The sequence below is a fragment of the Felis catus genome, chromosome C2 (assembly GCF_018350175.1).
Source record: "Felis catus isolate Fca126 chromosome C2, F.catus_Fca126_mat1.0, whole genome shotgun sequence".
In the NCBI taxonomy this organism is placed as follows: domain Eukaryota; kingdom Metazoa; phylum Chordata; class Mammalia; order Carnivora; family Felidae; genus Felis; species Felis catus.
This window is the reverse complement of record NC_058376.1, coordinates 19,387,098-19,459,186: the sequence shown is the minus strand read 5'-3', so window position 1 is coordinate 19,459,186 and position 72,089 is coordinate 19,387,098. Positions and strand designations below refer to the sequence as shown.

Sequence of the window (72,089 nt, the reverse complement as noted above, 5' to 3'; positions counted from 1 at the left end):
AACAGGGAGGGGGCCAAAACAGAAGAGACTCATAAATATGGAGAACAAACTGAGGGTTACGGGAGGGGTTGTGGGAGGAGGATGGGCTAAATGGGTAGGGGGCACTAAGGAATCTATTCCTGAAATCATTGTTGCACTATATTCTAACTAATTTGGATGTAAATTTTAAAAAGTAAAAAATAAAACAAGTTAGAAAAATTCATTTCATCAAATGTTTTGCAGAAGTCTAAAAAATTGAAGATTGTTTAAAAAATATTTGCCCTGAGGCTGTTTAAGTGTAAGGATAAGGCCATGGGGCATGACAGCTCCAGAGTTGTCCCAGACAAAGCAAAGCTTGTGAGCTGATGTGTACCTTTTGTGCTGAATCCTGTCCACCTTACTACTTCTCATGTCAAATGGTGAGTCAGGGTATTATATTAAGAGGAAGATGGTTCTTCCCATAGACTCTTAACTACAGAGAACAAACTGAGGGTTACTGGAGGACAGGTGCATGGGGGGATGGGCTAAATGGGTTATGGGTATTAAGGAGGGCACTTGTGATGGGCACTGGTTGTTATATGTAAGTGAAAAATCACTAAATCCTATTCCTGAAACTAAGATCACACTGTATGTTAATGAAATGGAATTTAAATAAAAACTTGACTTGTGGCTTGGTCAGTTAAGTGTCTGACTCTTAATTTCAGCTCAGGTCATGATCTCACTGTTCATGGGATTGAGACCCATGTGGGACTCTATGCTGGCAGCAGGGGAGCCTGCTTGGGATTCTCTCTCTCCCTCTCTCTGCCCCCTCCCACTTGCTCTCTCTCTCTCTTTCCCTCTCAAAATAAATAAATATTAAAAAATTGAAAGGAAAATATAAAGAGGAAGATAAAAATGGAAAACTTGAAACCTTACTATAAATTAGATGCGTATAACATTAAACATTAAAGAAAACCTCATTTACTGAGTTGAACTTGAATTAGCACTTTGCTTGACCCACATGGAATTTGTCACCAACAACATTTAAATCTAGAGGCAAATAGCCTTTGTTGTCTCCAGTTTTTAGTTATATCAGGATTTCAGAAAGGTCACACATTCCACGCGGAAGAATCTTAATCATCTCAATAGTGATATTATCTAACATAACACTTGGATGTGAAATGCCAGAACAGTGGTTTCTGTTATTATTGTTTTCTATTCCTTTCTCTTAACTCTATTCCTTTCTTGAAAAGTAAGAGATCACTTTTTTGTTGTATATATATATATCAGTTAGGGTTCAATCAAGAAACAGAACTGATAGGAGACATACATTAAGGGATTTATTGCAGAGACTTAGCTCACTTGATTTTGGTGGGTGGCTAGGCTGGTCAAAACGCATAGGTCAGACTATCTGGAAGGGCAGGCTAGGACTTCTGGCCGTAAGTTAAAATGGCAGTCATAAGTAGGATTTCTTCTGAAAAAGAACGGAGAATTTCTTCTTCTGAACCGAGATTGGGAAATCTCATTTCTACTCTTAGCGAACATTCAGTTGATTGAATCAGGATCACCCAAATTATCTAGGATATTCTCCTTTACTTAACTGCTAATTGATTATATATATGCTAATCCTAGCTACAAAATACCTTCACAGGAACACCTAGATTAGTATTTTAATGAGTAACTGGGTATATATCCTTCCCACGATGACCCATAAAACTGATCATCATAATAGGTTAGCAATTGTCATAAGCATAAAGCATAAAAAAGCAAACACAAACACAAAACAAGTGATAAAAAATAAACAAATAAACATTTACTGTGGTTAACAAGTCTGTAAGTAGCCTGGATGACTCTGCTGACCTTGGCCAGGCTCACTTGATATTGGCTGGCTTTGCACAGGCATCATTAGGCAATAGGCAATTTGGTTAGAAGGTTAGAACATGCTGATCTGGGTTAACCTTGGGGAGAATGACTCAGTTCTTCTCCATGTAGTTTCTCATCCTTTAGTAGACTACCCACAGGCTTATTCTCATGGTGGCAGCAAGATCCAAAGAGACAGCAAGAAGGTACACAGCGTCTTGAGTCCCAGATTCGGAGCAGACATGTGTCACTTCTGTCACATTCCACTGGCCAAAGCAAATCACAAGGAGAGCCAAAACTCAAGATATGAGGAAATAGATGGTATTTCCCAGTGGGAGTAATTATAAAATTATCTCAAAAGATAATTTTTAAAAGGGCACGCATTATAAACAGCATTTTTAAAATGGGATCACTTTTGCAATAAATTTACCACATCTAGCCACTAAAAATGAATAAACTAAAAACATCTAAAGATTTCTGAACCATTTGATATGCTATTCTTATTTTTTAAATTAATATGGGGTGCCTGGGTGTGTCTCAGTCAATTGACCATCTGACTCTTGATTTTGGCTCAGTTCATGATCTCACAATTGTGGGATCAAGCCCATTGGATCCTGCTTGGGATTCTGTCTCCCTTCCTCTCTCTCCGCCCCTTCCCCACCCACATGTGCACTCTCTCACTCATTCTCTCTCTTTCTCAAAGTAAATAAATTTTAAAAAATTAATATCCTTTTTATGTATAGATGGCAAGAACTTCTAATTTTATGCTAATGAAAACACTGATCTAAATCATCACCTGGATTTCATATTAATTTAAAGCACAGTAATGTCCAAGGTCAATTATTTTATCTAGCATATATCAGAAGGCAAGATAAAAAGCCAAGAAGGCAGATGATAAAAGCGATTTGTAGTTCAAGTTTTGCATAATGGACAGTTCAAGTAGAAAAGGGAGTTAAGAATTGAATGCATACAAAAAGTTGTTGAAATTGTTAGATATAAAGAAAACCTGACAAATGTTAATAAAATGCAAGAGTCCAGAAAACTAGAGATAGAAGTATAGTTGAAATGTGTGTGTGCTGGCAGGCCCTGTCTTAACATTTGTGAGGTAAGAGTACAAGTGAAGATGCACATACCATATGCCTAAATGTATTAAAATTATGAATAGAGCCACCTGGGTGGCTCAGTTGTTTAAGTGTCTGCATCTTGATTTTGGCTCAAGTCATGATCCCAAGGTCATGGCATCAGCCCCCAGATCAGGCTCCGCACTGAGTGTGGAGCCTGCTTGGCATTCTCTCTGTCTCCCTCTGCCCCTTCCCTGCCCATGCCCTTTCTCTCTCTCTCTTTCTTAAAAAAGAAGAAGAAGAAGAAGAAGAAGAAGAAGAAGAAGAAGAAGAGAAAAGAAAAGAAAAGAAAAGAAAAGAAAAGAAAAGAAAAGAAAAGAAAAGAAAAGAAAGAACATTTTACTCCCAAAAGTGGTAAAAGTGTGCAGCCTACAGACATCTCACCCTGTTCAACTTCAGCTGTCAGAGCAGAGCCTGCTTGGGATCCTCTCTCTATGCCCCTCCCTTGCTCATGCTCTCTCTCTCTCTCTCTCTCTCTTAAAAATAAAATAAGTAAAAACTTAAAAAAATTATAAGTAGAATTATAAACAGAGCTAGAGAATTGTTAAATAAAATATATCTACTCCTCATCTCCTGACTAAGCGACATTCACCATGACAGGGAAGGACCACCATCCCACAGCAAATGGGCAGCACGGAAAAAACCAGATCACAGTCCCCAGCCTGCCATCTTCCCTCCTTGCCCAGATTTATCTCATACCAAGAGGGTGTGTGTGGCCTGCACGCATGTGATTGTGGAATCTCACATGTCGAAGTTCCATTCATTTTCCTACCAACTGCTGCCTCTTGGTCAAACCTTGGTCCTATAACGAGCAGTATCCTGAGCCACCCTCAAGAAGAATGACATAGAGAAGGGACCTGTTTAGGTGTTCAAGGCAGGCTCAGGGACACGTAAGCAGGGAACTCCAGCATCATATGACTCAGCACACAGTCTGGGAAGGAAGAGCAGGGGGTCCACGTGGGCACTGACGCTTCTCTGCGTTGAACTCCTAACTCCATCAGGAAGGTGCATACAGAGGAGAAATAAAACCGGGTACAATAATGGGGACCCTCTTGACAGAGACTAAAGAGTAACGGTATAATAATAAGGATTTGAAGAATAGAGGTCTGTGAGGTTTAAAGTTTAATCTCTGGGGTGGTTAAAGAGGCTAAAGAAACATAAGTTCAAAGCACTGGGTTGCTTAAGTGAAAAGAAGATAAAGTTAAGATGAGGCAGGTCGGGACACTGTATAAGGCTAGCCTCCAGATGAATCATATTTTGGATACTGAAGTGCCCCGGATGAGAGCCAGAGATAATATGGAGGAGAGCTTGACAAGTCAGGTGCCAAAGACTTCAATGAATTAAAAAAAAAATGAAGTTCAATAAAGGAGGGAATGAGCAGGAAGGAGGAGCATAAAAACCTAACCTAATGGAAGACTTTGGTGCAAGAGCAATGGGGGTGAAGTTGGATGTGAAATTGCTTGGAAGACACTGTGAAGAACAACAACAACAACAAAAAGAACAGTGAAACCGCCTGCTAGTCCTATAAAGAGCAGATGTGAACACAAGCATCCATGACCTAAAGGCTGGAGGAAGATCCAAGTTTCGATTAGGGAAGAAGGCAGAGAAAGCAGAGGATGAGGCAGTAGGAGGGAGTAACTTCCTAAAGCTCTGAGATAGTGGAGCCATGATCATTACTTACTATTCATCTCAGGGATGAGTGCAGTGACCAGCCCACGGTACGTCCTCAGTAAAAAGTGGCTGAATTTCTGGATTACACTTGCCGAAAGGAAAGGCTTTCTAACAGTGCTTCTTTCCAATAATTACCTCAAATGTGGAGAACCGTGTGGCACATTGGAAAAGGAATAGTATAAAGCAGTAGACGGCCTTTCAGTTCTGTTCCAAAATTGTGCCGCTACCATGATCAGATGAACTGCATTTCGATGTCCAGGTATTTATGACACAAGTGTGAATTGTGCATGAAATATACATGCCCATGTACGCTTTGCACAGGTACTTTTAAGATATTCTTGTTGCAGTGTAAAGTTGAAAAATCCAACTGTCTTTAGGCTATAAAATGTCACAGAGCTCCACTAGGATTTTAACATCTGGAGAGAAAAATCAAAGAAATGTGACCACCTCCTAATTAATGCAATTGCTAAAAATATCATTAATTAGGAACAATTTTCACATCCACAGAGCAGTCATAACAGTGGTTTTGAAACTACAGTTGCAACCCATTAGTTAGTTATGACTACAATGCCTTTAATGAAATAAAAAGTAAAGCATCTCATGTTGTACATACCTATTGTTTGATTAAATTCGTGCCTTGTTGCATATAACATATGAATCACAGAGATTTTTTTTAGTATTTTCTCATTTTCTGTGTATTTATTTATTGTGCTGAGTGCCAACTGTGCTAACAATTCAGAGAAGAACCATCTTAAAAGATATGGGAAGTTTCTTTACAAAGTTCATAGTCTAATAAAAAGGCAAATAATTATGGAAGCAATGAAGCAGTAAAGTAGGTAAGTATAAGTTGCCAAGGGAGTTCATAAGTAATTAAAAGGGTAAGGGAAAAATTTAGAGGAGGTATTGGTTAAGCTGATACCTAGAAAGTGAGTAATACTGAGCCCAGAAAAGAGCTGGTCTAGTATATTCTATGCGGAAATATACTACATAGAAAAAGGCAAGCGAGAAAATATCATGTTAAGAAATGGAAAGAATTCAACCAGTTAGAGTCTAAAATGTAATGATCAGAGATGAGACAAGAAAGGTGGGCTGGGGCCAGGTTTGCCCGGTTTTATACACAGCAATTTGGACCTTCAATAGGACACTGGAAGCCATGAAGGATTATAAATTGGTTGGTGGCATAATCATATTTTTATTTTAGCAGGTAAGGAATGGAAAATAAGAAGAGTAAGCCAGGAGGGTAGTTGAAAAACCAGATGGCAAGTGAGACGTGAGGACGGTCTGGTCCAGGCCGGCAAGCCTGAAAATGAGAAAAGCATCATTTAATTGGAGAGTGTCACTGGTGCACGTGATCCTCGCCCCTTGGAGTTGGAAACATTGGAGCAGAGGCCCCTTCGTGGCAAATGAATCTGTTCAACACAATCATTCGTTGACTTGGGGCACCTGGGTGGCTCAGTCGGTTGAGCGTCCGACTTCGGCTCAGGTCAGGATCTCACTGCCCATGGGTTTGAGCCCCGCGTCGGGCTCTGCTGACAGCTTAGAGCCTGGATCCTGCTTCAGATTCTGTGTCTCCCTCTCTCCCTGCCCCTCCCTGCTCACACTCTGTCTTGCTCTGTCTCAAAAATAAATAAACATTAAAAAAACAATAATATTAAAATAAATAGATAAACATTACAATTATTGACTTATAAGTCAATGAGAAGTTGACCTATAAGTTGACTTCAAAGGTTTGAAAAACATATGAGTGTTTATGGCCACGAGGCAGCTTGAATAAAAGGCCCAGACCCCAGCAGAAAGGTCTGTAATGAAGATGTGGGTATATGCAAGTCTTCAATGGACAAATGGGTAACGACACTTTCAGGATTTGAATTACCATGAAGAAAGAGAATTGACCAGTGGTCTTTGACTCTACCAGATCTCATGCAAACTTTTTACTTTTTTTTATCTTTAATTTTTTTAAATGTTTATTTACTTTGAGAGAGAGAGAGAGAGAGCATGTGCATGTGGGAGAGGAAGAGAATGCAAGAAGAGGAGGGGCAGAGAGAGAGAGGGAGAGGGAGAATCCCTCTGTACACTGTCAGCATGGAGCCCGACATGGGCTCGAACCCATGAACAGTGTGACCATAAGGAGCCGAAATCAAGAGTCAAACGCTTAACCAACTGAGCTACCCAGTCGTCCTCCCCATGCAAACTTTTTAAACTAATATTTTCTTGTGCCCACCCCCCATTCACAAATAAAAAACAAGGATAGGAAAAACTACCCATTCACATTATTTGAAAAAATAAAATACCATAGTTATATTCTAAAGGAAAAATAAAAGAAAAATGCTCTCTAATGTAAGGAAAGAATAATGAAGTGTTTGCAGGTTTACCCTCTATGTGGGATAAAATGAACACAACGACTGCAAATGCAGGTAATAAGCTGGGGTCTGTAAGTGATTAAAATTCCCCAAGTGAGGTTGCCACTGGGGACGTGGTTTTCCAGAATGGTGAGGAACTTTTGGGGAAAGTTCTGCATTTTGCACTACACTTTTCCTCAGTCTGCACAGGAGTTTCAATCCCAGAAAGTTCAGGGCATATGAAAACCATCCGAATGCAGCAAAAAGTACTTGGTTTATATTTAACACAGATTTTTTTTCTTTCTTTTTTATTTAAATTTCAATAAGTTAACACACAGTATGATATTAGTTTCATGTGTACAATTTAGTGGTTCAACACTTACATACAACACCAGTGCTCATCACAAGTGCTCTCCTTAATACCCATCACCTATTTAACCCATTCCCACACCTCCCCTGCCCACCTCCCCTCCAGTAAACCATCAGTTTGTTCTTTATGGTTAAGAGTCCGTTTCTTGGTTGGCCTCTGATTTCCCGCCCTCAATTTGTTTGTTTAATTACTTAAATTCCACATAGGAGTAAGATCATAGGGTATTTGTCTTTCTCTGAGTCACTTACTCTGTTCAGCATAATATTCTCTAGCTCCATCCATGTTGTTGAAAATGACAAGATTTCATTCTTTTTCATGGCTGAGTAATATTCCATTCTAGAGAGACATAGATATAGATGATACAGATTAGATAGATACAGATATAGATATACCCTCTCTTCTTTATCCATTCATCAGTTAACACAGATTTAGATTCAAGGACAACATATTTATAATTGGGTTTTGGGGTTTCCTCCTCCAACACATACTTACATGTATATCATGCAGAACTTGGAAAGTTATGTGGAACTCAGGAAAGTTCTTCACTCCTCAGGTTTTTAAAGATATCTAGTTTCCCTTACCCACCGCTCTTAATTAAGCTAGTAACCCAATACCTTGAACACTATAACTAAGAATGCAGAAGATAACCCATCACTGATTTAGGAATAAAAATAAATAGAAAAATCGAGATTCCTAGGGAAACTTGAAACAAATTTTTAGAGAGATAGGAGGAAAAGAATCCCTAAATTCAGTAAACCATCTCTTATCTTATTTGACCTTTAAGGAGCATTCGAAACTAAATTTGACAGCATCTGGACATGGAGAATTCTTGAGAACTGCACGAGAGGAGCTTCTATGGGTGTACAGGACTGATTCCTGAGTGTTGAAGAATGATGATGTACACAGAAAAGATCTGCCAGGTCCAGAAATGTATTTATTAATTCAAATTTTATATTTATATAAAAAATTTTTATATTTTATATTAAATTTGTATTTATTAATTCAAATTTTATATATTAATTCAAATTACATTTACATTTATATTTTTATATAATTCAAATTTATAAATTCAAAATTTATATTTATATATATAAATTTTATATATTACTCATTTTGTTTCATTCCTTCGATGAAAAAGGCTTCAACACCTATAAATGCTTAAATGAAGGAAGGTGTCCCTGAGCAGGTGAAGGGTAATTTTTTTTTTTTTTTACCTCAAATGTGGCAAATGATGGATGGAGGAATCCAGAGCCCAGGGGAAGGGATTCACTTTGCACAGCCCGAGGGGATGGCTGGATTACATACAGCTGAAAGTGAGGTCCCAAGTTTGTTGCCAGGAGGCTGAGAGGTTCTCTTCCAATGACTGGTACTTTCTCAGTGACGTGAGGGAGGCTGGAATCCAAGAGAACAAGACGGGAAGTGGCAGGATCTTAAATGTGAGAAGGGGGAATATTTGACGTGGCTGCTGTGGATAATGGGAAAAGAGGCACAGGGAAATGCATTTTGGAAATGGGGGGAAGCCATCTAAAACGATATTTCGTATTTCTTACACTATTTTTCTGCATGTTTAGTGCTGAAGAAAGTGTCTTGAAAACAGATGGTTCCAGTGAAGTAACATAAAAGGATGTTCCTTGACAACTCTGAGGAAAAGAGTATTTAATTCCCCAGGAATGCAGTGAATGACAGAGGAGAATGTAGGATACAATAGAGTGCCATTTCCTCTGTGGAAAACTTACAAACTGACCCCATACTTTCAAAGTACGAAGTATGAGGTCAGAATCTGCTTTAAACCTACACACAGTATATTCAGTCAGGTAATATTTCACTTATAGAAGCTTTGGGTTTTGTATCTATTTATGTGTATCACTGCAGGATGCTTTGAATGCTCACAAAGGGGGAAAGCAAATATTCACTCAAAACCACTTTTAAAAATGTCAAGTTTTAGGGGTGCCTGGGTGACTCAGTCACTTAAGCATCCAACTTCAATTCAGGTCACGATCTTGTGATTCGTGAGCTTGAGCCCCGTGTAGAGCTCTGTGTTGACAGCTCAGTCTGGAGCCTGCTTCAGATTCTGTGTCTCCCTCTCTGCCTTCCCCACTCCCATTCTATCTCTCTTTCTCAAAAATAAACATTTAAAATTTTTTACAAAAATAAAGATGTCAAGTTTTAGACAAATCTGACAACTTCTGCACAAAAATTCACCAATGGACTGCATGATGTTTGCTGGCTTTCCAATATGAATACAATTTAACACCATTCACCTTCCTCCTAAGTAAACATTCCCACTGGAAAAGCATCAGAAACACAGAGAGTCTACCTCTCTGCTCCGATGCGTAAATGGGGGAAGGAATCAGATGAGGAAAGGAATTACACCTCAGTGACCCAGAAGGACTATTACTTCAAGACCTCTGAAATAACTCAATAAGTTATGGCCTCTTATTGGAAAGCTAAGCAGCTGAATTTTAAGCCTTCACTCTCTCCTTGATGGAACTGAGGAAGCTGGCACTGTGGCGAATTGGATTCAACAAATTTTTAGACACCTGCTTGGTGCTAGAGAACACCAGCCAGCTGGAGAATACCAAGCCACAAGGCAGCTCACCAGTTGGCTCTGCAGAAAGACCTGTTTGGATGTAGCTGGGACACCAAAAGGGGATCGTAGCCTCACGGTAACAGGCATCAACTCCTGAGTCACAGCTAAGATTCATCTCTGCACTCACGACTCACTGTGTACTGTTGCAGAAGTTGCTCGTCTAGACTTCAGTCCTCTTTTCTGTGCACATGGGAAACTACGCAGGGCTTGTGCCTGTCATCAGTGACCCAAGAAACAAATAGAAGAGAGAGGCTCTTGTTAAGTCACTGGAAGGTGAATACGGACTGAGAGAAATGGTCAGGTATAGAGGGAAAACCGCTTGCATTGCCTAACTCCAAAATTCAAAGTCATCTTCAAACCAAAAACTTCCAGAAAAATCTGTTTATAACTCATTTAAGTTGTTGTCGGCATTGAAAAGTTTTCCTTGACAAAGGTCATCCTCTACAGAGAGGCTTTACATTTTGGGAGCCATGTATATTAGATTTTGCTATCAGAAATCCCCCCACCTCCAGACATCTAAATTACATCAGCTATAATCTGATTACCCTGAATTCACTTCGACAGCAACAAAACTCATGTTCCATCTTTGGGGCTTATATCACTACCATGACAAATACCATTGAACATAATAATAAAGTTCCTGCGGATTTACCAACCCTCTTACAACAGATTTTTCTGGCAGGGAGGGAAGGTGGTTAATGACCCAGCATGAAACTAGGTCAGTCTAAATACACCCATAAAATACACCGACCATGTCAGCAAACTTTTCAGATGAACTGGCCCAGATTAGAAAAACCAACATGCAGAGGAAAGTTTAGTTTCATGAAACCTCTTCCTAAACAAGCTTGAGTGTATAATGAGTAAGTCTTGAACGGCATCTAATTTTATTGCTACTTATGTAAAACCTAAGCCGGGTATAACAAATTCTCTCAAAGTCAGGAAAAATCGGGAACCACCAGTACCAACACGTCTTTGATGGAATTTAAAGGTTTAGATCACTGAAAAGCAGGAAGCCTCAGAATATAAAACTCACTTCAATCTCAACTTGCCCCCATTCGATGCCTTCTCATCTAACATTTGCATGTGGCCATCGCCAGAATGAGAGAACAAAGTAGTGTCTTTGCAACTATTAAGAACAACCAAAACCATCATTGCTTACATATGTGGAAGCAGAAAATGTACTTGTAATAAATTTAGCGGATTGCAGAAGGATGTGTACTGTAAGATCTCAATTTTAAAAAGAAAAATGTACGTGTAGAATGTGTCCACCCATGTGGCCCAGAATCTAAAATATCTTTACCTATAGCATCCACAGAGGGATAAAATTTGGAATTGAGGGAGATCTTTTTTTTTTACTTTATACAATTTAAACGTACATAGTTTTACAAGGAATATACATCGCTTTTAGAATAGTAGAAAATTAATTGAAAGAAGTAATAATGTGAAAGTCAAGATGGTGGCTGTTCCTGGGGAGGATGCTTGAGAAAGGTCACAAGGAGAGCAGGTGTGGATGATGCTAATATTCTAATTTTCGATCTGAGTAATGCTTACCTGACTCTTCATTTCATAATACACCTTTCATTTTCATACTTTTCTTTTGTACCATTTAGGGGTATATTTACTTTCACAATAAAACTGCTTTAAAAAGGAGTCCTCAAAACCAATGAGCAACATGACCATGAAAGTTATCATTTCTGTTCTTCCCCTGCCCCCTAATAATTATTAATAACTCTGACTTTCGTGCTCAAAAGTATCCCACCTTAGGCAATACATTACATTGTCCTCTACAAATACCCTACTACAATGTGGTATTTTTAAAATGAAAGAAAACTTTGGAAGTAAACTTGGGTCCAGTGGTTCCCCAAATGCCACCCAGTGGTGGTCATTAAGTGTGTGGTAAAGTTTTTCGTTGTCCCAATGCCTAGGAGAGCTTCTGGTATTTAGCAGACTATAGCCAATGGTGCTGATCTCTCTACGATGTGTGTGATAGAACTGCACAATGAATCTCACTTTTGTGTTAAAGACAAAAAAAACTGAGATCCTAAATGTTAAGTGAACAGTCTAAGAGTCTGCTCTTAGTAAATAGCTGAGCCCACGACTAAAACCTAGGGCTCTTGCCTCACTTACCAGCTTCTTATGTACCCAACAACAAAAGAAATCTGCTTCTGACTTTCCTTCCTTCCATCCTTCCTTTTACTTTTCGTTCTTTTCCTTCTTTCTCACTTGACTTTCTATTTTCTTTACCTGCAAAACTTGGCAATGCCATTCAACTTCTACTTTTAAATAGTGGAAAATCCAGTGTGATATCAGAAACTAGGGAATAGTTTATTAGCCAACTGCATTCAGTGATCTGGAGGATAAGTCACTCTGAAATACAGATTAAAGACATAAAATCTCACCTGTTCTACTCTTACCCTTTCCCCCTTCAAGTTTTCCTCCCCTACCACCCTGCCAAGTCCGGTTGCTTATTGCCCAGAAGGCATGATACAACATCTGTAGTGGCTTCTATGGAGATTTATTTATCCAGATTTTCATTAAAATAGCAACTGAACGGACTCAATAAAATGTTGCTTATCCTAATAAAGCTCTTTAGAGCTTTGCAAATTTGCATCTAATACTCTTTAGTGTCATTGTGACACTAATAATCAGTGCCTAGAGAGCAATAAAAAACTTTACACTTTCTATTTAATGGAGGTAGCTTCGTAACCCTCTGTTTTCATGCAACTCAGCTCTTAATGTATCTTAAATGGAATCACTGACTTAGGTTGACTTAATTTGAGACGTCTTAAAATCTGCTGGCCTTCCCTGTTTACCCCATCATGAAAACTAATGCAGGTATGTTGGTCCAGGCCTATAGCACAAGTCTTCAGCATTTCCTTAAGAATAAATGACCTCTTGGGGCGCCTGGGTGACTCAGTCGGTTAGGCGTCCGACTTCAGCTCAGGTCATGATCTCACGGTTCGTGAATTCAAGCCCCGCGTCGGGCTCTGTGCTGACAGCTCAGAGCCCAGAGCCTGCTTCGGATTCTGTGTCTCCCTCTGTCTCTGCCCCTCTCCTTCTCATGCTCTGTCTCTCTCTGTCTCAAAAATAAATAAAAACATTAAAAATTTAAAAAAAAAGAATAAATGGCCTCTGGGGTACCTGGGTGGCTCAGTTGTTTAAGCATCTGACTTTGGCCCAGGTGATGGTCTCATGGTTTGTGGGTTCAAGCCCCAGGTAAGAGCCAGAAGCCTCCTTCAGATTCTCAGTCTCCCTCTCTTTCTCTGCCCCCCCCACTTGTGCTCTCTCTCTCTCTCTCTCTCTCTCTCAAAAGTAAATAAACATTTTTTTTAAAAAAGAGTAAATGACTTCTGGTTTGCTCAAAGTGTTCTCACTACTATCAGGACTGAAAAGGAAAGAGAAGAGAGAGAAGTGTGTGCATAAAGGCAATAAGTCAGCACAAGGCAGACAGCACAAGCCACCCGTGGGCAGATCCTGCAGCTGAGACTTAGGTCCACAGGAAATCCAGATGCACTGATGAAGAGCCATTGCCTATAAATCATGTGTCTGGATGAGTTCTTGAAAGAACCCCATCAAGATACATCGCAAAGGCTTTCTGGTCCCCTTCTTCTCTCTCCTTCTTTATTTTCTCTCTTATTCTCTCATTCTCTCTGTCTCTGTCTGTCTTTTTCTTCTACTTAAATAGGAGCAAGTGAAAAGGAAAGAGAAATTAGAAGTTGTTTCGAAGCCCATTTCAAATAACACTAAAGACAACGGTATGAACACCTTGTACAGTCAGCAAGAATGTTTGAGAATATGCTACTAAAGAGGTGACCAGGAGTTGGGATCCAGGGAGCTTACATGTGATGTTTTTTGTGGCTTCCACTATTGTTAGCTTGCTTGCTTGTTTATTTTTTTAAACTCAAGGAATAGCCGAAAATCAAATTCACGAGCAACCTGTGTTGTCAAAAGACAATTGTCAAAAGACAATTTGATGGGAAAGCCTTTTTTTTTTCTGTCCAGTTGAAGATCCATCTAGAATGAAACCAGTGGGGGAAAGGAGGAAGACTGTGAGGTACAAAAGGGGGCTGGGCACCCACATTTTCCAAGAATGTGTCTGCTGTGCTACAATTGTAGTTCTTTTGAACTCTGTCTAGGCTACATTTTAGTTTTTAGAGTCTTAGATTTGCTCTGAGCTAGAGCCAATTACAATAACTTTTAATACCTAGTGAAAATAGACACAAGGCTATAAGGTACCATGCCACCACATCAGGCAAAAGAATTTTGTCATGACAATAGACCCAGAATCATCTATTTTTTTTTGAAAAAGACAAATTACAGGAAACTAAAATAAAGAAGATGAACGTATCAAAATCAGAATGACAGTAAAATAGTAATAAAGGCTGCAGGGCAAAAATTCCGGAAGAAAGGAGAAGGAGATGGGCAGTGGAGTTAGACACTAAAAAAAAAAAATCTCTCTGATAAAAAAGAAAGAAAATATTAAGATTAAGCAAAAATGTAAGGGAATACTGCACATAAGAACTGAGTACAAAAGAGCTTAAAATTCTGACAGGTGTAAGGTGATATCTCACTGCGGTTTTGATTTGCATTTTCCTGACGATCAGTGATGTTGAGGTTCTTTTCATGTGTCTGTTAGCCATCTGTATACCTTTGGGAAAATGTTTAGTCAGGTCCTTTGCCCAGCTTTAAATCAGATTGTTTGGGTTTTTCCGATGTTGATTCATATAAATTCTTAAAAATTTTTTAATGTTTTTATTTATTTTTGAGACAGAGAGAGAAAGAGCATGAGCAGGGGAGGGTCAGAGAGAGAGGGAGACACAGAATCCAAAGCAGGCTCCAGGCTCTGAGCTGTCAGCACAGAGCCCAACGCGGGGCCAAACTCACGGACTGTGAGATCAAGACCTGAGCCGAAGTCAGACGCCCAACCGACTGAGGCACCCAGGTGCCCCTGATTCATATAAATTCTTTATATATTTTTGATATTAATCCCCTATCAGCTTTATCATTTCAAATATCTTCTCCCATTCAATAGATTGCCTTTTTGTTTTGTTGATGGCTTCTTACACTGTACTGAAGCTTTTTTATTTTTATGTGGTTCCAATAGTTTATTTTTGCTTTTGCTTCACTTGCCTTGCAAGAAAAATGCTGCTGTGGCTAACGTCAAAGAAATTACTGCCTTATGTTGTCTTCCAGGAGCTTTATGGTTTCAGGTCTCACATTTAAGTTGTTAATACATTTTGAGTTGACTTTTGTGTATAGTGTAAGGAAGTTTGTGTATAATGTAAGGAAGTTTCATCATTTTGCAGGGCGCTGTCTAGTTTTCCCAGCACCACCTATTGAAGAGACTATCTTTTCTCCATTGTATAGTCTTTTCCTCTTTTGTCATAGATTAATTGACCGTATGATTGTGGGTTTATTTCTGGAGTCTCTATTCAGTTCCATCGATCTATGTGCCTATTTTTCTGCCAGTAGCATACTGTTTTGATTATTACAGCTTTGTAATATATCTTGAAATCTAAAATTGTGTTCCCTCCAACTTTGCTTTTCTTTCTCAAGATTGCTTTGGCTATTCAGGGTCTTTTGTGGTTCCATACAAATTGTAGTATTATTTGTTCTAGTTCTGTGAAAACTGCTGTTGGTGTTTTGATAAGGATTGCGCTGAATCTGTAGATGGCTTTGGGTAGTATGGACATTTTAACAATACTGATTTTTCCAATCCATGAGCCTAGAATATCTTCCCATTTTTTGTGTTGTCTTCAGTTTCTTTCATCATTGTTTTATAGTTTTCAGAGTATAGTTCTTTCCCCTCCTTAGTTAAGTCTATTCCCAAGTATTTTATTCTTTTTGGTACAATTGTAAATGAAATTGTTGTCTTAATTGCTCTTTCTGCTACTTTGTCATTAGTGAATAGAAATCAATTTCAGAGTAATAATTTTGTATCCTACAACTTGATTGAATTCATTTATTACTTCTAATAGTTTTTTGGAAAAGTCTTTAAGCTTTTCTATACATAGTATCATATCACCTGCAAATAGTGACAGTTTAACTTCTTTTTTTCCAATATGGGTGGCTTTTATTCCTCTTTTTTGCCTAAATGACTAAATTTTTTGAAAAAGAAAGAATAACAAGTGTTGGTGAGGATGTGGAGAGAAAGAAATCCTTGTTCATTGTTGGTGGGAATGCAAATTGGTACAGCCATTGTGGAAAACAGTATGGAGGTTTCTCAAAAATATTAAAAACAGAAATGCCACATGATCCAATAATTCCATTACTGAGTACTTTCCCAAAGAAAACAGAATCACTACTTCAAAAAGATATGTGCACCCCTGTGTTTATTGCAGCATTGTTTACAATAGCCAAGATATGGAACCAAGCCCGTGTCCACCAACAGATGAATGGAAAAGATGTGGGGTGGTATGGGTGTGTGTGTGTGTGTGTGTGTGTGTGTGTGTGTGTGTGTGTGTGTGTGAAACATACAAAATGAAATATTACACAACCATCAAAAAATGAGTCCTCACCATTTGTGACAACATGGATGAACTTAGAGGATATTATGCTAAGTGAAACAAGTCAGACAGAGAAAGACAAATACCATATGATTTTACTGATATGTGGACTCTAAAAAACAAAATAGAACAAATGAATAAACAAACAATTAACAAGCAAAATCAGGTCTATGAAAGCAGAGAACAAACTGATGGTTGCCCGAGGGAAGGGAGGTGGGGGTGATGGAAAAACATGGGCGAAGGGGGGTGAGATGTACAACCCTCCAGTTATGGAATGCATAAGTCATGAGAATAAAAGGTACATTGCAGAAAAAGCAATCAATGGTATTGTAAAGCATTTTTTGGTGACAAAGGTAGCTACACTTGTGGTGAGCATGGGAAAATGTGTAGAGTTGTTGAGTCAATATGGTATATGACTGAAATAATGTAACACTGCATGTGAACGATACTTAAAATTTTTAAAAAGAGCTTAGAATTCCATGTTTCCACTCAGGAAAAAGAGATCTTTGACATAAGGAAGGTAGGGTCATTGACATATAAGTGGGGTGGAAGGGAATTGAGGCAAAGGAAGGGATTGAGGCAAAAAGCAGAAGCCAGTTTGACAATGGAAGTACAATAAATGTGGAATTTAAAAAAGAAATTTGAAAATGGAGGCATTTGGTTTGTCTTCAAAAAAAGGTAGATACGAACAAAATTGCACAATGGCAGAGGAGACTTGAACTCTATGACGATTTAAAAATATAGAATCACTGAACCAATCATTTCTATGTCAAAATATGCAAGCTGAATTACAAATAGTCTTAACCAACTCATGGAATTTTATACGTGTAGGATAAGTAGAATACCCTCCAACTCATTCTCTAGAGCTGTTGTAAATTTGGTATCTAACTAACCTAGACAGGTGCAGTAGAAGAAAAGGAATCAGAGAGCAACCTCATGTGGATTAGACAGAGGTAAAGAGGTTTCATATACCAGTAAGAAAAGAATGGAGTATAATTCAGTAATGTTTCTGGCTCTTTATATAAATGAAGATAAAACTAAATACTTTAATACCACATGTAGAAACACAAGCTCTGAGTAACTTTTAGAATATTTTCTTTGGAGATTTACAAACACTGATTTTTTTTTTCACCTAATAAACTTTCCTTGTGTATCATTTTCTTACATTTTTAAATATCAAGAAAAGACAGAGAAAATTATAATTTAAAGTAGCAAACATAAGTCTGTGGGATTTATTTTTATTTATTTTAATTAATTTTTTTAGAGTACATAATTTAATTCAAGTTAGTTAACATACAATGTAGTATTGTTTCAGGAGTAGAACCCAGTATTCATCATTTATATGCACCCAATGCTCATCCCAACAAGTGCCTTTATTAATGTCCATCAACTCGTTTAGCTCATCCTCCCATCTATCTCCCCTCCAGCAACCCTCAGTTTGTTCTCTGTATTTAAGAGTCTTTAATGTTTTGCTTCCTTCTCTGTTTTTATCTTATTTTTCTCTCCCTTTCCCTATGTTCATCTGTTTCTTGAATTCTATATATGAGTGAAATCATATGGTATTTTTTTTCTCTGCCTGACTTATTTCCCTTAGCATAATACAATCTAGTTCCATCCATGTTGTTGCAAATGGCAAGATTTCATTCTTTTTGATCATTGAGCAATATCCCATTGTGCACCTGGTTGGCTCAGTAGGTTGAGTGTCTGACTTCAGCTCAGGTCATGATCTCACAGTTTGTGAGTTCGAGCCCCATGTCAGGCTCTGTGCTGATAGCCTGGAGTCTGCTTTGTTCTGTGCCTCCCTCTCTCTGCCCCTTTCCTGCTCATACTCTGTCCCTGTCTCTATCTCTGTCTCTGTCTGTCTCTCTCTCTCTCTCAAAAATAAGTAATAAACTTAAAAAGAATATTCCATTGTGTGTGTATATACATTCATACATACACACACCACACACTGAATCTTCTTTATCCATTCATCAGTTGATGGACATTTGGGCTCTTTCCATAATTTGACTACTGTTGATAGCTCCACTATAAGCCTTGGGGTGCATGTAACCCTTTGAGTCAGCATTTTTGTATCCTTTGGATAAATATTTATGGATTGGAAGAACAAATATTGTTAAAATGTCTATACTACCCAAAACAATCTACACATTCAATGCAATCCCCATCAAAACCCCAACAGCATTTTTCACAGTGCTAGAACAAATAATTCTAAAATTTGTATGGAACCAGGAAAGAGCCCAAATAGCCAAAGCAATCTTGAAAAAGAAAACCAAAGCTGGAGGCATCACAATTCTGGACTTCAAGCTCTATACAGAGCTGTAATCATCAAGAGAGTATTGTATTGGCACAAAAACAGACATATAGATCAATAGAACAGAAGAGAGAACCCAGAAATAGACCCACAAATGCATGGCCAACTAATCTTCTACAAAGCAGGAAAGAGTATCCGATGGAAGAACGACCATCTCTTCAGCAAATGGTGGTGGGAAAACTGGAGAGCGACATGCAGAAGAATGAACCTGGACCACTTTCTTACACTATATACAAAAATAAATTCAAATGGATGAAAGGCTCAACTGTGAGACAGGAAGCCATCAAAATCCTAGAGGAGAAAACAGGCAAAAACCTCTTTGACCTCAACTGCAGCAACTTGTTACTAGACATGTCACTGGAGGCAAGGGAAACAAAAGCAAAAATGAACTATTGGGACGTCAGCAAGATAAAAAGCTTCTGCACAGCAAAGCAAACTAAAAGGCAGACAGAATGGAAGAAGATATTTGCAAATAGCATATCGGATAAAAGGTTAGTATCCAAATCTACAAAGAACTTATCAAACTCAACATTGCCACAAAAAAGGAAGGAAGGAAGGAAGGAAGGAAGGAAGGAAGGAAGGAAGGAAGGAAGGAAGGACCCAGTAAATAAATGGGGAAAAGACATGAACACTTTTCCAAAGATATCCAAATGGCTGACAGACACATGAAAAGATTCTCACCCAACATCACTCATCATCAGGGAAATGCAAATCAAAACTACAATGAGATACCACCTCACACCTGTCAGAATGGCTAAAATGAATGACTTGGGAAACAACAGATGTTGGCAAGGTTGCAGAGAAAAGGAACACTTCTGCACTGTGAGTGGGAATGCAAATTGGTGCAGCCACTCTGGAAAACAGTATGGGGGTTCCTCAAAAAAATTAAAAATAGAACTATCCTATGACCAAGGAATGATTTATTTTATTTTTAAAGCGACTCTAAGAAAATCTGCAGTATCTAATGCACCAATATACCAGTTGTTGAACCTTTTTTTGCCCTATCTCTTCTCATTTGTTTAAAGAAGTAATCAGTTTTAGAATGAATTTATTTTAAAGAAATGCTTTCAAGTCAGGTTTATAATTGCCTACTAATTAAAGAATAATCTTTACTTCTTGTAAAGTTGAAAGCAGGAAACATTCATTGAGATGAACATCATCACCTAGGGTTCTTAATTCATTTTCACACCAGATACTAGGAATATGCATCAAAGCAGGGGGAAAAAAATATTTTCCAGCAAAGCCATCTCAACTCAAATAAATGTTTTGCTGCAGAGCAAGGCAACTGCAGTTCCCTAATTAGCCACAAAATGAAGATTAAAGTCAGAAAAAAGAAGAGGAAGATACTAGAAGAGGGAGGAGGAGGAAGAGGAGGAAGGCCATGGCAGAAGTTTGGTTTTTCATATCTGCTTCTGCACTAGCTCTGTTGTGAAATGGCAGAACTTATTTCTATATGTATTTTATTAAAATGGGAATAGGGGCGCCTGGGTGGCGCAGTCGGTTAAGCGTCTGACTTCAGCCAGGTCATGATCTCGCAGTCTGTGAGTTCGAGCCCCGTGTCGGGCTGTGGGCTGATGGCTCGGAGCCTGGAGCCTGTTTCCGATTCTGTGTCTCCCTCTCTCTCTTCCCCTCCCCTGTTCATGCTCTGTCTCTCTCTGTCCCAAAAATAAATAAACGTTGAAAAAAAAATTTTTTTAATAAAAATAAAAAAATAAAATAAAATAAAATGGGAATAATACCAACCTACCTTACAAAACATGGGAAGAGTATGATAATAGCATATTTGAATACAGTAGTACACAAAACATGTGAAAACATGAAAATAGCTAAATGTGTATCTGATTACATATAAACATGAGAAAAGCTGAATATGTATAAATGGCCCTCATGTACAGCAAATTACCTCACCTGTGATGGAAACAAGATGAACATAAATGTTCATACAAAAGCCAAACCAAGGTCTGAATTTTGAATTTTGCCAAGAGTTACAAATTTTACTGACCAAAGTAGTGTGTGCATGTGTGTGTGTGTGTGTGTGTGTGTGTGTGTGTGTGTGTGTTTACCCAAAAAAACATCTCAGCAGAGACAAACTCTGGATAAGAATAACTTCTCTGTGGCTCTCAAAGACAGTAAGGAGCCAAGAGTACTCATTTCCAATGGGCATGTCTGAGAGTGATGGGCAGAGAAGTAACAGAAATCGTGCACATAAAACAAATCAGAGCATTTCAAACAATACAGAGACTTTCTTATTTCACTCATGCAGGTGCATTTATAATTTCTTCTCAGCTCTTTCAGGGATAATCCAGACATATGACTTCTAGAGATAAGGTAAATATTGATACGTAAAACAAGTTAAATTGTTATCATTGTCTTTGGTAGATTATATGTTTATGTCAAATTCATGCACAGCTGTATAGGAAATATTCCTTGATGTTTAAAATTTAAAGAAAAGAAAATCTAGGGAGAAAATGTGTAAATAGTGTGTCAATATAGAACACCATTTTTGTTAATACTTGCTTATACTTTTAGTCTGGAATTTCTCATTTGCTTAATTCTGTCCTTATAGATGGAATTGTTACTACTTCTCCCTTGCCACCAGGAAATCTAAGAGTCATCATTTTCATGTTACTTTCTAAGTTAATTAAGCCCTTTTTACAGACTTGAAAATTGCATCCTGGTTACTCAACATTTTCTATGTGACTAAAAAGTTGCTTTGCCAAAATGTCCACAAAGTATCTATAAAATAATTTACATGGCCAACTTAATGACAAACTTCTTAAATTACTTTTGTGACTGATAATGGCTTGTATTATATTTCCATTTGGTTTCTTTTTCCTTCCATGCTAACCTCAAACTTCTTTAAGACTGGGAACTGTTTAGTCATTTTAATGCATGTTCTAAATTCTAATAGGAATCTAGACACACAGATGTGATCAAACAATGTTTATTCTATTACTGAACCAAGTAAAAAGCAAATAAAGGGCAATAGCTATGCTTTCTGATAATTTTCATTTTCCACATAATTCAGCAATATTGTAACTGCAATACAAATATAGTAATAAATATTGCTTGAATGAATAATTAAATGCCATCTGATTACATCAAGTAAATGAATGAACATGCAAGCAGGTAAGAACTGTGCAAACCAGCACAATAGTAAATAAACCCCTCTCTAGGAGAAGGCAGCCAAGGCTTCCAATCTCCTCCACTTGGATCTTTACCTCCTTCTCATGTCCCTTCTGATCTTTAGAATAAGCATTAAGATCTTTGGGTTTATTTCCAAGTCTTGAGTCTGTTCTCTTAAACTCAGTATTTTTAGTTAATATCCCTTTCAGCTCAATCAACTCCTGACTACTTAAGAAGGACAGCATGTAATAGTTTGGTTATCTTGCAACTCACCTCTCACCAATGATTCTCTAAGTCAGACTATCCCAGTAAGACAATCACAACCAAGATTGTGAGTGACTCTTAAATTAATTTTCCTGCCATAGATTCGATTATCTTTGTCTCTGAGTGCCAAGGGAACGTCCAAGTTCAGTAAATTCTAATCTTCACATGTTGATCTCATCCATGCAACTCAATTTCTGCTTGTTTTCTGCTTAGAATTCCAGGGTTGTCCCTGTGTAGTTGGCTCTCTGCTAAGATTAGCATTTTTCCCTGGACTGTAGCCTGCTTGGCTGGGTCAGGAATGACTCTTTCAGTCACTTCCCCACGGGAGATGAAACATGATCTCTCCTGTGTGTAACCACCAGCACTCCTCCCATAGTGGACACACTGAGGACATCGAACTGAAGCAATGAATTCCACATCCCTTTTCTAGAACTGCCAAATGTTGTGACCCATCCAGGCAACTGACTTTCTGCATGTAAAAATGTCTACAGGAATCAATATTTAATCACTAAACATCAGACAATGTGCTACCTGTGAAAGGCTCATTCCAGAGTTAGATTTTTGCAGGCCCAACAATTTCCTTCCCCAGCAGCCCTGATGGTCAAGGTCACACCTTTATTGTAGCCAGACCCATCTTGCCTCTGACAATCTGAAATTTGACCTCTCATATCATTGTTGTCTAAATTAAAGTTTAATTTAAATTTAAATTAATTTAAATTTAAATTCTGAATGGAGGAAAAATAGAATTCTGATTTGAATGAGATTATCTGTCCTTGGACTCTCATTCCATCCTCATATTTTGGCCTTCAGTTTAGCTGTCATGCTTCTCTTTGTACTTATTACTGAACTGACGAGTTCACAGATTCAGAAAACCAAAATAAAGAAAAAATTCTCCAGAAAATATCCAAAGACTTAACATTGTTTTCCCTCCAACTTCCTTTAAAAAAAAAAAAGTTCCCAAAAGTACATGCAATCAGATTCTTTGTTTCAACATTTAAATAAATGAAACCCTTTTCATTTCCTGAGGTCTGCTCCAACATTTTATTAAAACAACAGGTAAGCAAAAGATTTTGCCAATGTTAGTGAAAGATTTCCTGCCGAATCCAAAAAGAGCTATACTCTGCAGCATTGTAGTGAGTGTGGAGATCACTGAAACTTCAGGTATTTTCAGCATTCTCCTTTCAAGTCTGTAGGTAGAAATCAGCTCTGGGACCAGTTGTATGAGTTCAACACCCTAGGGTAGTGATACCTTTTCCAGTGGACTTTATTTCCCCAACAAACTCAGAGAAAGAAGGCAATAATGACAGACTACAGGGGTTTTTTTTTCTTTTAAAGATTTTACTTTTAAGTAATCTCTACACCAAACATGGGACTCAAAATGACAACCCCAAGATTAAGAGTTGTACCCTCTACCAGGGCACCTGGGTGGCTCAGTCGGTTAAGCATCCAACTTTGGCTCAGGTCATGATCACATGGTTTGTGGGTTTGAGTCCCACATCAGGCTCTGTGCTGACAGCTTGGAGCCTGGAGCCTGCTTCGGATTCTATGTCTCTCTTTCTGCCTCTCCCCCTGCTCACACCATCTTTCCCTCTTTCTCAAAGATAAATAAACATTAAAAAAAAATTTTTAAGAAAATTTCTCATAAACCTCTTTGATTTTCTAGTTTGTCTCTCGGAATAGAATATTAATTTGTGTAATTGAATATGACATTGTTAATTTTGGTAAAACTCTTTTCTTGGTGGAATTGTTTCCAAATCCAAATGGTCAATACTAAATAATCCTATGGCACTCAAAGAACCAATTTGTTTACAAAACTTGCAACTAAGTTTGGCAGGCCCATTTCAAGGCACCATTAGCCATGGTCAATGTGTTAAGCAAGCCAAACATCGTGCTCGCCAAAATTATAGCAGCTTGTCCTTGACCACAATTTCCACAAAGGATTACTCCTGGCTTTTCTTTTAGCATCGTTGACCATGGATTTTCCCCGTCCTACCCAGTCAGGAAACGAGCCACTGAAGAGCACCTGGACCAAGGACATACAAGGTAATAGTTGGATCAAAGGTGGGCCCTCCCCCAAAAGATATGTCCTAACTACTGGAATCTGTGAATGTGACCTTACTTGGAAAAAGGGTATTCACAGGTATAATTAAATTAAGGATCCTAAGAAGACTTCGTCCAGGATTTTCTGGGTGGGCTCTAAATCCTATGACAAGGGTCCTTATATGAGACAAAACAGAAGAAGACACAGACACAGAGGAGAAGTCGACGTGAAGACAAAGACTGGAGTTATGTATCTATAAGCCAAGGAAAGCCTGGAGCCATCAGAAGCTGGAAGAAGCAAGGAAATATTGCCCTCTAGCCTTTGGAGAGACTGTAGCTCTGATTTCCAAAACCGTGAGAGAAAAAAATTGCTGTTTTAAGTCACCAATTCTGTAATAATTTGTTACAAGAACCTTGGGACACTAACAAATACACACAGATCTTCCTTAACTTACAATGGGGCAATGGCCTGATAAACCCATTAAAAGTTAAAAATATCATTCAATTGAAAATGCATGAAATACACCTAACCTACCAAACATCATAGCTTAGCCTAGCCTACCTTAAACGTGCTCAGAACACTTACATGAACCTACAGCTGGGCAAAATCATCTAACACAAGGCCTATTTTATAATAAAATGTTTAATATCTCATGTAATGTATTGAATGCTGCACTGAAAGTGACAGACAGAATGGTCGTATGGGTACAGAATGGTTTTCAGTGTATCCATTGTTCACCCTTGCAGTGGTGTGCCTGACTGGGAGCTGCGGCCACCACCATTGCCCAGCATCACAGAGGAAGATTGTACAGCATATTGCTAGCCCAGGAATAGATCAAAATTAAAAATTCACAGTGCAAGTTCTCCTTAATGGGTATAGTTTTCAAATCACTGTAAGTCAAACCATTGTAAATCAGGGACTGGCTATAATTGAAATGGCTAAAATGGTAGCCCTAGATAAACACTTAGCCCAGTAGGGACACTGGTGCTTAGATTATTCCAACAGGTTTTTCTCTGAACATTTGGAAACAAAACAGAAAAGAATCAAAGTGTTCATAAATGAAGGAATACAAAGAGCGCAATGTAGTGTATGCTTACTAGTAGATACTGTGTCTGTTTTCATGTCCATGAACTTGAGCTACTCCTGTGCAGTTTTGTGTATGAGAATGGAGTAGTGTTTGTGATTTGTATCTACATCATCATATGTTTGTATATTTATTGATAAAGCCATTACTTTCAAGCCAAAAAAAAGAAGAAGAAGAAGAAGAAGAAGAAGAAGAAGAAGAAGAAGAAGAAATACAAAGGGAAGAAAAGACAGAGAGAGAAGGAGAGTCATATTTATGGAAAAACATAAAAAGAAGGTTGGCATGGCATGAAAACAAATGAGCCCAGCCAGGGACCCTTACTTCTCACCAGTACCATGAGGGACACTTTGTTTTGCAATTCTCATTTCTAAATGTAACCTCCCATGGCCAAAGTAACATTTGATCTTTATAACCAAACAATTCTTATTAACACCATCATTCTAAAAAAGCAATATGGGGTTTTGCTGAGGTCAAAGTTTATGAGTGGTGCTAAATAAACTTTAACAGATCCAATCATAATCAGCCCTGCTTTGTTCTCTAGAGCAAGACTATCATGTCACAGACTAGCGTTTGCCAGGTTCAAGAACAAATGCAAAGCTGCTCTTTGGAGAAACCCTTAAGAGTTTCCTATGAATACATGTGTGCAAAGGTGGGATTAGCTGTCATCCTAGTGAGAACACAGGTGAGTTATCTCAGCTCCACGAAAGCCCATTAACAGAACCTCCTGCAGGTTAAAGGGTTCAAAGAGTATCTACTAATCAAAAAGGATCCCTCGAAAAACCCAAAACTAAATTTTATCAGCTCTGCCCATGAAATTATATTTTAGGAGATAATTACTATTCATCCAATCACTTTGTTTTTTCAAGGTCAATTTTAATTCCAATTTAACGACCAGCAAACTGCACTCATTAACAAAACATCATTGTACTGGATGACATTTTATGTTATGCTTGTTTTCAGGAGAAGAAAGGTAAGAAAATGGAAAAGAAAAAGCCATATGAAGAATTCTTTAAGGTAAGTTAAATTTGTTCAATATCATGTCCCCCATAAAGTCTTAGGTAATTAATATCTTACAGAGTTTAGTAGCAAAATAAATTGTTCCTTTCTTGAAGAATGGTCATGTTTTCTTTTAATTATGAAATCATGTTTTTGTCTGGTTTGCTCATCTTATCTTGGTCATCAAGAAGCCTTGATCTCGATATAATGCTTAATTATACTCCCTATTTTGGTAAACTTCATGAGCACAATGTGTACTAGATAGAAACATAGACTTTAGAATCTGCCATAGCTATGTTTAAATGCTGAGTCTTATATTTGACAGCTGTGTATCCTTGAGCATCTCATACTGAGCCTCAGTTTTCCCATCTGTGAAGTGGAGATAAAAACAGTACTTACTTCATAGGGTTCTTGTGAAGCTTTAATGAGATAATACACAGAAAATACTTAAAAATGTATCCATAGCATGTTTTTGTCTCAATTTTTTCCTTTAATTCATTTATTCCAGACAACTTTGTAAACAGGTAAATATGAATATAAATGCTAAATATGGGAAGAGAATACCCAATTAAAAAAGGACCTGAATGGTTTAGAGGAATAGGTTAATAAATGTAACTATAGAGGGGCACCTGGGTGGTTCAGTCAGTCAAGCATCTGACTTCGGCTCAGGTCATGATCTCGCAGTTTGTGACTTCAAGCCCCACATCGGGCTCTCTGCTGACAGCTTTGAGTCTGGATGGAGCCTGCTTCAGATTCTGTGTCTCCCTCTCTCTCTACCCCTCACCCACTCACACTCTGTCTCTCTCTCTTTCTCAAAAATAAACGTTAAAAATTAAAAAATAAAAATAAATAAATGTAACTATAGAGTTAAAGTGTCTATGCACTGAATCTCTGAGCTTCCTTTAAATTCTTCCTTTATTCTCCCTTTAAAATACATCTATTAATGGTTAGGTAAGTTAGAACAAAAGCAGACAAAATGTGGCATTTGGGACACCATAAAGTGCTGCCTGGTCAAAAAGGTGAGAACTTTGGCCATTTCCCTTTATTGATAGAAGTGGGAATTAATCTTGCTGGTTGGTCACAGGGTGCTACTTTCACTGTGCCCTGAAGTACTGATCCATTTCCTTCTGCTCCAGCATAAATTTCATTCTTAGAAAAAATAATAGCATGGTTATTCCAAATACAGGAAGCACTGATTCAAAAGATAAAGCAAAATTAGAGTGGTCTAGAGACGAGTTGCTACAGAAGTGGTCATGCGTCAAGCCTTAGCAAATCTAAATGATAATGCATTTTGACTCAAAGATGAGCAGATGTCCAGCACGTATGAATATTCGTAAGTAACTGAAGAAAAATCCTAGTGGAAAAAAGAAAATCAAGAGGCAATCAATAAAAATTGTTATGTTGTGAAAACGGTCTTCTATTGTAAAATGCAAACCTACACCAAATTGTGTTGAAACTAAGAAAAAGTTTGGGACATTGTAAAGCGTGATTTTTAGCTCTCTTGTTAATTTCTCTAATTCAACATATGGTTGAGACCCAAAGACCAGGCACTGGCACTGTTATATCAACACTTCTTCTAAGAAGTCTTCCAGTTCAAGAAAAAATACAGTTGAAGATTTTTGAAATGCATCATGTCAAAGTCTTTAAATGCAGAGGCTATAGGCATATGCAAATCTCTGCATACCAAGCAATTATTTCAGTATTAGCTATGTTGTCAATCAACTATACCTGTCAAGCACTCTGCTCCGTTGTCCTATTAAAATCTTTACTTGGGCTTTGCAGCATGGATTGATGCAGAGAGGTTATTAATAGTACTTATAAGTTTACAAAAAAAAAAGTTATTTTAACCCACAAAATTATGCCTGTATCCCTAAGTCTCTTAAGAAAGAGCCACAGATTCTGAGTTCTATCTTCATTTAATTCTGGAAGGAAAGATTTTCAGCCATGTCTGGTGTCTAAGAGATTAAGATAAAATGGCATAGATTCTATACAGTTGCGTTGGTTGCTGCCTTTTTCCATCTGTTAGTCACCTTAACTGAGGTCACAAAGATAAAGAATCTTGCTGGAGGGGTTGTGGGAGGGAGGATGGGCTAAATAGGGAAGGGACAGTAAGGAACCTACTCCTGAAATCATTGTTTCCCTAGATGCTAACTAATTTGGATGTAAATTTTTAAAAATAAAAAAATTAAATTAAAAAAAAAAAGCTTTTGTTCTCCTTGATGCTACTGCACACCCCCAGCTAGTGCTTTCTCTGGGTGGAACTAAGGTGCAGGCACTTAAAAAACCAAAAAAAAAAAAGAATCTTGCCTTGATTTTCTTACTTTTGATTTGAAGTAAAAATCAAAAATTCAACTGAAAACACTCAATTATTAATGCACTGTGTGTTTATTAAATGTCTTAGATGTATTAAGTCCTTATGAATTGTATCTCCTAAACAGTGCCTCCTCCATCAACCCCCACGTGGGTGGGAATTGGTGTAGTAGAACAACAAATTGGGGTGACAAGAGTTTTACTGGTTTTTGTAGCCATCAAGAGTTTCTCTAATCGTAGAAAACATCCTTGAATGCGGGAGGCTGAAAAATGCCCCCCAAGGTATGTTAATCCCCAGAATCCCCGATTCTGTCACCTTACATGGCCAAAAGGACTTTGCAGATGTGGCTAAGTCAGATCTTGAGATCAGAGATTGTCTTGGGTTATCTAGATAGGCCAGATATAATCACGAGACGCCATATAATAGGAAGAAAGTAAATGTAGATTCAAAACACATAATGTGATGACAGAAGTAGAGAGAAATTGGAAGGTGTTAAACGTCTGACTTTGAAGAGGGAGCGTAAGGCCACAAGCCAAGGAATGCAGGTGGCCTGTAAACTAGAAAAGGAAGGGAAAGGAATTCCCACCCCCTCCCCCCAGAGCTTCCGGAAGGAATGCCGCTTTGACAAATACTTGATTTCAGCCCAATAAGATCCATTTTAAATGTTTGCCTTCCGGAATCATAAGAGAATATTTTGTGTTGTTTTATCCACTAATTTTATGGTGATTAGTCACAGCAGACATAGGAATTTAATGTACTGAGTCATTTCCTGTTTACCATGTTTTTACTTGTATTTATGTATGTGCTTCCTGCAGGTGTAGCAAAGGTGATACACAAATAGAAGCCAATCCTGACGGCCTCTTTGGAGTATGATCTGCTCTTTATCTGTTCTTCCCAACCCAAGTAACAAAATCTTGGTTAGCCGTCTCTTGCTGGCCCAGCTCTGTAGTTGGCTTATAGTAGTTGACTCTGTAGTATCTTTAAGTACCTTAAAAATTATTTTATAGAGACTTTATGAAGCGATTAGTTGAGAATTATTGAAACCGTGATATAGAAATGTATTTTAAATAAGTGAGTTATTAAAATAAAATTATGGGTAAGTTGATTATATTTTATTCTACAATTTCTATGCCTTTCTCACTAGGAAATTTGTGAAATCGTTAGTCAAATAATATAAGGGAAGTGTGTAGGTGCTCCCTGAGTGAATCGGCTTCATTTTTGTCACTTGATTCAGTATTAGCCCCAGTCATCTTGAATTTTCAGTTTTCTTGTACTAGAATGGAATGTCAATCCAGGGATGATCCTGTCTGGGTTTTGTTCAAGATTCAGAATCTTAAAACTAGGATTTCTTTTCCTAGCAGCTAAGTTTCTTCTGATTTTCTATCAACTACTATTTCGTCCAACAAGTATTTGCTGAGTGCCTCTGAGTGCCATCTTTTGTTCAGGGTACAAAAATGACAAAAATTCCTGTTTTATGGAGTTTACATCTAGTGGGTTTGGGAAAATATGTAAAGAAATAAATGTTCCTTCAATGTCAGACTAGTAAATATACCTACTGGAATCACCTCCAAACATCAGAGAATGGCTTCTTCTCTTTCACTGATGAAGAGAGAAGGAATATGGGTGGTGCAAGGGGAGAGAAGTGAGATCAAAACAGGCCTTAGAAAAGTGATATTTAGTGGGCTACTGATAAGGAACACACACACACACACACACACACACACGCACACATTCCATATGAGGTACTTTTTCACAAAGTTTTCACCTACTAGTACAAATTTTCATGATGATTTTTTTTTTTTTTTGGTGCCCAGGTAAGCATTGCCCCTGGTCCAGAGTTCTGGTTTTGCTCTTGGGCAATACCGTGCCTATACAGGCACTGTTCCCCTTGTCTCCACCATGGATGAGGAAAATGAACCAGTAAGGGCAGTCATGGCTTAGACCTTGGGCACTGCAACCTGCAGCTTCTTGGATAAGAAACCAACTTAGTGCCATAATATGGGAAGCCTTAGCTCTAGACAGGAAGCAGTCAGGTGCAACTGCAAGAAGATAACCTGGGCTCCCCAAATACCTTCAGAGAAGACATTCCACCTCTGGGTTTCTCTTTCAATCTATATTTATTCAGAAATTTTAATTAGATGATCTTTAAACTCCCTTAGCTCCAGCATTCTATGATTCTACTGAAAGTAGATATTAAGAACACAGAAAACAAACGTGGTTACCAGAGGGGAAGTGGGGGAGAGGATGAGTAAAATAGGTGAAGGGGATTAAGAGCATACTTATCATGACGAGCACTGAGTGGTGTGTGGAATGTTGAATCACTATATTGGACACCTGAAACGAATATAACACTGTATGCTAACTACACTGGAATTAAAGAAAAAAGACATTAGATATTAAGATATGTAAGTTCAGAATCTTTAACCCTATCCCTATGTGTAACATATGTGATACTGTGTGAATTGTTGCACCAATTCAGGCTCTTACTTCTTATGCACGTGAGCATAAAAACTTTCAAAAATTATTGTTCTCAAGTATTGTTAGCATAAACACATAGACATGACCAACTGTATTTACACTCTGAAATCATATGTCTGTGTACACTCCACATGGCTCAACATCTTAAGAAATAGGATTTTTATGTCACATTTGTGAAAGAACAATATAAGAATTTCTTCATTTGACATAGTATGATATTTACATATTTTTGCTTTATAAGTTATAAAGGATTCTTTTTATTTTTGTAGAATAAACCCTCAAATAACTAAAAATCCTCAATGAACCATATCATTTCACTCTATTTATGAGATTTCTCTTTCACACACACACACACACACACACACGAATATACCTATCAAAAACTAGTTAAAAACTAAGCAAAACACTTCCAGAAAATTCCAGAATCCAACTCACATTTAGCTTTAACTCATTATCCCCATAAAATTAGCAGTGCTTAAACCCATGAAGTCCATAGAAGATCCTCAACCATAAAATTTAAAAAAATCAAATATACAGTTTATGTATTATACCTACTAGTTTAGGAAAATAAACTGAAATTCTTTATAGTTTTTTCAGATGAAGCCAAAACCCCAATAGAGTGTTTTATGACTCATATTTAATCAGAAAACTCAAGTAACATAACGTCTAAATTTCTAACACTCTGACATGAAACTTGAAATATACAAATTCATTTAAATTTGTATATGAATATTACAGTACATGTAACTTAAGATAAAAGTCAGGTATTTATTCAGAAGCACAAAACTTTTGGCAAACAGAGGCTACTACTATAAAAACGATTCTAGTCAAATCACCCATTGATATTTTATTAAACCAAGAGCCCTCTTCTACATAATTGAGACCAAGTTACATTTTTTTAAAGTTCATGATTTTGAATAACTTTTAAAGGGCCCTGGTGAAACACCACAGAATACTCTATGAGTTATTCAGCATTTGGACATGATCATGAATATATTTACTATCACATTTTCATGATCTCTTAAATAATATTTTCAAAACATCTTGAGAGGTCTCAAAGGAGCCATTTGAGCAAAAGGCATATTCCAAACTACAGTTCTGCAGATGTGTATATGGTTACTCTGAGATGAAGTGACCCTCAGCCATTAAAAAGAGAGATTTATCCAAGCAATGCCCAGTCGTAGGGTGGCACATTATTTTCAATCAGCAATTTTTCTTGAAACACTGTCACTGGACAGGCCATGAAGCACAGCCCTTTGATAGATTCTGTCATGAAGACAGAGAACAGTTATTCCTCCAGGCAGAACATGCCAAAGAAGAATTTTGTCTAACTGTAGCAAACCCAGAGTGGGAGGAAGTATTTTTGCAATGGCTCAATGTTAGTGCAAACAAGAAAGATATATTTGTTTCAAAAAAATAAATGAGTATGAATTTATATTCTACTATATATAATGAAGTTAAAATGCACACATTTCAGGCATGAAACTATTTAAATAAAATAAATAAAATATTTCTATGTCCAAATTTTTTCTTGTGGTTGATTTCAAGTTTCATAGCTTTGTGATCTGAAAATATCCAAGATGTGATCTCAGCCTTTTTGTAACTGTTGAGGGCTGATTTGTGACCCAGTGTGTGATCTATTCTGGAGAATGTTCCATGTGCTGAATATGTATCCTGATGCTTTAGGATGCAATGTTCTGAACATATAGGTTAAGGCCATCAGGTCCAGTGTGTCATTCAAAGCCATTGTTTTCTTGTTGACTTTCTGTTTAAATGATCTGTCCGCTGTTCTAAGTGGGGTATCAACGTCTCCTACTATTATGGTATTATTATTGGTAAGTTTCTTTATGTTTGTTATTAACTGATTTATATGTTTGGGTGCTTCCAAGTTGGGTGCATAGCCAAAGTAATATTGAAAAAGAAAACCAAACCTGGAGGCATCATAATACCAGACTTCAAGCTGTATTATAAAGCTATAATCATCAAGACAGCATGGTACTGGCAAAAAAACAGACACATAGATCAATGGAGCAGAAGAGAGAACCCAGAAATGGACCCACAAACTAGATTAGTATGGCCAACTAATCTTCAAAGCAGGAAAGAGTATTCAATGGAAAAAAAGACAGTCTCTTCAGCAAATGGTGTTGGGAAAACTGGACAGCAACATGTAGAAGAATGAAACTGGACCACTTTCTTAGACCATACACAAAAATAAACTCAAAATGGATGAAAGACCTAAATGTAAGACAGGAAGCCATCAAAATATTCAAGGAGAAAGCAGGCAAAAATTTCTTTGACCTAGGCCACAGCAACTTCTTACTCGACACATCTCTGATGGCAAAGGAAACAAAAGCAAAAATGAACTATTGGGACCTCATCAAGATAAAAAGTTTCTGCACAGCAAAGGAGACAATCAACAAAACTAAAAAGCAATTGACAGAATGGGAGAAGATATTTGCAAATGACATATCAGGTAAAGGGTTAGTATCCAAAATCTATAAAGAATTTGTCAAATGCAACACCCCCCAAAAGCAAAAAATCCAGTGAATAAATGGGCAAGAGACCTAAACAGACACTTTTCCAAAGAAGACATCCAGATGGCTACAGACACATGAGAAGATGCTGAACATCACTCATCATCAGGGAAACACAAATCAAACCCACAATGAGATATCACTTCACACTCGTTAGAATGGCCAAAATTAACAACTCACAAACAACAGACATTGGTGAGGATGCAGAGAATGGGGAACACTTTTGCACTGCTGGTGGGAATGCAAACTGGTGCAGCCACCCTGGAAAACAGTATGGATTAAAAACTAAAAATAGACCTACCCTACAACCCAGCAATTGCACTACTAGGTTTTATCCAAGGGATACACTGTTTCAAAGGGGCACATACACCCCAATATCTATAGCAACACTATCAACAATAGCCAAATTATGGAAAGAATCCAGATGCCCATTGAATGATGAATGGATAAAGAAAATGTTGTGTATACATACACTGCAATGTTACTCAGCAGACAAAAAGACAAATCTTGCCATGTGCAACAATGCGGATAGAACTAGAGTGGGTTATGCTAAGCAAAATGAGTCAGGCAGAGAAAGATATCATCTGATTTCACTCATATGTGCAATGTAAGAATCAAAACAGATGAACATAGGGGAAGGGAAGGAAAAATAAGATAAAAATGGAGATGGGGGGCAAACCATAAAAGACCCTGAAATACAGAAAAACTGAGAGTTGCTGGAAAGGAGGTGGTTGGGCGGGATGGACTAAATGCATGATGGTCATTAAAGAGAACACTTGTTGCGATGAGCACTGGGTGTTATATATATGTAAGTGACGAGTCACTGGGTTCTACTCCTGAAAGCAATACTACACTGTATGTTAACTATTTATGTTAACTTGAATTTAAATAATTTTTTTTTAAAAAAGAATATTTCTATGTACAAGAAAAACTTAAACATCTTCTATCAAGCACATAATCATATGCCTTTTATCACTGGAGAAAGCAAAGAAAATACCATTTTTTTGTCAAAAAAAAGTTGCTACAGGTTATCTATTAGTCAAGTTTTACATTTTCAAAAATGTGAATCCGTCTTATTTTTAAACACAATAAATTTAGGACGTTCAGATCTATGCATTCAGGTTGTTTAAGGAATACGACCTCATCAGAAAGAATGACCAAAGCATTTTTTTTTATTTTTTTTTTATGTTTATTTATTTTTGAGACAGAGAGAGACAGAGCATGAACGGGGGAAGGGCGGAGAGAGAGGGACACAGAATCGGAAGCAGGCTCTAGGCTCTGAGCCATCAGCCCAGAGCCTGACGCGGGGCTCGAACTCACAGACCGCGAGATCGTGACCTGAGCTGAAGTCGGACACTTAACCCACCGAGCCACCCAGGCGCTCCGACCAAAGCATTTTGATAGCAGAGATTTGTCTCACCTTTAAATAGCATCACACTTATACCTCCTAGATCACTTCCGGGCCCAGAAGGTAAGTATGCACCAATACATCCTGATTGTTTGGTGGTGTTTCTATGGAAAATTTTCCTTTTTTTTAAGATTTATTTTTGTTTTCATTGAGTTTTTTATGTAATTCCAGGACAGTTAACCTCCTACGTCATATTTGTTTCAGGCGTACCATGTAGTGATTCAACAATTCTGTACATCATTACTCAGTGTTCATGATGGTAAGTGTACTCTTAATCCCCTGCACCTCCCCCCACCTCCCCTCTCATATGCTCTATTTGAAATGAGTACCCTCAATTAAAGTTCTTTTTTTCCAACAAGAACATTTTTTACTTGAAGCCTACTTCAAAATACATGGTTCAAAAAGGTATACAAAAAACATTCTGCCCAAGAAAAAGGGAATACACATTTTCCTCACGTACCCACAGAAGAATCCCCTGGTTAAATCATCTTTAAAAATACATAACAAACATGACAGATTTAAGAAAACTGAAGTCATACAAAGAATGTTTTCCAGCCACGATGGTACAAAACCACAGATCAACAATAAAACAAAACTGGAAAATCTGCATGTAAACATTAAATATTTAGTATGTAAATGTGAAACAACACAATTTCATCTAAGGACAATTTTCAAGTCGATTTTAAAAACATCCTTAGACCGCAAAATATTTAGAAATTTACATCCCCCCCTTCAGTCTCACCCACCGTTACATATTTCTATCATAAAACCAGCTGTTACTTTTAACAGAGACCGCTAAGATATAAGTTACAATGGCATAAAGCACGAAAAGGCAGATATAAGAGTCTGCTGACTGAGGTCAATGCAAAAGTCGATACGACTCCATATGGATAGATGATGCTACAACAGACTATCTACTGAGGAGGCTGCTACCTGACAAAACATCTCAATAGTTTCCAGCAGTGTGTATAGCAGCAACAACCCTTATTTTCAAGTTTCTAGAAGCTTCTTTTTGTGGTAAAAGGTGAACTTGTATCATTAAATTTTGTAATTGAAAAAGACAATGTTTGGGTCAGAAGCCACTTCTGTGTCTTGGGTGGAAATTGGATGTTGTTTAGGGGGGGTAGGCTTCCCTTTAACTAGCAGGAGGAGCCACCTGGCTAAGCACGATGAGTCACCTGGCTGTAACAAACCTAGCCATTTTTCATGGAGACGTCTTGAACCCATGCCAGGTAAAAGCGTCATCAACTCTAGAGATTGCTACTTCAGGCTCCAGAAAACTCGTGTGGGCTGCATGGATAAAAATTGCAGGAATCATTGCTACAAATCAGTAGTTCAGGGACAGAATAAAGGAAGTGATATTTGGGCACAGGAAGATTTCATTTATTTATTTGAGTCTGCGGATTGGAGCTGGGACTCCAAGGAGTGACAAAATGGTTGAAAGTGGCTCCTTAGAAAGGTAAGCATGGCAACAGCCTGGTAGAGGGTAGAGGAAGAGGAAGGGTAAGGGGGAGCCAGAAGAAATAGGGAGCCCATGAAGGAGAATGGCTGCACTCAAAGGAGCGATAACAACAGTGGAAGGGGTTTTTATTTTTCTTTCCTTACTTATATTTTTAACATGTGGCATTGCGATTCCATTCTGCTCTTTCAGATTTCTTTTTTAATGCTATATGGCAGTTTAAGCTTCCCTGGCCTTTGGCTTTGGAGAATGGTGTGTGTGTGTTTGCGTGTGCGTATGAGTTTGTTACCAGAGAGGGTGGAGGGTGTGACCTTGCATGTAACAAACACTGTGCAGAGGATCATTGCCCAGAGAGAAGATTATAAGAGGGCAAAAACTGGTCACCAGAGTGCTCAGAACAGGAATCTCAAGCAAAAGACGACAAGCAGTCATTTAAGATGGATTTGTTGGACATTTAAGGATCCCTAGGCTATTGAAACTGACAAAGGATCTTCCCATGAAAGGCAGGGATTTACTACCATCAAAATGGGAAGATGACCCAAACTGTGTTATGTGTTGGCGGCATTGAAAAGGGAAAGGTGATCTGTGAAGACATGAGAATTTGGGGGCATTCAGGTTTCATCATAGAACGATGTTAAGATTCAACAAGAAAAGTGAGACTCAGGCAGCCATTTGACCCCAACGCTCTCCCACCTCTTGCCAGCATTTCCCAGAAACAGAAGTATCCCTGTCCCCTGTTTTTCACTTAATATATCAGTTCATCTCATTTGCTGAGCAACATGCTGATCTGAAATACCATTTGGGTTAGAAAGATTATGGACAAAGAAAAATTTTTATAGCAAATTATAAATTCAAAGCTTTTGATATGTTCTTGTTTTTTGTTTTGTTTTTTTTTTAACACTTATTTATTTTTGAGACAGAGAGAGACAGAGCATGAACGGGGGAGGGTCAGAGAGAGAGGGAGACACAGAATCTGAAACAGGCTCCACGCTCTGAGCTGTCAGCACAGAGCCCAATGCAAGGCTTGAACTCATGAACTGTGAGTTCAGAACCTGAGCCAAAGTCGGATGTTTAACCGACTGAGCCACCCAGGCACCCCATGATATGTACTTTTTTTTGAATTTCCATCTACTATGTTGTGCTTCCCCCCGCCCTTTTCTCTTCTGTGAGACAGTATCAGAGTCAACAAATTACTTGATTTGGACTCCCATGGAAAGTGCCTGGAAATTCAGAAAACATCCTCAGCCAGCGAGAAGACATTTCCTTTGTCTGATACAGAACTCCCAATAATTCTATGCCGTTTATGTTTTCTATTGCTTCCGATTTCTTTTTTTGTTTAAATTCCATGTTTTACTACATGATCCTGCCTAGCAGTTTTGGCTACAGTTTCCAAAGCCCTTTTTCTTGACATTTACAGTGGTTTCTGGTTCCCTGTAACTGGTAAGGAAGGCGTGGGAACAATAGAAACCTGGGAATAAGTCATTGATACCAAATCATGTTCTTATACATCCATGCAACACTAAAGAGGTATGTTTCCAGGAAAACTGGTTGCTACTTATATTCATTTTAGTGTTAAATCAACTGAGAGAGGAACTTATATGTAATGAATTAGAAAACCACAAAGCACAACGCTTTTGTTTTGTGTTATTTTAGTTTAGAAAAGTCGTCCTTTATATTTTTCCCTTCCAAATTTCTATTCAAATTCTAGTTACAAAATTTCTCCTTTAGTCATTGTTTAGATTTTAATAAAATGTTTAAAAATTTGTAATATCACTTGCTAATTAAGAGGACAATCATCACTATATGTATATATATATACACACACACCTATATGCATATAAATATATATACCATGTAATAGTGCACTTTAATCTGATTTCATTAAATATCTTGAAATGTATAGGGCTTAATAGCTGACCAAGATACAATTTGAAAATCTCTTCCATATCACTGTTTAATTCTTCCATTTCTGCTTCATGTAGTAAGGAAATAACACCCTTAGTCACACGACAAGGAAATACAAGCATAAATCCATTTTAAATAGCTATATTTTAATAATTTGGAATCGACTTTGGTTTCCTTTTGCTTCAAAATGCTTCTGTTTTAATTATTTTATGATCAGGATAGGAAAGATGCAATTTTACATCAATAGACTCCCTACATTATTTGTCTAAAATTGATTTAGAAATTCAAAGCAAAAATAAAAAACACTAAAAGTGTTAGCACATGTAGATGACAGAAAGTTGGAATTTGTACCAGATGTGCTTTGCTGTTTCTCTGTGAGTCTTTCCCCTCCCCGCATCTTCCTGGGCAGAGCTGCAGTATAGAGCAAATAACAACCTCGATTCTTTTCTTGGCCATGCCCTGAAGGAGGTTACCCCACCCTCAGCCTCATCAAATTAATCTTGGTAACTCCATTGTGGTGGAAAATAATTTATCTAAAAATTGACACGTGATTTCTATTTTCTACAAAAAGAAGTCATTTGTGGGAGTCTTTTGATTAAAACAAATATTTTTCTAAATGTTTATTTATATTGAGAGAGAGTGAAAGCGAGTGGGGAAGGGCAGAGGGAGAAGGAGAGAGACGATCTCAAACAGGCTCCACACTGTCGGCACAGAGCCCAACATGAGGCTTGATCTCACCAACTATGAAATCATGACCTGAGCAGAAATCAAGAGTTGGACATTCAATCAACTGAGCCACCCAGGCACCCCTAAAACAAATATTTTTTATAAGAATACTTTTCTTGCCTCTGTATAAGGAAGGTACTGAGATGCAGTAAAGGCTGGAGCTATGGCAGCTAAATTATAGCCATGAGGGAATGAACTTGATGCTAAAGCCAAAGTTCTGAGGGCAGCTGAGCCTTCAGTAATATTGCTAAGCAGATGACCTCACCAGCCCTGCGAGTGTTCTCTCCCAGACTTCATATTCTGTAAGACAGTAAGTTCCAGTAAAACTTTCTAAGACTTTTTTCTGTTATTTGAAATGATAGCATCTTTATGGAAACTTATATACATCTACATGCACAGATACACACATAAATATAAATAAATGGGAAGGTATACAATATTTATATATATAAAATATACATAAACACATATTGTATGTCTTTTTCATGATTTCAAGGAAACAATATCTAGTTATAGATTGTATCGTTCCACTTCAACCTGTGTTTGGAACAATTTATCAATTTTTGAAGAAAAGGCATTAAACTCAAATGAAGAGATAAATTTGCTTTCTAACTTCAAGTTTACAGAAAGACATGTTTGTCGGCAAAATCTCTCTTAGAGAACTAGAATATGCTGCAAACCGTATTGAACTTCAAGTAATACAGCTTAGAATAAAAGTTTGACTACACTGAAGTACAGACTATTCAACTCCTCTAAAATCTGCAATGCTCTTTTGTTTCCGTTATTGTAGCTTGGCGGAGGGGGGTGGTGTTTGTTTGTTTAGTAGAATATGTTTCAAAATTGTCTTCATCTTCCTGGACTGTGCTCATTGCAGTTCCATCATGGCTACTGAAAGCCAGGTGTCAAGGGCAGGGTTAAAAAAAAGATCTCATTCAAATTTTCTCTAAAGATATACCGTCAACGATTAACTTAAAATTACATTTACTAGACGCAATTACATGTTTGAATGTTTTCATAGCTTAGCATCATCTTTTTTTTTTCCTAGCACCATCTTTTTAATTTTTTGTCTTGGCAAAAATTACAGAAGATAGAATATAAGGTGATTTCAGACTGAAATGAAAACTTCAAAGAGGCTATTGATCTTTTCTCATCACATCACAATCACATGATTCGTGGAGAAAAACTACTGGCAATCAAGAGCAAGTTCAGGACAATCTAAGAGAAAAAAAAGTTGGTCTAACTCTGCAAATGGAGAGAGTCAGAATTCCCGAAGAGGACTCAGGTGTAACATCCTCACAAATGCAGTTCCAAAAGCCATCACACCCTCAGATGTGGCCTGAGCCAAATGAACACTCTTTGGTCAGTTCATTGATTCATCGACCACCGCACTACCTTGCTTTCGATGAAGAGAGCTTTGCCATTCCCTCACAGGTTAAATCTAAGTTTCCTCCAAGAACCTGAGAAAAACAATATGTATCAAATATGCCAAACTGTTTCATTTTTGTAGATTAATAAATAAATCCTAGGGCGTCCTGGGTGGTTCAGTCAGCTAAGCATCTGACTTTGGCTCAGGTCATGATCTCATGATTCATGAGTTCCAGCCCCTCGTCGGGCTCTGGGCTGACAACTTGGAGCCTGCTTCCGATTGTGTCTCCCTCTCTCTCAAAATAAACATTAATTTTAAAAAATAAAATAAAATAAAATAAAATAAAATAAAATAAAATAAAATAAAATAAAATAAATCTTATGAGTCTCCTAATTCCCCAAAGAACCAAATATTTTCGTTTCCCAAGGTGAACTTTATAAGATCTGTCTCACCGGCTACTGAAGCTCCCAAATCTCAACTTCCACATCATGTTCAGAGGTCAATGATAGTTGGCCAGCAAGAACCCAGAGTTTAAAAAACAGACATACAAAGCAAACTCCTATGATTATCTGACTACATGTGACATACTTACTTCGATTAATACCACCACTGCATGTCCACGGGTCTATCATACTTGCAGTGTTTGACTTCCTGTATCATTTATTCATTCACTCACTCATTAAATCAACATTTATTGACCTTTCCATGGGCCAGAAGCCAGGAAAGTATAGTATCAAGAAAGATATGATCTCTGTCCTCAAAGTTTAGAGTCCAGAAAGTGACAAGGACTCATATTCATGTAATTTATTATTGATCTGTAAGATGCACTGGTCTAAGTTCTTCACACAAATCTTTGGCTTTATCTTTCAATCAACCTCTGTATTGCTATTATTATTATCATTTACGTTTTTATTTAAATTCCAGTTAGTTCACATACAGTGTAATGTTAGTTTCTGGTGTGCAATTCACTGATCCAGCACTTCCATACACAACCTGGTGCTCATCACAGCAAGCACACTCCTTAATCCACATCACCTATTTAACCCATCCCCCAACCTACCTCCCCTCTAATAACCATCAGTTTGTTCTCTAGAGTTCAGAGTCTCTTTCATGGTTTGCCTCTCTCTCTCTTTTTCTTATTTTCCTTATGTCCATCTGTTTTGTTTCTTAAATTTCACATACGAGTGAAATCATGTGATATTTGTCTTTCTTTGACTAACTTATTTCACTTAGCATAATACTCTCTAGCTCCATCCATGTCACTACAAATGGCAAAATTTCATTATTTTGATGGCTGAGTAATATTCTATTGTATACATACACCACATCATCTTTTTTCCATTCATCAGACAATGGACACTTAGGCTGTTCCATAATTTGGTTATTGTAGATAATGCTTCCATAAACATTGAGGTGCTTGTATCCCTTCAAATCAGTATTTTTGTATTCTTTGGTTAAAAACCTAGCAGTGCAGTTGCTGAATTACAGGGCAGTTCTGTTTGCAACTTTTTGAGGAACCTCCATACTGTTTTCCAGAGTGGCTGCACTAGTTTGCATTCCCACCAACAGTGCAAGAGGGTTTTCCTTTCTCTACATCCTCGCCAACATCCTGCATTGTTAATTTTAGCCATTTGGACAGGTGTGAGCGTGATAGCTCATGCTGTTATTATTAAACATATGTTATAAATGAAAAAACTGACCTTTATAGACCTTAGATAACCCAGACATATTTGCCAAGCCTACAAATTTTGCTTTTAGGCAAAAAAAAGCGCTCTGATTATATATCCGTTCAACAAATATTAATCGAGCCAACTATGAGGCAATCATTACAATGGGAGCTTGGAAAAGAGTAGAGGAAAAGACAAGATCCTTGTCTATAGAGAGCCAATCTTTTCATAGGAAAGACAGACCATTAAACAAGTATACCAGTAAATCACTTAACTCAAAGTGGAGATAAGTTCTAGAAAATACATAAGTAGTGTGAGTGCATTGAGTGGGAAGAGAATGGTTGTCAGGAAAGTACTCTCTGAGGAAATGACATAGGATCAGAGACATGGATGATTTGAAGAAACAATCATGCAAAGATCTGAGAGAAGTATCCAGAAGTCCAGAAGATCAAAGAGCAAATGAGAGGGCCCTGAGATGAGACCAAGCTTATCGTATGTAAGGATCATCAAGGACAGGGATTGGCAAACTGTCCTGTGGGCCAAATCTGGCCCATTGCCTGCATTTGCACAGCTCATGCCTTAAGAATGGATTTTTATTTTAATGGAGTGCCTGGGTGGCTCAGTCATTTAAGCATCCAATTCTTGACCTCAGCTCAGGTTGTGAGCTCATGATTTGTGAGATCAAGCCCTGCATCAGGCTGTGCGCTGACAGCATGAAGCCTGCTTGGCATTCTCTCTCTCTCTTTCTCTGCCCCTCCCCAGCTGGCGCGCTCTCTCTCTCTCTCTCTCTGTCTCTCTCAAAAAATAAATTTAAAAAACTTAAAGAAATAATGGATTTTACATTTTAAATGGTTGAAGAAAATGCAAATACATATATTTTGTGATATGTAAAAATTATGTAAGATTCCATTTCAATACCTAAATACAAACTTTTATTGGAACACTACCACATTCATTTGTTTGCATATTGCCTATAGCTCTTCGTGGGCTATAATGGCAGAATGGAGAAGTTGTGGCAAAGACCATATGGCTTTAAAAGCCTAATATATTTATTATCTGTTTCTTGCAGAACAAAATTCTGATGAAGAGAACCAATGTAAATGAATGCATTTGCATAATGAGGAAAGAAAAGCATAGGAAATGTATGAAGGGGGTAGACATAAGGTAGCTCATGTGGGGTCTTGCAGACCACAACAAAGGGCTTTCGATTTGACTGTGAAAGAAGAGATTTGGAAGGTTTTGAATAGGATATTTGACTTAAATTTTAAAAATATGCCCTTATATATTTTCTTAGGAGTTGGAGCACTGGGGCAAGAGTAAGAATGAAAGCAGAGAAAGCCATCTGTGGTATTGCACCATTTAGGGGAGATGTGATGGAATCTTAAACTGGGGGCAGTAGCAGAGCAGTTGGAGAGAAGCGTCCATTTATAGTAAACAGGATTTTCAATGGACCAGAAGTCAAATGTCAGGAACAGAGAGAAAGCAGGGAGGGCTCTGAAGTTTCTAGCCTTATCAGTGGGACAACCTTAGGAGATTTTTACCAAGTCTGTTTTAAACATAATAAACCTGGCATAGCTGTTAAACTCCCAACAGTCAATGCCAATTAGTCTAAAGAACCTAAGAGTCTGAAATTCAGCAATGAGATCAGAATTGCAAAGGTACAGTTTTATATCACTCTGTTGATAGGATTAAAGCCATGGGGCTGGATGGGATCATTTGGCAATGTGTTATGTAGGGAGAGTAGAGAAGACAGCAGGGAACTGAGCCCAAAAGCTGCTCCCTTTTTCAGAGTTCCAAAGGTCAGGAACATAACATAGCTAAGTGACTAGTGAGATAGGAAGAAAACCATGAAAGTATTTCTAGGAGGAGGAAGTGTAAAATACTTTTTAGAAAATAAGGAATATAGTAGTTCTTAAACTTTAAAACATTATCTTTTCAAAAACTAAATAAAACAAAACATCATTTTCTCATTACTTATTGTTTTTTCTTCATGGTGACCTGGTTTTCTTCTTCCTAATAAAGAAGATCCTAAAACATTTTTTTTAATTATTATATTTTAGTAAACACAAAACTATCAGAAAAGCCAGAAAATTATCATTCCATGAGTTCAGAAGATTCAGAAATTTTCCATTTAACTTCCTTTACAATGACAAGAAGAAAGAAAGAAAGAAAGAAAGAAAGAAAGAAAGAAAGAAAGAAGAAAAGAAAGAGAAAGAAAAGAAAAGAAAAGAAAAGAAAAGAAAAGAAAAGAAAGAGGGAGGGAGGGAGGGAGGAAGAAAGGAAGGAAGGAAGGAAGGAAGGAAGGAAGGAAGGAAGGAAGGAAGGAAGGAAGAAGGAAGGAAGCTTAAGTTCCATCCAATAACAAAATCTCCTCTTGATTAAATGACATTGTTTAAATGTCTGCCATCTATAGCCTCTAGTAGTGAATAGCCTAAGTGTATGTCACTATTGCTCCTATGGGGTCCCAGTAAGTGTTCTGCTCTTGGGTAAGGAACTAAAAGACAGTAAAATAAATGATCCATGCTCTTATGTAATATGAAGAAGAATTTATCAACTCTGTATTTTGTAGCTAAGCAAAAGAATAATAATAATAATGTTTTTTTCATTGCAATTTTGTTTGATTTTATAGACAAAAACACATTGATTTGTGGGGCTTTGTCCCTTTCAGTTCTAAAAGTTTATTCAATTTTCAAGATCATTTAAATTAGTAATCAACTTTTGACTGGCTTGCTGTGTTAATTAGCATTTTAACCACAGTAGTCTCTATCATTTATCAATATTTAAAGGGCAAAAGATAGCTCGCTTTCATGGTTGCTTTGCTATAGCCAGGAGAATGAACTATGCAATATTTAATGATTCAATGTACTAAAAATAATGCCTGAAAGAAACTCCTCTCTCAGTGTATTTCGCTCAATGCCAACCAATCATATGATTATACCTGATAAACATTAGATTAGTTAAAAATAAACTGTCGGGGCACCAGCTGGCTCAGTCACTAAGCATACCACTCTTGATGTTAGGGTCGTGAGTTCGAGCTGACTGAAAAATTAGGTTCAGTGTAGTGATTACTTTAAAAAATTACAAAAATAGACAAAAATCTTCTGCCAAATAACCATTATGCAAGCAATTTGCCAGGAAAAAAAATCAAAGGTATACTGTTATTAAGTAAAATAGAAAAATGTTTGTTAGGTCAAGATAAATTTCCTTTATTGTTTCTGCCCATCACAGAAAAGGAATTGAATTTGTTAGAAATTTCTGTTCTCTTCAGAACTACATTTATTATTATCTAGAAACCTCTGTGATCACCCAAGTTGTTAAGCAGAGCAGAACTCAGCATTCAAAATTGATTAAATGACTTCTAAGAGGCAGACTCTGTACTCGATGTTGAATAATTAGAGACAAAGGCTCATCTCCTGCCCTGAAAGAATTTACATTCCAGTGGGGAAAACACTCAAGCCTAAACCAGCTTCCCAAAGAAAATGGGATTGAGTTTCCCTAGTCCAGTGTTAGATACGCTCATGTTAGTGGTTTAAGTAAACAGAAATAACCATTCTTCATCAAGACTCTATTGAAATGCCAGGTACACAGACACCTTGCCAAGTGCCTTTTACACATTTTAGTAGTAATCCTCAAACCAGTTTTTGGTTTATGCATGTGAGGTCCTAGAGAAATAAAATATTCGTTATGTCACCCAGGGTTACAGATATAGAATCACAGGTCAGGATTCAACATCCTATCATATCACCCCACCTCCCCATCCATGTCTGCCTGACATAAAACCTGCCCTCTTTCTCCTAAAAAGCACAGTGTCCACCCTCCCCCAATGCTGATTCAATTTACGTCAACCAGCAAAGCAATGGAAAAAGATCTAGCATAGTTTACACATTTGTCCAATTATCTTCCTAAGTGTTTAAACCTCTATCTTTTTAGGGTAGCTGCTAATCTTTTGTTAATGGACAACTCCAGCTATCTTCTGATTATCATGTATATTCACACACCCCATGTCAGTGAAATTTATCAAATGAGGAGGATTAATTTCAAAATCAGGGTGTATTATAACTAGTCCTTAGAGTAAAATGTCTCCCTCTGATTTTAATTCTCCGTATTTCTATCATGATATCACTTTCTCTGATGAGTTGAGTATCTTCATCTTTAAGCCAATTTGTGAACTTATGTCATTCATAAACAGGCCTAAATCTTGGGTTGATCTGGGGCAATTGCGTGGCCCTCCAGCAGATTACCTCAGACCCCAAGCTTGCAGGGTGTTGAGAGCATAGGGCATTGCAACTTCTGTCTCCTCCCTGAACATCACCAAAATTCAATGATGAAATTTCTATCTTTAATGATACTCTATGGAGCCTCTGAAAGATGTGACCATAGATCTTCCCAGTTCACATTGATAATCTTGACTAGGCCCTACACTTAGTCAGTTACCCAGGCCCCTAAATATACGTCTACATGCAAGACAAATTGTAGATGCTCAAATGTTTGATAATCTATTTTACTGAGATTTAAAAAAGAGATGCCATGTTATTTGTCTTTGCATTCATAAAGTGTAATACAAAGTGTGACACGTGGTAGATATTCAATAACTGTTTAGTTAGTGGAAATTGATAAAATATCTCAATTTGCATTACCTAATTATAGTTGCTTTCATAGAAAGATTCAGAAAGAAGAATAAGCCTTCTGGAATTCTAATATGTTGCCAACACCCGCTCTCACATAGAAATTCGCAGATTTGAAACATAATTCTTTAGGCTAGGGTTATCAAGAATAATAAAAAGCAATAAGAATAACGTTATGTGCTAGGTATCTAATAAGTCATGTGATCTTCATAATAGTATAAGAGGTAATATGATTCCAGCCATAGAGAAGAAATGGGGCACAGAGCAGTTATGTAAACTTGTTCAGGACCAACAGTAATGAAATGTAGAATCAGAATTTGAATTCAACAGCCTGGATTCAAAGTCCAAAGGAAGTTTAGTGTGGAAATTTAAAAGAACTTTCCCAAACATAAAGGGGTCACAAATAGAAAGCATCTCCCTCCATTTCTCTAGGAGTTTTTGGACAAACCAGAACTGGAGTATGAATGTTATTATACAGTTGCAGAAATAGTTAAACCTTCACTAATAAACTGCTGATACTATAGTTAAATAACATTGGGTGTTTTAAAAGATTAATGTGATTTTTCAGAAACATAAACCATCTATTGTAATTTGACGTGTTGTGAAATTTAGGTATTAGATGTATAAAATATATCAAAATGAAGAAGCCAAAATACAGCTTTGAAGTCCCAACGCCGAATGATCCATAGCCTCTTATAAACTACAAAAGAAATACCAACAGCTGAATTCATTCACAAAATACACAGCATGGTCTTTTTATTGTAGACACCTTCACAAGCAATTCAGCCCAATGAGGGAAGGGCCATCAATCAATCAACCAGACAGTTAATCAAAACACACCGTGAAAGGTCTATCAAGTCAGGGTTCTGAAAAGACATTAATTTTGATTATTTGAAAACTAAAAATGCCTGATTTAAGAGTTGAATTTCTTTCAAATAGAAGATGAAGCTATCTCTTTTTTCCCCCCTATGAAATAGATGGTTCTACATTATTCAAAATGGGTCAGCCAATCAATCAAATTTCTGAAAGGCAATTCATTCTAAATGTTCACAAATAACCAAGTTTAAAAGAGAGATGGTGCAAATAACAGTGTTCGTTTTGTTCTCTTTAAAAATGCTGCAGAAATGTGTCACATATAGAAAAATGAGACCTTTAAATGAGTCTAAATCACTAAAACCGATTATACATCAAGGAAGAAATAAGATGAGGTAAAACTGTACCAGCCAACTTGACTTCTCCTCTTGTCACTTACCATAAATTCAGACAGCAAAATTTGTGCTTCTATCTGAAGTCTCAAACTTTTGTGTCTCTTTCCTAAAGCAATCTCTAAAGCTTAACTACAAGTTATATAGCTGGGAAGGAAAACAAAAAAACATCTTCAGTTTCATCACTTCTTACAAGCTAACATCATATTATAAAACTTTTTGGATAACAAACTTTTTGTTTGAAAGTCATTAAGACCACAGACATTTATAAATATCCATTTCAGTAAGTTCTAAACTCTGCCCCACCTCACCTCTGATAGGGACAATATACATTCCTAAAATCAACTGAAGGCATGTCCCCAAACGAGGGGAGATACTTAGAAATTAGAAGTAAATAGCATATAAAATTTTAAAAGATAATTAATGTGGAAAATGAATATATTCGTCACTAAGCAATTTCATTCTTCTTTTTTTTTTAAATGTCTGAATAAATTAATTTTTGTAGCTTAACTATATTAACCTGTGAGAGGTTTCGATTTGAGTCTCAAAATAATCTTACAAAACTAGCCTCAAGAATTAACAAAAGAGCTCGTTTCCCTGACACCTCAGAGGCAGTAGGCTGCTTTAGGACAAAGCTGAACATCTCTTTCCCAGCTACTGGCTGCCAGAAACTCATTGAAGGAGACAGACTTCATGTCTTTTATGAGAAGCACACGGCCACAGAAGTTGTTGCTGAGGGTTCAGGTGAAGAATGGAAGGGTTACATGGTCCAAATCCGTGGTGGCAATGACAGACAAGGCTTCCTCACGAAGCAAAATGTCTTTACCCGTGGCGATGTCCAACTGCTGCTGAGTAGGGGGCATTCCTGCCACAGACCAAGAAGACTGGAGAAAGAAAGTGCAAATTTGTTCAGGGTTGCATTGTGGATACCAGTCTCAGTGTTCTCAGCTTGGTCACTGTAGAGAAAATTGGGGGCGCGGGGAGAAGGATATTCCTGGACTCACTGATACTAGTGTGCCTCATCGCCTAGGCGCCAAAAGAACCAAAAGAATTGCAAACTACACGGATGGAACTAGAGGGTCTCATGCTAAGCAAAATTAGTCGGTCAGAGAAAGACACACTCACATGAGGACTTTAAGATACAAAACAGATGAACATAAGGAAAGAGAAGCAAAAATAATATAAAAACAGGGAGGGGGACAAAACATAAGAGACTCTTAAATATGGAGAACAGAGGGTTACTAGTGGGAGGGGGGATGGGCTAAATGGGTAAGGGGCATTAAGGAATCTACTCCTGAAATCACTGTTGCAATATATGCTAACTAACTTGGATGTAAATTCAAAAAATAAATTAAATAGAATAAAAAAAAGAATCGAAAACTTTTTAATTTCTCTAAAGAAGATTATGTCCACCAGCATGTTGTTACAAAGCCCTTAAACAAAGAAGTTAAGAAACCTAGAAACAAAGCACCCAAGATTCAGCATCTTGTTACTGCATGTATCTTCCAGCAAAAACTCCAGCGTGATGCTCTGAAGAAACAGCATATAAGAAAAATAAGGAAGAGGCTGCAGAATATGCTAAACTTTTGGCCAAGAGAATGTAGGAGACCAAAGAAAAATGCCGGGAACAGATTGCCAATAAACAGAGGCTGTCCTCTCTCAGAGCTTCTACCTCTAAGCCTGAGTCCTGTCAAAAATGAGATTTTCTAAGGGTTATAAAGAAATAAGAGCAGACATCCAAAAAAGAAAATGAACAAAAGAAAGGAGGAAGGGAGGGAGGGGAAAGAGAGGAGGGAAGGAAGGAAGGAAGGAAGGAAGGAAGGAAGGAAGGAAGGAAGGAAGGGAGGGAGGAAGGAAGGGGCTGAAACTTTGGCTATACATGAATAAATCCTTAAACCCCACATTCTTCATGAGGAAGGTAAGAATAAAGTTATATTTCTAAATCTATGCCTCTCATTAAAGCCCACTTTACCACCACTGCACTTCATGGGACTCCATTCACTGTACTTCACCAAGAAGGGATGTATTGTCCTTTCTTTGCATATTGTTTTATAAGAAACATCTCTGTCCTCCAAATGGAGGGCAGTGGACAATAAGCACTGACGTGACCCTTTGCCCCTAAAAACAACTGTATCTTCTTCAGCCTAAGGTCATATTTAGTGGGTTTCATGCTTATCCCGGTATTTGAGAGATGGCCCCAAAAATATCCATCTAGATTCCAGGGGTGCCCTTGAACACGAGAATGTTCACACGACATCAATGGCTGCATTCTCCCACTGTTAAAAGGTCAGCCAAGAACAACGTGTCTGCTAGAAATGAGCAAATGCAGAGAACCTTGTCCTTTTTCTATTCACTTTGGTAGGCACTTTCCTGCGCCCTTATTAATCCAGGTCACAGGACCAGATGGAAAAGTTGGAAGGCTCCTGCCTTCCCTTGGAAACTCCCAGACCATTGTCCCTCCACCAGTGTTCTCAAAATCTAGATTCCTTCAGGCCACCGACTTGTTTGTAGACCACATCTAAAAGGAGATACAACACCAGAAGTCCTTGTCTTTAAGGGAGCCATTCTCAAAAAGGCACACCCGGCAACAAAGAAAGAGGCACAGACAAAAGCTATACCAGAGTCTGCTTTGGTTTTTGCCCTAAAAACCCAACACACACATATCTTAACCAATTCACTCGTGGGACTGTTCCCATTGATTTTCATTTTTGTGAGCTGGCACATCTCTGTTTACTGGAACCCTGTCATGGTGAGATTCTGGCTTGTATATTCTAGTAGTCCTTGATGGCTGACTTCTTTATCTGGACATGTGGGAAAGTGGCCCAGCTCTTTCTCTACCCCAGCTTATGTACAGGCATTCCCTCTTGGGACTTCCTTGGCAACATGGCAGCAGCCGGGAAGCTCTCCAACTTCTCTGGCTTCCCACTAAAGAGATGGGCTCCTATGAGCTAGTCAATCCTTTGGTTTTGGAAATCTTATTCATCTGACAGTCTCACTTTCAGGAATTCCTTTAAGGTCTGCGACCAACTCTTGCTCTCCTTTGCAGTAAAACAGTGGTTCCTTAAAGTGGGCACTTAAGAAATGTTTGCTAAATATCGAATGAATGATTAGTATCTCATCTTTCACCAGTGAGTTTATTTTCAACCCAAGTTATAAGCACTTGACTATATTAGGAAGAGTCAAGGCCATAGTCTAATTTACGGGTATTTGGGGGATAATAAATGTACAAATTTTAAGAAGGTAGTATTTTTTCTTGGGGTACCTGGGTGGCTCAGTCGGTTAAGCATCAGACTTCTGCTCAGGTCATGATCTTACGATTCATGGGTTCGAGCCCCATGTTGGACTCTGTGCTGACAGCTCAGAGCCTGGAGCCTGCTTCCGATTCTGTGTCTCTCTCTTTCTCTGTCCTTCCCCTGCTCACACTGTCTCTTTCTGTCTCTCAAAAAATGAATAAGTGTTTAAAAAAAAAAAGAAAGTAGTGTTTTTTTTCTAAACCAAGCCACCTGTGGAGCTAGGTACATATACTTGGAAGGTGAGGGGGTTTTTACCTGAATTTTCACCATTGGATTTTATTACTGCATTAACATTATGCATGGAATTATTTGCATTCTTCAAAGTTCTAGGAACCATGATTATCTGTAAAGAGAGCGGGAAATTGCCTAAATGTTCACCTACAGCCTCTGATTCAGACCTTGGAGGACGAGCATCTGGGGCTCGGGCTCTCCCGAAGGTTATCATTCTTACATTTTATCTTCTTTCCTGTTTCAGAGAATGACAAATGGGATGAAAGAAACAATATGACATGAATTCCAGCATGATAAACAAAATCACTGAGGACCAAGCCAGTTTCTCTGCTTGAAACCAAAGAGACTAAAACCCCCTTGTCAAGAGCCCTGAGCTCCTGGAGGAAGAAGTTGGATTTCAGCCTTCGGGGTGGCATTCCCAAAGGGCTAGTTACAGGCACCTTAAAAGAAAGCCAGAGGGAAATAACCTTCCCCTGCCACATGCAATGCCTCAGAGAGAAGAGGAGCCTATAAGCAAGTAAGGCTGCTCTCGGCTACTCCCTATCAGCCTGGGACAGGCACCCCCTTCCCAGCCTCCCCCTCGAGATGCCATTATTCTGTGCCCTCACAGTGGCACCTGGCGGTGGCACACAGGGTTCCCTGGATCCCTCCCGGTCGGGAGTGAGCACCTCTCTCTGGCTTCTCTGTCATTTGTGAGCTGCCCAGCTTTGGACAAATGACTGGCCCTCTCTGTGCTTCGGTCTCCAAAAGTAAAGTGGGGTCAATAACAGCCGTGGCCTCGTAGATGACTGAACATGTGCAAAGCTTTTCAAACAGGACCATGGTAGGAAAGACTGCCATAGATACTGAGTATTCTGGTTTGGCACCTTACACTTTTTAGAGTACCCCACACATACCAGCAATCTGATTATAGCAACCACGTTGTAACAAGCTAGTGAGGTGAGCACCCATCTCCCTAAGTTAAGAAACTGATGCGCAGAGAATACAAGTGATGATGATTTACCAGAATTAGCACAGCCATCAAGTGGTGGAAGCAGACTCAGTGTCAAGTCTTCTCATATTTGGTCCAAGTTGTTTCTACAATACCATGCTGGCTGAGTTCATTAAAACATTCCGGAACTTACCCGGAAATCCCAGCCTGTGAGATTTCCCACAGTTTCACACTCCTGACACAAGGGTGTGGGGGTTCTAGGAAGGGAAGAGGTATAGCTTCTCCAATACCTGGTTGTGGGTCATTTATACCATGATGCTGCTGATAATGATGACAAGTATGAGTAACTAATATTACCTACCACTTAAGGAAAGGCAATCATTTCCAAATTTGCATAAGCATAAGAAATAATAAATGGTTGTTCTTGCACAACACTAACTTTTGAGGTGATCTTTTGCACAGCAATAGATAATAGGAACAATGTCCTTTATCTTCAATGACCTTTCTAAGCTTATAGTATACTGGGAAGACATTGGATGTGTATTTAAAAATGAAAATGAGGGGTGTCTGGGTGGCTCAGTCAGTTGAGCATCAGACTTTTGGTTTCAGTTCAGGTCATGATCTCTCAGTTTGTGAGTTCAAGCCCCACAATGAGCTCTGCACTGACATCACAGATGCTGTTTGGGATTCTCTCTCTCTCTCTCTCTCTCTCTCTCTCTCTCTCTCTCTCTCCCTCTCTCCCTCTCCCCCTCTCTAAATATAAATAAATAAACTAAAAAATATAAAAATAAATAAAATAGGGGCGCCTGAGTGGCTCAGTTGGTTAAGCGTGCGACTTTGGCTCAGGTCATGATCTCAGTTTGTGAGTTCAAGCCCTGCATCGGGCTCTGTGCTGACAGCTCAGAGCCTGGAGCCTGTTTCAGATTCTGTGTCTCCCTCGGTCTCTGCCCCTCCCCCACTCATGCTCTGTGTCTCTCTGTCAAATAAAATAAACATTAAAAAAACAACTAAATGATAGATAAATAGATAGATAGATAGATAGATAGATAGATAAAATAAAAATGAAAATGAGTGGGGCTGACCCCAGCCCAGGCTAACAGGAGGCAGGAAATGCAAACATGGGCACACGGAAGCAGAATGGAGCATGCGTGGGTGCCATTACCTTACAAAAGTGGAGGGTTGCTCCCCAGGATGAAAGGGCAATGGCCAAGTTCATCCAGACCTGAGAGACATGTGCTCTCTTGCAAGCCTGAAACTTCCCTTGAAGAGCTGCCTAAGAAAAAGTAGAATTCTATCACTTGCCACTCATTTAATTCATTAATACGGGAGGTGGAATAGTGATGGGGTTGAAAGCATGACCTCTAGAGTCAGAAGTCTGGGTTCTATGCTTGGCTTCGCCATTTACAAGCTCTGAAATCTTGGCCAAGTTACTTAGATTCTCTGTGCCTCTGACAAAATGGAGATATTAATAGCCCTTATCTCGTATGAATAATAAATAAGTTAAGCCATGCAGTTCACTTAGAAGAGTGCCTGCCACTTAGTAATGCTCAAGAAGTGTCGGCTATTAATATTAATGTAGATTTTCCAGCAGCCGTTCTGTTACTCTGCTTGCTTTACCCTTTAGCCATCAACTCAGCCTTATAGCATCAAGCCAACAGTCCCACGAGGACTTCGGACTTTGTTAAAGGCTGATAATCCTATAGTTACAACACTCAGCCTACCCGTTAGTGCCACATGTTTATTGGGTCCTCATTATCACCCAGCCTCCTGCCTCCTTTATTCCTAGCTTCCAAACCTACTAGGGCAGATATGTACATGTAAACTTATATCCCACCCTCCATCCTTTCTTCCCAACTTCAAATCTCTGGTGACTCCATTCTATAAATTAACAAACACGTACCACACTTCCTTAAGCCAATACCCCATCTCAATACTTGCCCTGTTTAAAATGTCCTCTGGACCTCAACCTCTATCCTCCATTTTTCCTTTAACATTTCCTTACTTTCCTGAATGATAGCTTCACATCCATTCCTCATCCTCAGTCTTCTCTGTCTGCTGTTTTCTTCAAGCAGATTATGAAACTGCTCAAGTCTGTGCACACGGAAAACATTTCCTTACGTCTGTTACCCTCTCTAATAATATGGCACCATCGTATTTCTCAAAAGTGTGGTCTAAACTCCCTGCATTCACTTCTTCACCTACAAATACCTTTACAGCTGACTTATGGTTCAATAGTATATTGGATGCTTTCTTTCAAACAAAAAGTATAAGGTTCTTGGAGGGGCAATAGGTGTTTGTGGGGTGTATGTGTGTGTGTGTGTGTGTCTGTGTGTGTGTCTGTGTTTATATTCCCCATCCTCCCAGGTCTCTATAACATTTGATACTGGGCCTTCTGCTTTATTGTTGAGTCGCTCTTTGCATTCTGTGACACAGTACTTCTCTCTCTCTTTCTGCCTCTCTTAGACTCAAAGTGAATAGATTGCCTTCAATTGCCTCCTTTTCTTGCTTACATGATTTTTTCTTTTGCTGAGACTTCCATTATCATTTTAGGTCATCATTTGTAACTGGTTTGATTTACCTATAGCGTTTGCTGCCGATTGTTAAAAAAAAAAAGTATTTAATTTGATTTTGAGAAGCATTTCCGTTTGTCACTCTCTTCGGCCTCCTCCTAATGAAGGATGATCTACACGGGGTAATGAACCACCTTGTTCTTCTCGACTTGGTCTGGGTGTCCTGTGGGAGATGCGACCTAGAGGTGTTACAGCTCCCATCCCGAACGTCTCTTTTTTCAGCTTTGTTGAAGTATAATCGACAAACATAATTGTATATATTTAAAGTATATACTGTGATGACTTAACATATGTATGCGTTGTAAAATATTTACCATAATCAAGTTAATGAACATATATAGCACTTCACATAGTGACCTTCGTGTGTGTGTATGGTGAGAGCTCTTAAGGTACACTTGGCAAATTTCAGAATTCTGCCAGCTAAAAACCAGAATCCTGGAGTGGGTTCGAGCCTCGTGTCGGGCTCTGTGCTGACAGCTCGGAGCCTGGAGCCTGCTTCAGATTCTGTGTCTTCCTCTCTCTCTACCCCTCCCTGCTCACGCTCTCTCTCTCTCTTTCTCAAAGTAAATAAATGAACTTTTTTTTAAAAAATGCAGAATCCCTCCTCTAGCTTCTCGTCTTAGACCCCAAAAAATGTTTCTTACAGGTTTTTGATAACATACCTGGAGAACTGGCGTAGCAGCTGTGGCTGCTAAAATACTCTATGTCCTATGTTCTATGAAATCATGGTTACTGATTTTAATGCATGTGGATTTGTAAAAGACTGTGAGATTATGTAAAGTGTTGATTTTACCTTTTGGTAATCCGGTAGAAAAATGCATATATAAATGTATGTCTACCATGCATTGACTATAGGATTCTTACTGAAACACAAAATTTTATTGCAATCTTAATGAGAAGTTATTGAGTCCAATCTTACAAAAAGAGAAAGCATTTCCCAAAGTCCTACTTTTAGTTACTTTTCTATCTGAGGCTTACCTCTCTTTCATATGAATCAGTGTCTTTTGCTTACTAGTAAACAGAGTGACTTTCTTTTTTTTTTTTGTCTATTTATTTATTTTGAGAGAGATCGCTAGCAGGGGAGGGCAGAGAGATGGGGGGTGGAGAGAGAGAGAAGCACAAGCAGGCTCTGAGCTATGAGCACAGAGCCCGACATGGGGCTCAAACCCACAAACCGTGAGATCATGACCTGAGCCAAAGTCAGACACTTAACAACTGAGCCACCCAGGCGTCCTATGCGTTTTTGTTTTTTTTTTTTAAATAAAGCATTGCCTCGATTGGCTGTGTAACAGAGGTGGGTCCCACACTTAGTATGCAGGTAGCCAGGTAGATGGGCGGGATTCTCCCCTACCTCCATGGAGGTGGGCAGGCAGTGGGAATACCTGAAAGGAGATACTTTTCTCAGACACCACTTCTGCATGTGCCCACACTCTTACCCGCTTCCTGGGGGCAGACACAAAATGCTGCCCCATAAAACACGGAAGAGGTTCTTTTGACCCGCATGTGACTTATGGCATTTTGGAGAGAAGCGAATGTAGCTCAGGGAGCATGGGAGCTGAAGCCTGTCAGTCAGTGGCAGATGTTTGGTTCTTTAAAACAGGGGGGACACCTCTTGGTCAAATCCAGTTGTCTTGGCTGCCTGGGCACCTGCACCATGAGCAGTAACCACAGCAGAGACAGACTGACATATGGCCATTGGGTCCAGAGTATCGTGAGTCAACTGCTTTTTATCTAAGAGTATCGGTCACTTTATGTTTCTTTATATCCTTGAAAATTATTCCAGCTCACTCTGAGAAATCCTGGTTAGCTGTTAGAAAGATACTATCTGATTAATGATACCATTGAGATATGGCTAATAGAATTTTCATTGAAAATAACCACTGAAGCCAGGATGTTGAGAGAAGAATTAACACATGGGAAAAAAAAAAAAAAAAGGAACCGCTAGTTTAAAAAAGAAAAAAAAAATCATCTTTGTCCAAATGGATTCAAAATGTTTCTTGCAATCCCAGTTAGCAGGAAAGAAAAGATCAGACAACTTTTTCTTTGATTAGGCAACTCAGTGTTTTCACGTGCAATAAATACAAAAAGGAAAAACAGTGGTATAGGTAACTTCTCTAGCGAAGGAATCTTTTCGAACAAAAAAATGGTAAAATGGGCAGTAGCATTGACAATAATATTCCTTTCTTTTCCAAGTTAGGATATTCGCAAAAGGAAGAATGTTTTGTGTGTCCGTATTCATGTTCTTAAAGTGGAGCCCTGCTTAGATGAGAAAATTAATCAGATGTGCACATGGTTCTCAGGCGTGTGGTCTGATTGCTTGAAAGGCTCTGAATAAATAAATCTGTGGCTCTACCTAGAACAGTAAATAAACTCTTGACATATTATCTTATTAAAACTGCAGTATGGGTAATAAAAATTAATCCTTGAGATTAGAGACTGAAATTCATAGTAGCAATGTTCTCCAGTAGCAATGTTGTCATAATTACAATAGTAGTAATCATGTGTTGTTAACAAAAAAACAAAAAAAACAAAAAAACATTGTTCCGTAGTGGTGGCCTCTACCTTGGGTTGGATGAAAATTTTTATGTCGTTAAAAGGAAAACAATTCATTACTCAGATGAATAACGTCAGAATTCCAGTTGTAGAATGATATTTTCGATGATCCATTTGCCCAACAACTGGGAATTAGTAATATATGTTACACCCATTTTGAAACATTCATAAAATCATTAAAATTGTTGTTGCAATATACACAAGTGTTGGGTAGCCAACAATGCTTATTCCTTCTTTTTAAGTAAAAATAATCTACGAATCTCATGTTAACAATGACTTACTCTGGGAAATAAGGGATTTTTCTTTTCTTTTCTTTTCTTTTGTCTGTTCAAAGTCTACTAAAATAAGCATGTATTATTAATATCAAAATTAAACCTATGCAATATAAACATTAAACACTTTGTGTTTTGTAAATGCAGGTCTATTCCAGATGCTAATCCATTCATCACCTATTTTCTTTTAGAAACGGTCCCCAAATCTCTTAATCTGAAGACAGTAATTTATAGAAGACTGAACGCCCTGGTCGCTGCAGAAGGGGCGCTTGACTCAGTAGCACCTGCTGCAGAAACCTGGTATGTCTCTCCTTAAAACATTGGGCAACTGCTGGGGTACATCTCCTCAGAGGGGAGTATGTGCATTTGTGCGGGGAGGGGAGAGTTTTAATTTTGCACAAAGAGGCAACACGCATTAGCAGAGGTCTTAACACGTGAGTTTTCTACATGGAGTGGTATTTTTCTCTCCAAACAATTTAGATAACAATTTCTGTAATTCAGAAGTGATTTCTGGACTAGAATTCCTAATTCTGGGAGTGAGAAGGAGGGTTACAAATGAAGCAGGTGGCCATCTACGGTGGGTTTCAGGTTATTTGGACTCTGGATATGATGCAAGGTGTATATGACTGAGGGCATCAAATATGTTTTTGAGTGTCTTAGTCAACTTCATGATCAAGACGAACCTGTGTGCTTAACGGGCAGAACCGAACACTAAGAGATAGATGGGGGGAGCTCCGGAATGGGGCAAGCAAAGGATGGGAGACAATCAACAAAGATGTATCTAAAATGATACAAGTGCACAAAGCCTCAAAAGTTTCCAACTTTGTGTTTACATGGAGATGATGCTACTTAGAAGGAATAAATCTCTTTTTAAAGAATCTTGCCTGCAGTGTTCAAAAACGTTTCTTCATTCTGACTCGCTTAAAATATAGAAAAATAATACATTCGTTTGACAGTGCATTTCGAAGCATTTGTATTTTCCAGATAATGACTGCAAATATTTAAAAAGAACATCACAAAACCCATTAAGATATAAAACATAGAGAAGTGTTTTACGAAGGAATAAAGTCACCATTTCCTTCTTCCTATAACTCTTTGGCTGGCTTTGAGAAGAACCAGCTTCAAAATTTATGTAAAAATGCAATTATGAAATATCTCCCCTAATTCTCCCATATAAAAATCAGAGGTATTTCCAATGTTTGGCCATTTGTCTAAACATATTTTCTGAGAGGAACAGTGCTTTTAAAAACCACATTTAATGAAATGTTCAGAACGCAAAGAAACTCTCAAACCTATGCCCAGGCACACCCATGGTTTTGATGCAAATTATGTTTATTATAAGAATTAAATGGGTGATGGGAATTAAGGAGGGCACTTTTTGGGATAAGTACTGAGTGTCATATGTAAGAGATGAATCACTGGGCTCTACTCTTGAAGCCAAGACTACACTGTATGTTAACTAAGTTGAATTTAAATTTAAAAAAAAAATTCCTAAGTTCCCCCATAAGGGGGATATTTTACTCTTGCCCTTCTTATCTTTCTTGCTTATTTCCATACTTATCCCAAGAATCCTTTCTTAATGTTTTCAACCACATCTTGAATGAAATTCCGAGGAGGTCATACATACCTGTATGCAACATACTTATTTCCAATTTGTTGACTTTTATCTGGTTTCTTTTGAGAACTTTCAGTTATTATACACAACACACAAAATGTTAGTGCCTAATGGTACACTGTTCTCTTTGCTTGTAAGACACCATTTTACAGTAAGTATAAGTAAAAATTGATTAGAAAGTGTTTTACTTACCTTCTGGAAGTTCGTTTCTGTCTTCAATGAATAACCTTCACGACTTGTAGACTACGACATTCTGGACTTCTACAATAATATTCAAAAGGCAAAATCAAGTTATATTTTTGACCGCATGAAACTCCTGCAGTTTTTTATTTCGATTGAGTTGTAAAGTGTATAAAAAACGAAAATGTTGCAATGAGGTTTAACAAGTAAATGGTAAATTATGCACTCTCTCCTCTATTAGGCAAATTTGCAATGCCGTGGAACATTTAGCACTTTCTCCTGGGTAGCACTCGACATTTTATATGCAGATGAATCAATGGCTTTAGTGAACTTTTGCCTAACCTATGCCTTAATACACAAAACAAACAGTGAAAATTGTCCCGTTGCTTAACCCATCTGTATGCAGGAAAAAAGCCAGTTCACTACTTTATATGGAACACCATTTCCAGCCCTGTCATTCAGGGTATTCCTACTCAAGAGTGAGCAAAGAAATGCTCATTTTGATTTCAAATTAAAATGTTTAATGCATTCAATTAATTCTTCACATGACAAGTGACTGTAAGATCCCAAGCAAACAAATGAGGATAGTTTTCCTGTCACAATTAATGGATGACACTTTCTTATCTTGCAACTGTTCCCATTCATCTGCATTAATTCTGGCTGTATCAAAAGACAAGAATCATTTTCCAATTTTTAAAAAGTCGAAATCAGCCACACCAAAATCATTGTCATCGCAAAATAATTTATTTTTCACCTAAATCTATTTTTCTCCTGGTTTACAGATCTTGATGCTGAATCAGCTGTTATCAGGGGATCAGTTTGAATTTGTATTTCTAATTGCCATAAGGCACATAACTTCAACATTTTCTGCATTTAGTCACTTGGACTTTAAAGTCAATCTTCTTCTAAGTTGAGCCAAACATCTTGCAAGTATAATAAAATAGTACATGTAGAGGTAAGAGAAACCAAACTTTCTCTCTTCAAAAATAAATAAATAAATAAATAAATAAATAAATAAATAAATAAATAAATGGATGCCTGGGTGGCTCAGGTGGTTGAGCATCCAATTCTTGATTTCTCCTCAGGTTATGATTCCAGGGTCGTGGGATCAAGCCCTGCATTGACCTCCATGCTGAGCGTGGAGCCTGCTTGGGATTCTCTCTCTCTCTCTCTCTCTCTCTCTCTCTCTCTCTCTCTCTCAAAATAAAATAAAAGTAAAAATAAATTTAAAAAATCTAAAAAGTTAAAAGGAAAATAAAGGAAAGCAGAGAAAAGGGGGTGGCAGGCATCAGACTCTTCCAATTCCATCCTCAGCAATGATGTTGTTCCAGTTGGGGGTTCACTTTTCCTAACTTCTTTGAATGCCCAGTTCTTTAATTTGTTTATCATCATTCGTGCTTCACATCACATTTCATTCTACCCTTCATCACTGCAGCCCCCATGTAGGTCCCAGTAACTGTATTTACCACCATTCCTTCTCCTATCCTTGCTTTACAGGGGATGAAAGGCCTCCATTTAGCACTTTGGATTTTTTACTGTCTTATCAAACTATATCACCATTTAATTAGGAAAGGGGAGGAGAGGCACAAAATAATAAGTATTTAGGAGTCCAGGAAAGTCAATGAGAGAAGAACAATTTCCTGTTTTCAGAGCAGACCAAAGCAAACATTGTTTCCCCAAAGGTCAGGTTAACACACAAAGCTTAAAAAATAACAATCATAATTTACTGCTAAAATTATGGTATTGTTCATATTTGTTGGGTCATATGCGTTTTGTGAGTACTACTCTACATATGATTCCTACTGATTTTATTTTCCTCATCATTAATAGTGATAAAATTTAGGAGTTCATACCAAATAACAACAGGAGACTAAATAAAGAAAAAAATATCATTACTTGGAATTATTAGCTATTATATAATGAGTTCATATATTTAATAAAAAAGTAAGCAGGACTACATCAAACTAAAAAGTTTCTGCACAGTAAAGGAAACTATAACAAACAGAAGAGGCAAGCTACAGAATGGGAGAAAATATTTGCAAATCATACACTGATAAGGGATTAATATCCAAAAGATATAAAGAACTCATATAACTCAATAGCAAAAAAAAGTCCCATTTTAAAATGGACAGATGATCTAAATAGACATTTTTTTTCAGAGACATACAAATGGCCAACAGATACATGAAAAGGTGCTCAACATCAATAATTATGGGGGAAATTCAAATCGAAACCACAATGAAATATCACATCATCTCTGTTAGGATTTCTATTGCCAAGAAGACAGGAAATAAGAAGTGATGTTAAGGGATGTGAAGACAAGGGAACCTTTGTGTAGTATTGGTAAGAATTGGTAGTAAATTGGTGTAGCCACTATGCAAAATGATATGGAAATTTCTCAAGAAATTAAAAATAGAACTACCATATGGTCCAGTAACTTCATTTCTGGGTATTTATACAAGGGAAATGGAAACACTAACTTGAAAAGATATCTGGACCCCCATGTTCATTGCAGCATTATTTACAATAGCCGAGACATGGAAGCAACCTAAATGTCCATTCATGGATGAATAGATAAAGTAAATGTGGCATACACACACACAATGGAACATCATTCAACCACAAAAAGAAGGAAATCTTGCCATTTGCAACAACATGGATGGACCTTGAGGGCATTATGCAAGGTGAAATAAGTCAGAGAAGGACAAATACTGTATAATCTCATTTACATATAGAATGCAAAAAGCCAGAATGCACAGGTACAGAGAACAAATGAGTGGTTGCCAAAACAGGAACTGGAAGTGCACAAAATGGGGGACGAAGTCAAATGGTACAAACTTACAATGATAAAGTAAATAAGTCATGAGGATTTAACATACAATATGGTGACTACAGTTAATACTACTGTATTATATTTTTAATTTAAGTTCTAGTTAGTTAACATATGGTATAATATTAGTTTCTGGTGTGCAACACTTACATGCAACACCCTGTGCTCATCATAAGTGCCCTCCTTGATCCCCATGACCTATTTTATCCATCCCCCCACCCACCTCCCCTCTGGTAACCATCAGTTTGCTCTCTGTAGTTAAGAGTCTGTTTCTTTGTTTGCCTCCTCTCTTTTTTCCCCATGATTGTTTGCTTTCTTATATTCCACATATGAGTGAAATCCTACAGTGTTTGTTTTTCTCTGATTGAATTATTTCGCTTAGCATAATATTCTCTATTTCCATCCACGTTGTTATAAATAGCAAGATTTCATTCATTTTTTATGACTAATATTCCATGGCACAGTGAAGGAAATTATCAACAAAGGCAACCTACAAAATGGGAGAAGATATTTGCAAATGACAATCTGTTAAAGGGTTAGTATCTAAAATCTGTAAAGAACTTATCAAACTCAACACCCAAAAAGCAAATAATCCAGTAAAGAAATGGGCAGAAGACATGAATTGACATTTTTCTAAAGAAGACATCCAGACGGCTAACAGACACATGAAAAGATGCTCAACATCACTTATCATTAGGGAAGATGCAAATCAAAATCACAATGAGATACCACCTCACCCATGTCAGAATAGCTAAAATTAACAACACAGGAAACAACAGGTACTGGCAAGGATGTGGAGAAAGGGGAACATTTTTGCACTGTTGGGAATGCAAACTGGTGCGGCCACTCTAGAAAATAGTATGGAAGTTCCTCAAAAAGTTAAAAATAGAACTACCCTACTATTCAGCAGTTGCACTACTAGATATTTACCCAAAGGATACAAAACTACTAATTCAAAGGCATACATATATCCTGATGTTTATAGCAGCATTATCAATAATAGCTAATCTATGGAGAGAGTCCAAATGTCCATCAACTGATGAATGGATAAAGATGTTGTATTTTATATTTGAGAGTTCCTAAAAGAGTAGATCTCAAAAATTCTAATCACAAGAAAAAAATTTTATATATGTGGTAATGGACGTTTACCACTTACTGTGGTTTATCATTTCACAATACATGTAACTATTGAATCATTATATCTTATATCTGAAACCAATATTATATGACAATTATATCTCAATGTGCTTTCAAAAGCAAGATCAAAAAAAGTAAACAAAATATTTTTTGAGGTGTCCAACGACCCTAAACTTTCCAAATGTTGAAATGATGATTTCCAAAAAAAAAGAGTCTTTTTTAAAGCCCATATCTTACAATATTGCACACAATGAAAATACAATCACAACCATCCACTAGCTTTAAAAATGCTTTGCTCTTCCTTTGGGAATCTAGGCAAAGAAAACTGAAAAACAAGGGAAAAGAATTATTATAATAAATCAGAATTCATTATTAATAGAGAGTTGGGACGTAAGAGCTGGAAAGGCAGCCACCAAGTGGAAAGTCCCATAGACTGAAGTTTTGGCAAGAAGGACCGGATCCAAGTGTTAGAGCAAAAAATGTTTCAAAGGAAAAGTTAGACTAAGACTCAGCAGCAGCCCAACTAGAAATCAAGTCTCCCCTTGTGCAAACGAAGTTTGGTAACAGAGGAACCAGAGGAGTCTATAATTGGAGCAAAAAGCAAGCAGATATCAAGACTTTGAGATGGGATTTATCTCCTGTAAAAAAAGAGAATGATCAAGGCAAAAGTCTAGTACTATGGAGGATCCAGAGAAATGCATCTATTTAACTAAACTGGGAATTAAGTCATCATACCATTGAATGTTGATCCCGTTGTACCACAGTCTAATTGGAGAAAGGAGAGACAGAAGATAGAAATGAAGTATTTGAAAGTTTGGCCAAAGTTAGCCTGAGTAATAGTCTCTGCATAGAAGAACCAGGATACATGATAAATACTAATAGGACAGGGGAAAATGCAGAAGTGGGTGTAAGAGCGAGCTTCCATTTCAGAACCAATCCAGGAACATCTTAAATCAGGGATGATCCCTGCTGGAGTCTAATCAGGAAAGGGTCTAATACCAAACTCCCCTCACCATTGAGTCAGGGCCTTGTGATTGCATATGAATTCCCACCTAAAATGATCTGGGTGGGAAAAACCTAACAGAGATCATTGGGCACTTTTATTCTTTGGCTACAACTATTTTTTTCAGAAGTGAATAAGTCAATATGTAAAAGATTCATGAATCTTTGAATGAATAAGGGCCTGATTATGGTTTACATCACCCATAAGTCAAGATATAGGTGAAAATTTTATTTGCTCCTCTTATTATCTTTCTGAGAGTTTTATGGATGCTTCAAGATTATGACTTTCAAAATTTTATTTATCTGCAGGGGAATAAATTAAAGATGAAGACACAAAATGCAACAGTATCCTTGTTTGCAAAAGCATCATATCTCTTTTAAATTTTTATTTATAAATTCTAGTTAGTTAACATATAATGCAATAATGGATACAGGAATAGAATCTCGTGATTCATCACTCACACATAACACTCAATGCTCATCACAATGCCCTCCTTAATGCTCATCACCCATTTAGCCCATCCCCCACTTACCGTCCTCCATCAACTCTCAATTTGTTCTCTATCATTGAGATCTCCTATGGTTTGTTTCCTTCTCTCTCTCTTTTTTTTTTCCAAAGGCATCATTTCTTGCTTCCATCTACTTTCAATAATTTGTGAAGCCCTACGAAAAATATGTAAACCACCTTTCATATTGGGAAAAGGGACAATATTTCTAAGAGAGGGATGACAAGTGAAAAGATGAGTTTTCATAAGCTATCATTCAAATAGGATATTTTTAAGAATTAGCCAATTAACATTACATCCAGGTCTAAAATAGTACACTTTACTGATAAAGTCAATTATTCCGTGTAAGAAGAATTTCCCACAATATGTAAAATTGGGTTCATTTTGATACAAATGATAGAAACCCTGACTGAAACTATCATAAGCAAAAAGCGAATTTATGGGTTTGTGTTAATGGCTGAATATAAATAGTGTAGTTCAGATCTGGTTTCTTACCTCTTCTTGGGCCACCTCAATCTCAGAGAGATCCTTCCCTTATGCTTACATCATGGCAGCCAATTGATTTCCAAGCAACAGGTAAGAGGAAGCTTTCCTGCTAAGAGTTGCTGTATAGGTCACATGATACATACTTAAAGCTTAGTTTCAGTGATATGCTCACGTCTAAACAAAATAGGTTTGGCCTGAGTCACTTTTGCAAACTTTGGAGATGAGAATAGAGCTCCAGCTGGATTGCAGGGAGTAATGAACAGGGTGATCCCTGCAGGTCATGATCTCATAGTTCATGGGTTCAAGCCCCATGTTGGGCTCTGCTGACAGCTCAGAGCCTGGAACCTTTTTTGGATTCTGTGTGTGTCTCTCTCTGTCCCTCCTCCACCCACACTCTCTGTCTCTCTCTCAAAATAAATAAACACTAAAATTTTTTTAATAAAAAAATAATAAATAAATAAATAATTCTAGTGAAACCAAAGTTAGAGGGAAAAGTAAAATATTTAGTTCTAATAACATAAAAAGTGCCAACGCCTTAAATATTTATATCTACCTCTTTTACATTAATGTATCAAAGCTATCCCCAAGATCAATTAAAATGAATATGTTTATTTCACTTCGAAATGGTTTTCAAAATACTTAAAATTTCAGATTGTAACTGTAAAAAAAAATGCACAAAGATTGACCAATTTGTCATCATCACAGTAAATTTTGTTGCTCCTATCACCTTTATAAGCTATATGGTAATGGACATTTATGCCAGTATTCTGTATTGAGACATGGCGAGGAAAATAGGAAAGAAAGAAACCAGTATGATCTAGCTTTTATTTGAGCATCTAAAACTGAACTTAGCTTGGTTATCTAGGCATGTGGAAACATTCACCTGAATTTCCATCATAGTACAAGAGGCACTGATTTCATTTGGAAATGGACTGAGTTGGATAATTAGGAACATCTACAATCAAGCAACAATGATTCCAGTTAGGATCATTTCAAGCCAGCTACTTAGATTGAACCCTGGCTAATTTTCATATTAGCAATTCATCTGTTCTCCACTCTCTTTTTCTTATTAACCTATTTTGTTCCCTGGTTATATTCCTGGGCTACAGGATCAGGAAGAAGAGATTCCTACCTGCACATGCCTCTGAACACAAATGGCTCTGTCTCGTCTCGGGTGTCATATTCTATAAAGGATGCAAACAATAATTTAAGATTTTTCCAATAGCACAAACCTAACTTACCCTGAGGAGAAGAAATACTGAAGTATGAGATGAAATTGTATCATTTCAGGAGCACTCATTACTGGATATGCCCGGAAGTCCCTGAATCCACTCTACTGCTTTATTTAGATGCTCTGTTCAAAGCTTTAAAATACGAAAGAAAATGACATGCTTGAAAAACATAAGAAATCGAACATTGTTAACTCATTCACTATGTGAAGTAAACTTTATACAGGTAAATATATATGAAGAGATATGTATGTATGTGATATATATGGAGAGATAGGTATATATGTGACATATACACAACGAGCACATTGAATCTCACTTTTGCTCCTTTATCACTACAGTATACAGAAATAGATTTTTTTAAGTAACTGAAATATCCAATGCAAAAAAATTAAAATTCTTCGGATTAAAAATAATAATATAAATACACATATATATAGGTAACTATATGTATATGTATGCACAGATAATTATATACTGTATATATGCATATAAAGTATTTATGTGTGTGCATATATATATGTGTGTGTATATATATATACATATATATATATATACACACACATATATATAATATGTGTAATATATATGTAATAATATGTAATAATATATGTAATAATTGTAATATATGTAATATAATTGTAATGTATGTAATATATGTAATTTTACATATGTAATTTATTACATATGTAATATGTAACATATTACATATTACATGTGTAATAAATGTAATATATGTAATAATTGTAATATATGTAATAATATGTAATAATATATGTAATATATATGTGTGTGTATATATATGTATATACACACACATATATATAATTTATTTTCTGTTATGTGAGTGGCAATACACAAGGTTTCTAATAAATCAGTTATGGGTTAGCTCAACTCTCTGCTCTACTTTTCTTCGTTTTAGATCAAATAGCTATTCCAGCCAAAGAGAAAATCTCCAAACCGAACTGCTCTGGGCACCCACGTGAATTCGGTTATTCATTTTCTCCAACAAGATACATCTTGAATACTTGAATAAGTATGCTTGCGTCTTATAGGGAAAGTAAGTTGTGATGTAAAATGTTTTCAGGGTGCCTGGATGTCTCAGTCGGGTAATTGTCGGCCTTTGGCTTCGTTGGTGAGTTCAAGTCCCATATTGGGCTCTGCTCTGAGAGCTTGGGGCCCGCTTGGATCTTCCATGTTCCTTTCTTTCTCCGCCTCCCCCACTCGTACCTCGTTCACTCTCTCTGTCTGAAAAATAAACATTTCAAAATAAATAAATAAATAAATAAATAAATAAATAAATAAAATGTTTTCATGCCACATAAGCTAAAGACCACTTACTTTCATTAAATCTACTTTTAACAGCTTTATTGAGATATAATTTACATACCAACAATTCACCTATTAAAAATGTACCCCTTAATGGTTTTTACCCACCACCATGACCTACTTACTCCTCATTTCCTCACTCCTTGTTAGCTCTGAGCAACTTCTAACCTACAACGTTCTAATAGAAAGTTGTCTCTAGGGGCGCCTGGGTGGCGCAGTCGGTTAAGCGTCCGACTTCAGCCAGGTCACCATGTCGCGGTCCGTGAGTTCAAGCCCCGCATCATGCTCTGGGCTGATGGCTCGGAGCCTAGAGCCTGTTTCCGATTCTGTGTCTCCCTCTCTCTCTGCCCCTCGCCCATTCATGCTCTGTCTCTCTCTGTCCCAAAAATAAATAAACGTTGAAAAAAAAAATTAAAAAAAAAAAAAGAAAGTTGTCTCTATAAATATGCCCATTCTGAATATTTAATATAAATGGAATCGTACAATATGTGGTCTTTTGTGACTTTTTTTTTCACTTAGGCATGTTTTCAACGTCCACCCATGCTGGAGCATGTGTTAGTAGTTTATTCCTTTTTCTTCTTCCTTAAAGTTTATTTATATTTGAAAGAGAGAGGGAGAGAAAGAAAGAAAGAGAGAGAAAGGGAGGAGCAGAGAGAGAGAGAGAGAGAGAATTAAGCAGGCTCCACACCACCAGTGCAGAGCCCGATGCAGGGCTTGAACCCACAAACTGTGAGATCATGACCTGAGACGAAGAGTCAGATGCTTAACTGACTGAGCCACCGAGGTGCCCCAATACTTTATTCCTTTTTATTGTCAAATAATACTCCATCATATAAAGACACCACGTGTTTTTAAGTGTATCCATTATAGGCATTGGGGTTATTTCTTGCTTTAAGCTATTATGTATATGCTGCTGTGAACATTCATGTACAAGTTTTTGCATGTGCAAGATTTATCTTGGTATATACTTAGGAGTGGAGTTGCTGGTTCATGTGGTCTCTCTCATTCTGAGGGACATTAGAACTGCTTTCCAAAGAGGCTGCACCACTTTACATTCCTACTAGCAGTATATGAGGGTTGTGATTTCTCCACATCCTCAGCGACACTAATCTATCTTTTCAATTAAGGTCGTCTTCATTGGTGTGAAATAGTATCTTATGGTGGTTTTTTTTATGTTTTTAGTTAAATTCCAGTTAGTTAACACACAGGTAATATTAGTTTCAGGTGTACAAGTCAGTGATTCACCACTTTCGTACGACACCCAATGTTCATTCATCACAAGTGCCCTCCTTAATACCCATCCACTATTTCGCCCGTCCCCCCTCCCACCTCCCCTCTGGTAACCGTCAGTTTGTTCTCTATATTTAAGAGTCTGTTTCTTGGTTTACCTCTCTATCTCTGTTTTTTTCCCTGTGCTCATCTGTTTTATTTATTAAACACTACAAGGTGTTTACCCAAAGAATACAAAAATACTAATTCAAAAGGACACATGCATTGTGATGTTTATAGCAGCATTATCTATAATAGCCAAATTATGGAAACAGCCCAAGTGCCCATCAACTGATGAATGAGTAAAGAAGGTGTGGTGTATATCTACAACGGAATATTACTCAGTGACCGAAAAAATGAAATCTTGCCATTGGCAATGACGTGGATGGAGCTAGAGAGTATTATGCTAAATGAAGTAATTCAGTCAGAGAAAGACAAATACCATATGATTCTTATTCTTCTGTTTTATATTTTTACTTTCCTGATGGCTAAAGATGTTGAGCATCTTTCCATTTGTTTACTGACGATCTGTGTGTGTGTGTGTGTGTGTGTGTGTGTGTTCTTTTGAGAAATATTTATTCAGATACTTTGTCCATTTTTTTGCCATTAGTAAAGCAATTTTTATTTTACTTTATTTTATTTTTAATATGAAATTTATTGTCAAATTGGTTTCCATACAACACCCAGTGCTCATCCCAACAGGTGCCCCCCCTCAATACCCATCACCCACCCTCCCCTCCCTCCCACCCCCCATCAACCCTCAATCTGTTCTCAGTTTTTAAGAGTCTCTTATGTTTTGGCTCCCTCCCTCTCTAACCTCTTTTTTCTTTTTCCTTCCCCTCCCCCATGGTCTTCTGTTAAGTTTCTCAGGATCCACATAAGAGTGAAAACATATGGTATCTGTCTTTCTCTGTATGACTTATTTCACTTAGCATAACACTCTCCAGTTCCATCCACGTTGCTACAAAAGGCCATATTTCATTCTTTCTCATTGCCACATAGTATTCCATTGTGTACATAAACCACTTTGTCCATTTTTAATTGAGTTACTTGTCTTTTTATTGTTGCTTTTTAAAAGTTCTTCATATATTCTAGACACAAGTTGTCTATCAAATATATGATTGCAAATATTTTCTCCCACTCTGTCTTATTTTTTTTCTTGATGGTATCCTTTGAAGCACAAAAGTTTTTAATTTTGATGAAATCCAATTTATTTCTTTTTTATTTTGTTGTTTGTACTTTTGATGCCATACCTAAGAAATCATTGCTTAACTTAAAATCACAAAGATTTATGCCTTATTTTCTTCTAAGAGTTTTAAAGTTTTAGCTTTTACACTTGTCTTCAATCCATTTTTAGTTTTTGTATATGGTATCAGGGGTTCAACTTAATTCTTTTTCAAATGGATACCCCGTTGTCCTAAGACTACTTGTTGAAAAGACAATTTTTCCCCAAATGAATGATCTTGACATAATTGTGAAAAATTAACTGGCTATAAATGTGAGAGTTTATTCTGGACTTCCAACTCTATCCCACTGGTTTATAGGTCTGTCTTAACGTCAGCATCACACTGTCTTGATTACTATAGCTTTGTAATAAGTTGTAAAGTCTGATGGTGTGAGACTCTATTCTTTGTACTTCAAGATACAAGTTTAACTTACACTCCTATTATGGTAAAGATATGTCAGTATTATATATACATATGCTTATTTAATCTTCTCCTTCAGCTCTTTCTATCCAAACATGCAATGATATTCAGTTGTGCATTTAATGGAAAAAAATTGTATGTTTTCTACAAACAAGTTGTTGACTTTTAATGGTGTACTCTTTCACAGTTTTATCATATCCAATTAAAGATAGAATTAATCTTAGGCATTCTGGAAACTTCTGGGCATTGTTGAAACACACATACATACACGCAAACATACATCTAGTTATTTAACAACGGTCTTATTGCATTCAGATGCAATGCTTCTGGACAGAAGACAGCGCTGAAAATCATTTTGGAAAAATTGAGTTTCTTCCTATTAAAAGGATGATTTTAAGGATACGCTACTATGTGTATCCTTAAAAAGTGGTAGAATGTAATTTGAGGCCCGAGCTGATAAATCAGTCGTCTGTCTGATATTGCAAATGGAATTTGTTCAAATTGTATTTGGAAAAGGAGCAAAATATTTGGAATTCAGCACCGTCCAAAGGTAAAGAATATTCTCCCAAGGAGAAATTGCAAATAGAAGGAAGGAAAGGCCATCTGCACGTGCTCCTTTCTCTCCTTTTCACGTTGTGTGAAAAAAATCGCATGCAGATTTCAACCTAGCTTATACACTCACTCTGTATTTGGCAGCATGTCTCCTGCCAAAAGTTTTCTGAACAGAATTCTGATGTGATGAGGCTTTCTTTTTACTCTTTAAAATAAATAGTAGGGGCACCTGGGTGGTTCAGTAGGTTAAGCGTCTGACTCTTGATTTCTGCTCAAGTCATGATCTCACACAGTGCAGAGCCTGCTTGGGATTCTCTCTCCCTTTCTCCCTGCCCCTCCCCCACTTGTGCACTCGCTCTCGTTCTCTCTCTCTCTATCTCTCAAAATAAATCAATAAATGTTAAAAAAGTAGATAGATGATAGACAGATGATAGATAGATAGATGATAGATAATAGATAGATACAGATACATAGATAATATTTTACTATGACCAGATAGCACTAAAATAAATGACAATAAATATTGGGCACCCC

The 72,089-nt window shown here is 37.6% G+C and overlaps 1 pseudogene; it reads left to right on the top strand.

Annotated features, from left to right (window-relative positions):
* Positions 1–24,092: 24,092 nt before the first annotated feature.
* LOC109491639 lies at positions 24,093–49,624 on the top strand (annotated as a pseudogene).
* Positions 49,625–72,089: the final 22,465 nt, after the last annotated feature.